Genomic DNA, 72,089 nt, shown 5'->3' on the forward strand with positions numbered 1-72,089 from the left:
TGAGTCTCAATATTAGTTTAGTTTAGAGATACCCCGCAGAAACAGGTCCTTCAGCCCACCAAGTCCGCACCGCCCAGCAATCCCCGTACATTAGCACTAGGAACAATTTACAATCTTTAATTAACCTACAAACCTGCACGTCTTTGGAGTCTGGGAGGAAACTGGAGCACCCAGGGAAAACCTACGTGGTCACGGGAAGAATGTACAAACTCTGTGCAGACAGCACCCGCAGCCAGGATCAGACCCAGGTCTCCGGCGCTGTGAGGCAGCAACTCTACCGCTGCCATACTGTGAGCCGATGAGTTACCCCGATGGCATTCCTTGTTCTTCCTCTGTGTTTCTATTCTTCTATTCTCAAATACCTTTGCAGGAATTATATAATGATGAGTTCATAAGAACAGGCAACAGGAACAGCAGAAGACTATATGGTCCCTTGAGCCTGCTGTGCTTTCAGTATCAAAGCACTAACACAACACCACTTTCCAAACCTTCCCCTATATCCTTATGTATCCCGGCATGCCACGTGGCAGAAGGATCCCCGCGAGCTATTGGGGTACTGATTGGGGATGATCAGCCATGATCACATTGAATGGCGGTGCTGGCTTGAAGGGCCGAATGGCCTACTCCTGCACCTATTGTCTATTGTCTATTGTCTATTGTCTATTGAGCCGACATCAGGCCTGGCTCGCCCGCCGCGGACCAGAGAGAAGGGAGTCGGAGACAGAACAGGGGTCCGGTAGGCAGACCAGGTGCGGGAGGTAGTGCAGTGCCTTGACGGTGGAGTGGGCCGCTGGAGGCCCGGCTGCAGCCTGGGGCTCTGCTGGATCGGGCACCGCTCCAAGAGGCCTAGCCCGCGGACCGGACAAGGCCTGCAGTGGCACAGAGCGGTGGAGAGGCGTTGGAGGACACCATGGCTACGCTTGGCTAGGCCAGCCCTGCAATGCCACCAGCACAACGGACCTTCATGGTCAGGCCAAGAAACTCTGCACTTACAACAACTGGGACTTGAAAATGGCGACTCTTGTATACTGTGTCAGTGTACTATTCCTGTACATTTGTACTGTATCTAAGATGTGCTTATGATTTAGTAATACTTGTACTGAACTGCATGCAAAACTGAATTTCATTTTGCCTTGTGACAATAAACTACCATTGATGTCCATCTTAAATACACTCAATGATTGAACTTAGAGAGACAATAGACAATATGTGCAGGAGTAGGCCATTCGGCCCTTTGATCCAGCACCGCCATTCAATGTGATCATGGCTGATCATGCCCAATCTGTACCCCGTTCCTGCCTTCTCCCCATATCCCCTGACTCCGCTATCTTTAAGAGCCCTAGCTAGCTCTCTCTTGAAAGTATCCAGAGAACCGGCCTCCACTGCCCTCTGAGGCAGAGAATTCCACAGACTCACAACTCTGTGAGCAAAAGTGTTTCTTCATCTCCGTTCTAAATGGCTTACCCCTTATTCTTAAACTGTGGCTCCTGGTTCTGGACTCCCCCAACATCGGGAACCTTCTAAATCCCAGAGTGTTGCCATAAAGATTCACGAGGATGGTAAAATTGTAAATTGTTCCTACTGTATAGGATAGTGTGAGTGACAGTGGGGTGATTGTTGATGGGCGCTGACTCAGTGGGCCAAAGTGCCTATTTCTGTGCTGTATCTCTGAAATCTAAAGTCTAAAGATGGTGCAGGGAGTGGAGGTCTGAGAGTCTGGATAGGTTGGGTCTGTTTTCCCTGATCTTATAGTGGTTTATAAATTTGTGAGGCACAGAAGGTTCCCGGGATGCGCCGCGGAGCGAAACAGGGAAAGACCTGGCGGGGCGTCGTGAAGAAAGACCCAGCGGGCCGCGGCCTGCAGGGGGGAAGATCGGAATCGCCCAGCTTGGTCCCCAACACCTGAGATTTGAGGAGAAGGGATCCTCTGGCGATGACAGACCCGAGGAGTGGGAGGAGCGAGAGGAGAAGAACCGGGGTATTGTCTCCAGTGCCTTCCAGGTCGGCTGCAGGAGGGGCCTCCGGGACACAGGACAGGGACATCGAGGTCAGGCGAGGAGAGGGACATCGGTTGGTGGGCCGAGCCGGACCAGGGCGACGGGCAGTCTGGGGCTTACCTGGATCGGGTGCTGCTCCAGTACATCGATCAAGCATGTGGATCGAACTTTGGCCTTTTTGTGAATGGCGTAAAGAGATGGCGATTTGTGCATGTGTGAGCTATGCAAAACAAATGTCACTATGCAGTGCATACGTGACTGGAAAGAACCATTGAACCGTTGAACTATTCAGGTAAGGTGGATGGTCAGTCTTTTTCCCAAGGTAGGGAAGGCTAATTCTAGAGGGAATATGTTTAAGGTGAGAAGGGAAGGATTTAATGTCGGAGGACACAGAAGTGTCACAGTGTGTTTTAATCATGTTCTGGCACAGAAGTGAATAATCTCTTGACTCACACAATAGTATCAGGTAACGGTTCTTAGCTGAAAAATTGGCTACAGTTGTGTTTTATCTTGGTTAACAATTTCCAGGATCTTCACCATCAGCTTCACTCCCGCCTCTCTTCGTAATGCTATTGTACATACCTGAAGAAAGTGAAAAGCTCTGGGTCCCAGTAACTTATTTGGTTCAAGGATAATTAACAACAGGCGCAAAATATTTTACCGGCTGGCAGCTACTGATAATTTGCCAAAGAATAAAGAACAGAGATACATGTTGACAGCTTGTGAATTCAATAAGTATTTTTTTCATTGTCAGATTTGAACACTTACTTGCCCATTCAAAGGCCATATCGATCGCATTACACTGCACACCATTGGTTACCAGCCATATTTGTCGTACAGTTGACAAAAAGTGCAAGGCCGCAACGAGGTAGATTGGAAGATCGGGAATTCATCCCTAGCAAATAAGAGGTCCATACAAGAGACTGAGAGCAGCAGGGGAGGAGCCATTCCTGAATCTAGTGGGTGGTGCTTTCAAACTTTTAGTTTAGTTTAATTTATTATTGTCATGTGTACTGAGGTACAGTGAAAAGCTTTTTGTTGTGTGCTATCCAGTCAGCAAACTGACAATACATGATTACAATCAAGCCGTCCACAGTGTATACATACAGTATAAAGGGTAAAATGTTTAATGCAAGATAAGATAAGAAAGATTAAGGCCCCAGCCTCATGGTAACTCCACCGGTGCAAGTTCTCTCCTTGTCAAGAACTAGTCTGGCCTGGACATATATCTTCATTGCTGCTGGGGTTAAATCCTGGAACTATTGTAGAAATAGCTTTGCCACGTGGACTGCAGCTGTTGAAGTTGAACGCTCATCTGCTCGAGGACTGGGCAGTAACTGTTGGCCCCACAACGATGTCCACTCCCTACATGAGAATCCTAAGCGAGCTCATGCTTTGACCCTTCCAGTGCTATTTTAGCAGGAAATTCATCCTCTTGAGCTTTAGTATCAGGAATTCCACACCAGTGCCACAAGTGTTCACACCAGAACTCTCGCCTATTAGTAATTAGAGCGCGTCAGGCAGATTGGGAACAACTGTGCACGGGGTGAATTTATAATAAAAAGACACACACGCACGCATGCGCACTTGCACACTCACACAAACATGCACGGGCGTGCTCACACGCACACCCACGCACCCAACCACACAAATATTTGCACGCACATACCTTCACACATATACACACACATACATGCACACATGCACGCACGCACATGCACACTTGCTGAACACACACACGTGCACGTGCACGTGCACACGCAGACACACACACACAATTTGGGCCACTCTGTTAGCACTAGACTGGCAGTGCGCATTGATTTCCAAAGCTGCAGTATCATCTTCAAGGAATGTTGGCTTAGAAAAAATATATAACCAGAGTTTTGAAAGAAGAGCATTGAACCGATGGCGGAGAGGGTGTAGGCAGCGAGAAAATATGTCTCTCGGAATTTCTAAACATTTGACAAAAGCAGTCCCCAATTGCACACCTGTTGGGTTCGAATTATATTTATTTTTATGAAAAGAAACTGCCTCTCTTCCAAATCCCATTGGAACAGCTTCACATTGGAGGCAGATGATTTCCTTCTGAGTTTAACCCTGAGCTTATTGTTTGCAGGTATTCCAGTATGAAAGAGGTTTAGCTTGAGGATTCGTAGCATTGTGGAGATGGGAGGTGATTAACATGAGCTTCATTTTCTCTGGGGAAGAGAAAAACACTTTTCGACACTGCAGGTTCAAAGAATTTTCACACACACATACAGGTTCCTTCCAAAAACAAATGGGCTCCAGCTGGGCTACAGTCCTTGTGCTAATGCCTTGTTTAAAATTCCGGTAACTTTAACTGGCGTGTTGTGACCCCAGGAATTACACCTGTGGATGGAGCCAGAGATTAATCTCTCCTCTGGAGTCAACTTGATGATTGGTTGAGATTGCAAAAAATTCTTGCTCTCGCATGAAGGTTTGCCTCCATTCTGGTTTTAACTTGGTCACTGTTTCCCCTGAGCCCCATGGAAGGCAATGGCCAGCACTGAGCTTAAAAATGAGGAATGACTTTCACAAAGATTTAGGATGGGCATGTGGGTGTCCGATTAGTTTTAACATGTGCGGGATGATATGGGTTGGGAGGCAGGGCAAGAAGATTAGGTAGTAGTACATAGATCAGCCACGATCGAATGGTGGAGCAGAATCGATGGGGTGAATGGTTCCTATGTCTAATGAGACCAGTGCAGCATAGGACCAGGCCCAGCCCTGTCTATCTACTGTACTTTGGTTGGGCTGGATTGTATTTATGTATAGTGTTATTTTAATGATTTAATGACAATTTATTGTCACATGTACCTATGTACACTGAAATGCTTTGTTTTGCATACAACCTGGTAAAATCGTACAGCAGACCTCACCCAGGCAATACACAAGAGTCATCACGTTTCTAGGGTGGAAGATTGCAACCTTCATGTGGTCCGCCCTGTTTCGACTAATGCAATCAACTCGACGTGCACAAACGGAAGATCAAATAGAACAAGTTGTCCAACAACTTCAGGCTGTGCACGCCACACGAAAGAAGAAGAAGAAGGTCATGTTTCTGGTGCCGAAAAAATTACAAAAGTTCACCGAACATTCCTATCTTCCTATATTTTTTCTGCTTGGATAGCATGCAAAGCAAGGCTTTTCACTGTACCTTGATACGCATGACAATAATAGACCTTAACTGGAACATCGCCTGTCTGTTCCCTCCACGGATGCTACCTGACCTGCTGAGTTCCTCCAGTTTTGGGTTTTGAGTTCCTCCAGTTAGACTCTAGGCTTTAAACATATAACATGGACTCAGGCCCTTCAGCCCACCGAGTCCACGTTGATCAGCGATCACCCATACACCAGCACTATCACTAGACAACTCACAATTTGCAGAAGCCAATTGACTTACAAACCCGCATGTCTTTGGAGTTTGGGCGGAAACCGGAACATCCGGAGAAAACCCACGCGGACACAACGAGAATGTACAAACTCTGTACACACAGCACCCATAGTCAGGATCAAACCGGGGTCACTGGAGCTGTAGGGAGAGAGTTAAGTGTTTCATTGCCACATGTACCAAACGGCAACTTGCAGCAGCACGACAGAATATGTAAACATAGTACTCTGTAAACAATATAATAAACTAAAAAAAGATGCATCTGTGTATGTATGTGTACGTATGTTTGACTGTGTCTGTGTGTATATATACTACACACGTGTATATTACACATGCAAAGAAAAACAAATCCCAAGGCCCCCAAGTCTATGTAATTCAGAGCTTATTTGGAAGTTAACACTATCTTGGAGTTTGGAGCAACTCTATCCCTCCACCCACTGTTCCTCTGTGTTTTGCTCAATATTTCAGCATCTGCAGTTCCTTGTGTCTCCGTGAGGAAATGTAAACCTTCTTTGCTTCCCTTCCTTTCAAGGGCAGACTCAGAGTGGATTATTTTATTAGCATTAACAGACCTGCAGCTCTTGTGGGCGATTTCAGACATGGGACAAAACGAAGCCTTGAAGTTTGTAGTGTCGTTTGCACAGTCGATCGTGGGGGGGTGCTGACTGACTGAAGCTGACGTTGTGCCCCCCACCTTTTCTGCAACTGTGAGGCACTTATTCAGAAGTGATTTCATTAACAGTCTGCAGATCAGATCAAACGAAGGAATAAACACTGAGAGGAAATTGCTGCCAATCTTTCATCAACCAGGCAAATTGTTCTCCGTGATCTTGTGAATGAGTTGTTGTAACATCCAACAGCACAAAACACTGGGTGAGATTGTGGCTGAAGGTAGATGGATTTGCTGATCACCGGCATCTGGATCAATGGGGAGTATTTTGTTCAATTTCACGCCACAGGCATGTGGCCCTCCACACTGTACTCTCTACATCAGAAGGATGTGGCTTCTTCACACCTGTGTTGAGACTTGAACATACTGTAATAGCCGAGGCTGATACTCCCGTGTGGAGTTTGCATGTTCTCCCTGCCACAGCGTCAGGTTATCTCCGGGTGCTCCGGTTTCCTCCCACATCCCAAAAGACGTTGCGGGTTTGTGGGATAATTGGCCTTTAGTTTAGCTTAGTTTAGTTTAGAGATACAGCTCGGAAACAGGCCCTTTCGGCCCACCGGGTCCGCGCCGACCAGCGATCCCCGCACATTAACACCATCCTACACCCACTAGGGACAATTTTTACATTTACCAAGCCAATTAACCTACAAACCTGTACTTCTTTGGAGTGTGGGAGGAACCCGAAGATCTCAGAGAAAACCGACGCAGGTCACGGGGAGAACGTACAAACTCCGTACAGTTAGCACACGTAGTCAGGATCGAACCCGGGTCTCCGGCGCTGCATTCACTGTAAGGCAGCAACTCTACCGCTGCGCCACCGTGCCTCTGTGAATTGCCCCTAGTGTGCTGAGAGTGGATGAGGATGTGAAATAACGAACAACTAGTGTGAACGGGTGGTCGATGGCCAGCGCGGACTCAGTGGGCCGTTTCCGTGCTGCATCTTTCAATCACAAGAAAACATGGTGCTCTTCAGGAATAAATGTTTGCCAGAATAGGTTTGCCAGTCTGAAGGATGTCCTGACCCAAAATGTTGCTTATCCATTTTCCCCAGAGATGCTGCCTGATCGGCTGAGTCACCCCAGCATCGCAACAGGTATAGAAATGTGTAAACGTACACCTCCAGATTCAAGAACAGTTTCTTCCCAGCTGTTATCAGGCAACTGCATCATCCTACCAAAACCTACAGAGCAGCCCTGAACTACTACAGTATCTACCCCATTGGAGACCCTCGGACTAGTTCTATCTTTAATCAGACTTTATCTTGCACTAAACGTTATTCATGTTATTCCCTTTATCCTGTATCAGTACACTATGGACGGCTTGATTGTAATCATGTATGGTCTTTCCGCTGACTGGATAGCGGGCCAACAAAATCCGTTCACTGTACCTGGGTACACGTGACAATAGACTAACCTCAGACTCAAACTCACTTTGTGTTCGGTTTTTCTTTTTGTTTTATTAGTTACTCATGTATCCTCTTTCTCCCTCTCTCTTTCTTTCACCTCTCTTCCGTTCGTTCTCCTTTTCTTTCCGTCACTGTGTGTCACCGTCGACAACGGCAGGCATTCTCGCCTCCAGACCTTCAGCTCCTTTGTGCTGCCGCCGGGGGTGCGGGGGGGGCGAGAGATCAGACTGGAGCTAAACTGCTAAACGCCCTCTTAAGCCGATGATTACTGGATCTCTGAACGTCACCTGCGGAAAGCATCGATCATTCAGCTCCGGCACTCACAGTGCTTCTAGGTCCCAGGGCATTTGCCAGCCTCAGACTAAAGACGTCCACAAGACAACCTAAACACATCTGAGCGGTCACCGGGCGACTGGTAAAAGATCAGTGGGTGTTGCAGAAGTAAAAGCTTACTGGAAAACTTTGCCTGTCCCAACATGTTGTGGCAAGGATTATGACTTTTGTCTCAATGTACTAATTTCTAAAGCCAGGCTTTAGAAAATAGAACAACCAGTTCACATGGACCTCAATTATTTGAGATTACTTGAGCAGCCCTTTTACTTTTAACAATAATTTGACAGTTTGATGTAATGATAAAACGTAGACAATTAGATAATTATTATCTTATTATAATAAGATAATTATTCAATAGAAGTCTGACATAATGTGTACAATGTGTCAGCCTTGCAGTTGGCCCACCCCAGGGACTGGAGCACATAATCTCGGCTGCTCCCGAGAAGGACACAAAGTGCTGGAGTAACTCAGCAGGTCAGGCAGCATCCCCGGGGAACCTGGACAGGTGATGTTTCAGGTCGAGACCCTGCATCAGACCTTCACAGTTGAACAGTCAAAATGTAGAAACTAGAAACTGCAGATGCTGGATGATACAAAGGAGGACACAAAGTGCTGGACAACCCGTGCAGGAAGGAATTGCAGATGCTGGTTTATACCGACACAAACACAAAAAGCTGGAGTAACTCAGCGGGTCAGGCAGCATCTCTGGAGAAAAGGAATAGGTGACGTTTCGGGTCATGGCCTTCCTTCAAACCGGCAGTGGTTCAGCCAAAATGAAGCAAGGAACAACTGCCGATGCTCATTGTTACACAAAAGGAGACAAAATGCTGGAGTAACTCAGCGGGCCAGGCAGCATCTCTGGAGAACATGGATAGGTGACACTTTGGGTCGCGACCCTTTAGCAAGGTTGGTAATGTTGGCATTCAGTTAAGATGTTAAACCAAGATTCCATTGGCCCCATTACTTTGGACATAAAAGACTCCAATGTCGGTATCTCTGAGAGGAGTGCGCGCGGGATGCTAGGTACCCTGGTCAACTCTCTCGGCCAATCTTGTACTAACACCGATGGTCTCTATCTTGTTCATGTTTCGTAACGTTTCTGCGTTTCCAATGTTGCAACGTCAATAACATTTTAAAATAATTTCCACAGCTGTAAGGCACGTTGTTAGGTTAATACATTGTTGTAAATTGAGTCCGAAAGTAGGGAAGTTATGTTACCTCTGTATAAACCTTTGGTCGTACCACATTTGGAGCATTGTGTGCAGTTCTGGTCGCCGCGTTCTGGGATGAATGTGGAGGCTTTGGAGAGGGTGCAGAGGAGCATAGAAGCCAATTACTCAATAAACCTGCACGTTATTGGGATGTGGGCAGAAACATGAGCACTGGGAGAATGTACAAACTCCATATAGACAGCACCCATGGTCAGGATCGAACCCAGATAGATAGATAGATAGATAGATAGATAGATAGATAGATAGATAGATAGATAGATCCTTTATTGTCATTCAGACCTTTCGGTCTGAACGAAATTATGTTGCCTGCAGTCATACACAGAATCAATAATAACAAAACATACAATAAACACAAATTAAACATCCACCACAGTGAGTTCACCAAGCACATCCTCACTGTGATGGAGGCAAAGTCTTAGTCTCCGTCTCTTCCCTCCTTGTTCTCCCTCTGCGCTGAGGCGATCGATCCAGGCCGAAGATGCCGCTCTCCAGTCCAGCGGATCTCTGTGGTGATGTCGCTGCCGCCGAAAGCCGGAACGCCGTCTCCGCTCCAGGCTGCCGCCCCAGCTCCGGGTCCTGCAGTCGCCGCTCCAGGTCCCGCAGTCTCCGCTCCAGGCTGCTGCCCCAGCTCCGGGTCCCGCAGTCTCAGCTCCGAGCTCCTGCATCAGCTCCAGGCCACCGCCGAAAGCCAGAACGCCGCACCAGCAAGTCGGGCCACCGCTGCCTTAGCCCCGAAGACGGCCAGCCTCTCGTTGGTAAGTCCTGGCTGGCTCTGCCTCCGGAGCCTCGGGGTCGGTCGCAGGTTGGAGGCCGCCAGCTCCGCCATTAGGCCTCAGCGCAGACGGAGGCAGAGAAGGGGGATACGACACGAAAAAGTCGCATTCCCCCGAAGGAAGAGACAGAGAACATGTTTCACCCCCTCTAACACAACCCAACAAACTAAAACTTAACCAAAACAAGACAAAAAAAACCCCAGAAAAAAGTAAAGACAGACGGACTGCAGGCGAGCCGCAGCTGCTAACAGCGCCGCCACTTCCGTATGTCATGCGCCGTAAGGTTGCAACTCCACCGCTGTGCCACCATACCAGCCATCTAACAGCCTCTAAAGCACAACTATTATACCTGTTGAATAGAAAGCATATATAATTTGCTATCTTAACCACGTGAACCTCTTCTCATTCTTCCACAACTCTAAGAGCGGCAGAGTGGCTCAGTTGTCGGCGTGGACTCGGTGGGCCGATGGGCCTATTTCCGTGCTGTATCTCTAAAGTCTAAAGATACTAGAATTAACCACTGGAGTCTTTGCAGCATTCCAGATGTATTACAGTTATAGAAGCAGGCAAGTGAGACTAGTGTAGATGGAACATGTTGGTTGGTAAGGGCAAGTTGAGCTGAAGGTTATGTTTCCACTCTGTTTGTCTCTATGACTCTATGTATTAGTTTTGCATATGAGCGCAAAGGGTTAACTCTTGTCAGCGGTGCTCACTCTGCAAACGTGTGAAAACTTAGCGGTTTTACAGAAGGATCAATTGTGCTTCTGAGGGTTACAGCTGTACCAAGGTCATTTGGGAGTTCATCATTAGAGGTGGTGCTGACACCTCGTACCTTTCCCACAACACTGGCGGCCAGTGTTCTGTCTCCCAAAAATTTCCCCAACGTTGACAAGACAAGATGTTCAGAGTAATCCTCCTCTTGTCCTTTGGGATTGATCTGGAGAGGATGCCTCACAGCTGGAAGTCGCTGACAATGATTCATTCACAAAGCAATTAGCAAATAGCGAGGGCTGAGGATTCCAGGATTCAGTGAAATACACGTGGTGGGAAAAATATCTGGGTTTCCTTCATTCTGTTGATGGACGTTGCAAAATATAATTAATACTTCCCATCCAGCATGTACTGTGACAGAGACAGATACATATATATAAATCAGAAGCTCACACATGCATGCACATGGAGATGCACATGTATGAAAACCTACACACATGCATGCACTCGCGACATGCACGCGCACAGGCATGAATACCAAACAGGCATGGAAACATGCATGAATTCAACCCCACACGTATGAAAGCATACGGTATGCTTGCTTTCATAGATCGGGACATTGGGTACAAGAGTCACAAAGTCATGGTGCAGCTTTATAGGACGTTGGTTAGTATATAATCTGCATTTGTGAGTAGTTCTGGTCGGCCCCGTTACGAGAAGTGCTGGAGGTGCTTCGGAAAGGATGGAGTGGAGATTTATCAGAATGATGCCTAGATTAGGGGGTATTAGTTACAGGGAGAGGTCGGGCATACATGGATTGTTTTCCCTGGAATGCTGGAGATTGAGGGGAGTCCTGATAGACGTAAATGCCATTATGTGAGGCATTGATAGGGTAGACAGTCAAAACCTTTTTTCCCAGGGTGGAAATGTCAAAGACTACAGTGCATGGCTTTAAGAATAGAGGAGCAAAGTTTAAAGGAGATGTGCTGGGCCCCTGCAGATGCAGGTGTGCATAATTGAAGATTATGCCGGAATATCGGTGGTGGACCTGTATTACTGAACTCTTTGGTTATCTTGCAAAACAAAGCTTTTCACTGTACCTTGGTAAACATGACCCAATAAACCTAAATCTAAACCAGGGGCGGTGGAGTTGCTGCCTAAAAGCGCCAGGGACCCGGAATCGCTGTCCACCTGAATCTCCTCTGGGTGCTCCAGTTTCCTCCCACAACCTGAAGACGTGTGAGTTTGTAGGTTAATTGTTCCCCTGCAAAGTAACCCCTAGTGCATAGGGAGTAGATGTGAAAGTGGGATAACATAGAACTAGCGTGAACGGGTGATCGATGGTCTGCATGGATTCGGTGGGCCGAAGGGGAGGTTTCCTTGCTGTATCTCTAAACTAAATGACCTGCTTGCAGTTGCAAAAACAGTATCGGCTCTTAAATATCAGAATTTTATCAATAATCTGCCCACACTGACGTGCTTACATAGTTTATTGAATTCTTTGCTTGCCAAGCAGAGGAGAATCTTTCTCGGATCAAATATTAGTTTAGTTTAGAGATACTGCATGGAAAGAGGTCCTTCGGCCAAATAGGTCCACGCCAACCAGCAATCATCCAGTACACTAGTTCAATCCTACACACTCAGGACAACGTAATTCCCTTTATCATGTATCTGTACATTGTGGACGGCCTGATTGTAATCATGTATCCTATGGATAGCTTTCCACTGTGCCAGTACACGTGACAATAAACTTAACTAACTGTAAACCTGCACGACCTTGGAATGTGGGAGGAAACCAGAGCACCCAGAGAAAACCCAGGTGGTCACTGGGAGAACGTGCAAACTCCATGCAGACTGCAACCATGGTCAGGATTGAACCTGGGTCTCTAGCGCTGTGAGGCAGCAGCTCTAGTGCTGCACCATTGTGTCGCCCTAAAATTATTTCTGTACTTCAATGGAAAAGAATGTCAATTAATTTACAACAAGCAGAGTCCAAGTCGAATAATTGCCATTCTGGGAAAAGATGCTTCTGAAACCATGGCGTGGTTGTGGCTAATTAGATTTGAATGTATTGTTGGTAGTGGGCGCCTCATGTTACAGAACTACGTGTTTCGTCAAACTCTTGTGGTTTTAGCCTGTTTCAATGCCAGAATGACTGAAATCACTCAGAATGACTGAGCACCCAATGACTGCTGAGTCGGATGGATCTGCGTCCTATCCCGCTGCTAAACTCCATCGCATTTATTGTGTTCAGTTTTGGCCCCCCTGCTATCGGAAAGATAGTTATTAAGCTTGAAAGAGTGCGGGGAAGATTTACGAGGATGTTGCCAGGGCTCGAGGGCCCGAGCATTTGGGAGGGGTTGGGCAGGCGAGGAGTTTATTTCTTGGAGCTGAGGAGTGATTTTATAGGGTGTCGCCCAAGCCAGACAACTCTTTGTGTGCTGGTCATAGTTGTGATCACGCATTACAATCGCTCCACTGTTTTCAATCCCTTCTCCAACAACAACATTTCTTACTTTACTCATCTTATGCCCTATGCACTGTGGATGGCTCAACTGTAATCATGCATTGTCTTTCCGCTGGCTGGTTAGCATGCAAACAAAAGCTTTTCACTGTACCTCGTGGTACAGATTCAGATTCAGATTCAATTTTAATTGTCATTGTCAGTGTACAGTACAGAGACAACGAAATGCATTTAGCATCTCCCTTGAAGAGCGACATAGCAAATGATTTGAATAAATAATAATAAGTGTCCGGGGGGGGGTGGTGATTGGCAGTCACCGAGGTACGTTGTTTAGTAGAGTGACAGCCGCCGGAAGAGTGACAGCAGCCTACACGTGACAATAAATGAAACTGAGCAAAACTTCATGTTATGGGGTGTCCAGAATTGCATGCAATACTCTAAATGCAGCCTTATAAATTCCTATAAAGCTGCATCTTGACTTCCTGACTCTTATACTCAATGCCATGATCTATGTAACCAAACGTAACCAAACGTACCACATGCCTTCTATATCACTACATCTACTTGCGTTGTCACTTTCAGAAACATCTTTATTTCTCTCCCACTGATGCTGCCTGATCTGGTGAGAGCTTCCAACATTGATCTTAATGGGCTGAAACGTTGGAGGGGCCTATTGAGACAGTGGGGGAGGGGGGGGGGGATGAATTTGGGGGGCATTTAAGTATCTTTAAGTGGAAAGGCTGCTGGTCAGTAAACTAAATTAGATCGGGGAAGTCAGAGCTGATGGAAAAAGAGGACTCCAAACAAAAATAGGAACATGAATAAAGACATTAGAGATACAGCATGAAAACAGTCTGTTTTGCCCACGGAGTTGGCACCGACCAGCGATGGTACCAGCCCCGTACACTGACAATATCCTACACACCAGGGACCATTCACAATTTTTACTGAAGCTAATTAACCTGCAAACCTATATATCTTTGGAGTGTGGGAGGATAAACCCCACACAGTCACAGGGAGAACGTACAAACTCCGTACAGACAGCACCCGTAGTCAGGATCAAACCCGGGTCTCTGGCGCTGTAAGACAGCAACTCTACCGCGGCACCACAGTGCCATATATGTAGACATAAATGTTGATTATACCTACTTGTGCACAAACCCATTCATATACCTACAGACAGGGACATTACCTGAGTGTACCTTTAGAAACACTTTGGGCGGTACGGTGGTGCATGGGTGCTGTCTGTATGGAGTTTGTCTGGTGGGGGCTTCTCCAGGTGTTCCGGTTTCTTCCCCCACTCCAGACACGTACAGATTTGTAGGCTAATTGGCTTGGTGACATTATAAATTATCCCTAGCGTGTGTAGGATAGTGTTAGTGTGTGGCAATCGCTGGTTGGCGCGGACTCGGTAGGCCATAGGGCCTGTTTCCACGCTGTACCTCTAAGCTAAAGTAAACTAAACTAAACACACCTGGTTTGTGCAGGTGCGATAGCCAAACATATAGACTGGGTGGAGCAAGCAAGCCGTGAACTGCGTAACAAATGATATTATGCCTCTGCACAGTCGGGGGCTTTTGTTTTGGTCCATTTTTTTTGTGAATGGTTTGAATTCTGCTCCTCTGTAGGTAACATTCCTGTCATGTGACCTATCGCTACACACAGGGTCTGCGTGTTCCACCCCAGCAAGATCAGGTGTACACAGGTGTGAAAGTCCTTTGGAAATGTTTTGGTTCTTTCCACCGAATAGGATGACTCAAATTCCAAACGGATTATCAATCTTTCAAGCATTCTAACCCCTCTTGTGTTATGAACAAACAAGACAAAAAAAGGCGTTGAGGCACCCAGCTTAATGCCAGGATCACAGCTGTTTCTCTCTGTGGGATGCAGAAGGGGAAGAGTTTGTGAATGTGGAGGTACATTTTGGCTGCGATATATGTGTATAAATGGGCTCTGCTTCATTTCCATTCAAATCTTCATATGTTCTAGGAGCAGAAATAGGCCATTTGGCCCATGAAGTCCGCCCTTCATTCATGGCCGGTCTATCTTTCCCTATCAACTCCGTCTTCCTGCCATCTCCCCATAACCCCTGATACCCGTACTAGTCAAGAATCTGTCAATCTCCACCTGAAAATATCCATTGACTTGGCCTCCACCCGTCTGTGGCAATGAATTCTGCAGATTCATCATCCGCTGACTAAAGCAATTCCTTCCCATCTCCTTTCCAAAGATACATCATTTTATTCTGAGGCTGTGGCCTCTGGTCCTCAGCTCCCCCACCGGTGGAAACCTCCTCTCCACGTCCACTCGAACCAGGCCTTTCACTATTCGGTTGAGAACATCTTCATGGAGTGAAATAGGGCACAAAATAACATTGAATGAACAGTAGAGACACCAGATGTCTGGTCAGATGATCTGCTACTCCAGAACGTTGTGTCTATCTTTGGTATGGCCAGCATCTGCAGACCCTTCCAAACACAATTTGGCTTTACTAAGGTTGGGTTAGGTGTTGGGCTCTGATTGAATGTATGATTTTCAGTTCAATTTTCAAGTATCATTGAATATTGATTCATTGAAGGAATGGTCTTTCTAAACTTGTTGCATATTTGAGGAATTTATTCACCCATGTCCACTGGTGTAAAGCTGATGTCTGGCCATTTGATAGCTACACAGAAGGCACATCATTGTCTAACGAAAGGGTGGCACGGTGGCGCAGCGATAGAGTTGCTGTCTTACAGCGCTGGAGACCTGGGTTCGATCCTGACTATGGGTGCTGTCTGGACGGAGTTTGTATGTTCTCCCTGTGACCGCGTGGGTTTTCTCCGGATGCTCCGGTTTCCACCCACACTCCAAAGACGTACAGGTTTGCAGGTTAATTGGCTTCAGTAAAATTGTAAATTGTCCCTGGCGTGTAAGAGTGCTAGTGTATGGGGTGATCGCTGGTCGGAGTGGATTCAGTGGGCCGAAGGGCCTGTTTACACGCTGTATCTCTAAACTAAACTAAACTAAACTAAACATTGGTGTTACACTGTGAGTGAAAATTTAAATCGGACATTCTCTTTATGTACCACCTGAATTTTTCCGTAATTGAACATCACATCCTAACCTGGACCAAACGCTAGTTGTCTGATCACCATGTCTGTATGCAGTTCAGGTCCTCCCATTACAGAGAAGATGTGAAAGCTTTGGAGATGGTGACGAAGAGGTTTATCATATTACTGCCTGGATTAGAAATGATTTGCTATAAGGAGAGGTTGGACAAACTTGGATTGTTTTCTCTGGAGTGATTGAGGCTGAGGGGGACACCTGATAGAAATATATAAAATAGGCATAAATAGGCTACACAGTCAGAACCTTTTTTCCCAGGGTTGAAATCTCACAGACTAGGGGGCAGATCTTCAAGGTGAGAAGGGTCAAATTTAAATGAGATGTGCAGGGGCTGGTTTTTTATACAAAGAGTAGTGGGTGTCTGGAACGCGTTGCCAGGGTGGTGGTGAAGCAGAAACGATAGTGACATGTAAGATGCTTTTGGATAGGCACATGGACATGCAGATATAGTGAAGAACATAGGTCATGTTTAGGCAGAGGAGATTAGTTTATATTGGCATCATGTTCGGCACGGGTACTTTGGGCCAATGGGTCTCTTCCTGTACTCTTCTATGTTCTAAGTGTCCTGCATTGGTCTAACCCAACAACATGAATCATTACCCCTGTAACATCTAGTTCAGTTTCGTTTAGTTCAGTTTATTGCCACATGTACCGAGGTACAGTGAAAAGCTATTGTTGCACGCTGACCAGTCAGCGGAAAGACTATACTGTACATGATTACATTCGAACCATCCACAGTGTTCAGATACATGATAAAGGGACTAATGCGTAGTGCAAGGTAAAGTACAATAAACTCGGATTAAAGACAGTCAGAAGGTCTCCAAAGAGGTAGATGGTAGCTGAGGACTGCTCTCTGGTTGGTGATGGGATGGTTCAGTGGCCTGATAACAGTTGGGAAGAAACTGTCCCTGAATCTGGAGGTGTGCGTTTTCAAACTTCTCTACCTCTTGCCTGATGGGAGAGAGGCAAAGAGGGAGTGTACCTCTTTACCTCTTTACCTCTTTAGCTCTTTCCTCTCAAAGAAATATTTGCAACCTAGCCTAAGGATTTGTAACCACACATAATCTTTTGAAGGAAAGTTTGGCACAAATATTCCTTGATGTGCGGAGTTAATAAAGTTATCCATCTGAGCCTTTCTGCTTTAAGGCATGCTTAAAGAACATAAGGCTCCTTGTATTTCTTTTTTTTTGGTAGCGGTCCCACTGGTTAGTGAGCAAAGACCTTCAGTGTCGAGATCAAAGAGTAACCCTTCAATCTAGATTGCCCTTCATCACCTTCTCACCAGTACTGGCTCCTGTGGCCCGCACAGGTTCGATCCTGACTGCGGGTGCTGTCTGTACGGAGTTTGCACGTTCTTCCTGTGACCGCGTGGGTTTTCTCCGGGTGCTCCGGTTTCCTCCCACACTCCAAAGATGTACACGTTGGTAGGCTAATTACGGTAGCTTCTGTTAATTGCAACTTCTCCCTAGTGTGTAGGATAGTGTTGGTGTATGGGATGACCGCTGGTCGGCATGGACTCGGTGGGCTGAAGGCCTGTTTCAGCGCTGTTTCTCTAAACTCTAACGTCTAAAGTGGGACGATGAGGAGGAAAGGGGCCTCTGAACATCATCTCATGGATCATAAAGTTTATAGTGTCAACTAACGAGTTGTGTATGGGGTGATCGCTGGTCGGTGCAGATTCGGTGGGCCGAAGGGCCTGTTTCCGCGCTGTATCTCTAAACTAAACTAAACTAAACATTGATGTACATGACCCATGGACGCCCATGCAGCCAATTTTATATCTTCAATGACCTGCTGACATTTGCCACTTTCCTCTCCAATAAAAATGTTAATTGAAGATGATCGACCTACTTAGTAGCTCCTTAAATAACTTTTATTTGGAACAGTGACAATAATCCCTGACAACCTTACTAATCACGAATCTGTCATTCTCCACCTTAAAATCATCTGTATGACTTGGCCTCTGCAGCCGTCTGTGGCAATGAATTCCACAGATTCACTACCCTCTGACTAAAGATATTCCTCCTCATCTTCTTTCTAAAGGTACGTCCTTTTATTCTGAGGCTATGCCTTCTGGTCTTAGACTCTCCCACTAGTGGAAACATCTTCTCCATGTCCACTCTATCCAGGCCTTTCACTGTCCGGTAAGTTTCATTGAAGTCCTCACTCATCATTCTAAACTTCAGGCCCAGTGCCATCAAACGCTCATCATATGTTAACCCGATCATTCCTGGGATCATTCTCATAAACCTCCTCTGGACCCTCTCCAACACATCCTTCCTCAGATATGTGGCCCAAAACTGCTTACAATTCGTAACAGCCGTCTGACCAGTGGTTTACATTACATCCATTACATCCCTGTTGTTATCTTCTGGAAATAAATGCTAGCTTGTTTAGCTCTGCGCATTAGCAACAATCAAATACCTGGTCAATATAATTGGGTTTATGATTGTTTTCAGGGTGAGTTTTGTAGAATGGTAGGAACATACAGCACAGAAACAGACCAGCATGTCCGTGCTGACATGATGCCTATCTACACTAATCCCATTCACTCGCATTTGGCTTGGATTATTAACCAAACTTCACTTTCTGGAAATACTGGATCAGAACTTATCGACCACCAATAGCAGACCATCTTACTGTAAATCTAAGTTTTTAGTTTTCTAGATCATCATCCATTTATTCATTTATTGTATTTTTGTAGATTTTACTGCACATCAGTATCTCTTAATTTAATTTAGTTCAGGTTAGTTTAGTGTCACGTGTACCGTGGTACAGTGAAAAACGTCTTTGTCGCGTGCTAACTAGTCAGTGGAAAGACTATACGGGATTACAATCACGCAGTCCACAGTGTACAGATACAGGATAAAGAGTATGACATTTAGTGCAAGATTAAGTCCAGTAAAGTCCAATTAAAGGGTTCCCAATGAAGAAGTAGACGGTAGCTCAGGACTGCTCTCTAGTTGGTGATAGGATCGTTCAGTTGCCTGATAATAGCTGGGGAAACTCTCCCTGAATCTGGAGGTTAACAGATCTGGAGGCATCTTGATCAGCATGAGCAAGTTGGGCAGAAGGGTCTGTTTCCGTGCTCTATGACTCTAAGACTGTATGACAGCATGCAAACAATGTTTTTGACTGTATGTCGGTAGACATGACAATAATAAACACATACCAACTTATATTGGGATGGCCTTGCCGGGAAGTTGTTTTGGAGATGTTCGTCTGTCATGGAAGACACTATATAAATGCAATCCTTATTTTTCAATCTTACCTTCATCCCACACACACTGGCACAAAATGGACTTTGAATTGAGCTACACAACATGAGCCATGCAGCTGAAGAGAAATTTATTCTGTCTGAAGCGCTTTGAGATGTTTTGATATGAAAAGGCACTGTATGAGAAAGAGCTTCCATTCATGGTGAGCCTCACATATCGCCCGTGGCCAAGAGCGCTTTGCAGCCAGTGAAAGGCCTTTGAAGTGCATTCTCTGCTTATTTTATGAGCCAAGGTGGCAGCCAGCATGAGCCAGGACCCAAGAAGAAGCTCTGTGATAAATGACCCCATAACCTGCTGTTTGGTGGGGCAGTAAACATCGGGCAGAGCACTGAGCAAACTCCTGGCCTTCAAGTAATGCCGTGGGATCTCACTCTTCCATCGACCGAAGAGGCGATGGGGTCTCAACTTGACATCTCCACCATGAGTGAAGTGCTCCCTCAGTGTCCGCGTGGAGTCCGCAGTTTGGTTCAGGTTTCTGTGGAAAGACACCTTGCACTTTAATCGCTGGCTGTTGAAGAAACAGGCGACGGCAGACGTGAGGTGCAAGGGGTGGTAGGAGTGGGACCTGGGAATTGCCTCCAGCCCCCGGAACACAGAGGCAGTCGAGCGAGGAGAGGGAAGTTGTTTGGTGGACAAAGCCGGCCAGAGGAGGCCCCACAGCAGCCTGGGGCTCACCTAGATCGGGAGCTGCTCCAGTACATTGAGCATGTGGACAGGACTTTGTAAATGGTGTCAAATTATGGCAATTTGTACATGTGTGAGCTATGCAAAAAATTATTTCACTGCACAGTGCACACTTGACAATAAAGCACCATTGAACATTCAACCAGTAGTTTGTTAACTTTCATTTTGTGAGGATTAGTGTAGTTTAGTTTATTATTGTCACATGTACCGAGATATGGTGCAAAATCTTTTTGTTGCGTGCTATCCATTCAATGGAAAGACTATACATAATTACAATCAAGCCGTTAACAGTGCACCGATACAGAATAAAGGGTTGAATGCTATGTAAATTGTCCAGTAAAGTACATTTAAAGATAATTCAAAAGCCTCCAATGAGGTAGATGGGAGGTTGGGACCACTTTCTAGTTGGTGAGAGGATGGCTTAGTTGCCTGATAGCAGCTGGGAAGAAATTGTCCCTGAATCTGGAGGTGTGCGTTTTCACACTTCTGTATCGCTTGCCTGATGGGAGAGTGGAGAAGAGGGAATGACAGGAGTGAGACTGTCCTTGATTGTGCTGGTGGTCTTGTCAATGCAGTGTGCAATGTAGATGGAGTCAATGGAAGAGAGGTTGGTTTGAGAGATGGTCTGGGCTGCGTCCACAACTAGGTGTAGATCCATCAGTTGATAGTCTATGGATTTAGAGAATGGTTCCAAAGCAAATCACATACGTTTAGTTTTGTTTCAAGATTCAGCTTGGAAAAGGCCCTTCGGATCACCGAGTCCCTGCCGACCAGGGGTCACCCATACATTGGTTCTAAACTACACCCCAGGAAACATTTACAGAGGCCTACTAACCCACAAATGTGCACCTCTTTGGGATATGGGAGAAAACCGGAGCACCCAGAGATAACCCACGTGGTCACGGGGATAACGGACAAACTCCATACAGCCAGCGCCCGTAGTCAGGATCAACCACGGGTCACTGTCGCTGGAAGGTCACAGCTCTACCACTGCGCCACCGTGTGCCACATCTCCATGCAGCCTATTGTGGTCAGAGGGGTTGCTGCGAGTGGTGAGAATGGATGATAGAAAATAGTCATCAGCAATTATGTTGCGACGTAGTGACTGGTTTTACACAATCAGGCCATTTCAAGCCAGCTGGAGACCTTGGGTGAGGGAGTACGAGGAATGTATTTGCCACCACAAGTGCCCACCGCCAGTGCGGTTTGCTGCCTTGGCAGATACGGAGGTTCTAAGTCATTTCTTTTTTATGTTTTTTTATCTGTGTACTTTCAAACTCAAACAGACCTGAGCTTTGTGCATTCATGGCTCTCACAGCCAGAATATGCAGGAATCCGAGATTATAACTGTCTAGCTGACTGGACCAATCTAGCCCTAAGCTTCACTCTGCAAGCTTTCTGTCATTTCTATCACGGGTAAGTTAAAACTGTGTTCTCATAGAAAAAAACAGAATGTATAATTGTCAGTTACCCTGTGACACATACCAGAAATACTTTGCTCATGTTCTCTGGTACAAAGTTACACAAAGAGGAGTATTAGAACAGAAAAGGTAATTAGGAACAAGTGTCCACAGCTGACACAAGGGACTACAGATGCTGGTTTACACAATAGGATTTAAAGCGCTGGGGTGACTTTAGGGCGGCACAGAGGCGCAGCGGTAGAGTTGCTGCCTTTCAACGCCAGAGACCCTGGTTCGATTCTGACTACAGGTGCTGTTTGTACGGAGTTTGCACGTTCTCCCTGTGACTGTGTGAGTTTTCTCCAGGCGCTCTGGTTTACAGGTTTGTAGGTTAATTGGCTTCTGTAAAATTGTAAATTGTCCCTAGTGTGTAGGATACAGTTAGGATACGGGGTGATGGCTGGTCGGCGCGGACTCGGTGAGCCAAATGGCCTGTTTCCGCACTGTATCTCTAAAATCTAAAGCCTAAAGGTCTAAACTCAACGGGTCAAGCAGTATCTCTGGAGAACACGGATAGGTCTTCTTCCAGGCTGAAGAAGATTCCTGATCCGAAACATTGAGTCACTCCAGCACTTTGCGGTCCTTTTGTCCTCAATAGCACTTCCCTAACCTGGAATCTCTACCATCTAGGTCAGCTGGCCAGCTAGAAGGGAACGCCACACCTTTAAAGATATTTGACATCCCCTGGACTTCCATGGACTGTTCCCTCATTGTCCGTGAAGTGAATAGAGGTTGGTGACCAACCTGTGCCGTGCAGTATTTTCACCACACGGACTGAGATGACCAGGGAATGGAACAGGGAAATCAACATTGGATAGTCTAGTGATAATCAAGGTGAAGGCAGAGAAACAAACACTGTCAGGATTCACTGCAATGAAAGACCCCCCAGGAATGTCCACCCCTCCAACCAATGTCAAATAGGTAAAACTAGTGGACAAATGGTCAGAGAGAGGATTCCGTAATTGGTAGAGCTACCTGTACAATGAAGGCAGTGGTGCATTTGGTGGAGCTGCTGCTCACAGCGACAGAAACCCGGGTTCGATCCTGACCCCGGGTGCTGTCCAAGTGGACTTACACGACCTCCCGTTATGTTTGGGTGCATTGTCTGGGACTTGTGCCTGTGATGCTACTGCACAAGGATGACTGGACGAGGAGAGGGTCGGCGGTTTGCGAGAATTGTTCCAGTACATTAGCTTTCAAGAGAGAGCTAGATAAGGCTCTTAAAAATAGCGAAGTCAGGGGATATGGGGAGAAGGCAGGAACGGGGTACTGATTGGGGATGATCAGCCATGATCACATTGAATGGCGGTGATGGCTCGAAGGGCCGAATGACCTACTCCTCCACCTATTGTCTATTGTCTATTGTCTTCATCAATGGACGTTGAATAACAGCACCCCTGCATGTGTAATATATGCAAATAAATGTCACTGTGGAGTTGCATATGTGAGAAACAAAGCATTGAATGGTTCATTGAATGCTTGCAACCATTGGATGCTTGCACGGCTAGGAAGTGGAAACATGAGGACAACACATTTTAAACGGGATGGGGGTGCATTCAGGTGTCACAATGGCAGCAATCTTGCTTCTGAGTCGGAATGTTCTTCATTTCAAGTCCCACTATGGAGCTTGTTGACTCTAACACTGCATTGTAGCAGGTGCGATGTTAGCACAGGATCAGGCCTCCCCCTCATACATGTGTGCACATGTAATAATTGGTCTCTGTAACTTGCCCCTAGTATGTGCCAGCAGTGGATGTGAAAATGGGATAACATACAACGTTTGTGAATGGGTGATCGATGGTCAGCATGGATTCGGAGGGCCGAAGGACGTTTCCATGCTGTATCTTTCAATCAATGTAATCAATTCAACTGATACAGACCTGTTGGACTGAATGACAAAAGGACACAAAGTGCTGGATAACTCAGCGGCTCAGACAGCATCAATGGAGAACACGGATAGTTGACATTTCAGGTCGTGACACTTCTGTCTCTGTGAGTTCTTCTAGCACTTTGTGTCCTTTTGTGTATTAACCAGCATCACTAGTGTAGCGGTGGAGTTTCTGCCTTACAGCGGCAGAGACTCGGGTTCTATTATGACAACGGGTGCTGTCTGTACCGAGTTTGTATCTTCTCCCTGTGACCACGTGGGTTTCCTCCGGGTACTCCGGTTTCCTCCCACATTCCAAGCACGTTCTAGGGTTGTAGGTACTAATTGGCTTCACCCCCCCCCCCCCCCGGACACTGTAAAATCGTGTCCCTCTTCAAGGGAGATGTGTGTACACTGACAATGACATAAAATTGAATCTGAATCTGAATCGGACTTCCCAAAGACGTGCAGGGTTGTAGGTTAATTGGCTTCTGTAAATTGTCCCAAGTGTGTAGAATTAGCATATGGGGGATCGGTGGCCAGCATGACTCGATGGGCCGAAAGGCCGGTTTCTGCACTGTATCTTTAAACTGAATTGGTCTGAAGAAGGGTCCCTACCCGAAACGTCACTCATCCCTTTTCTCCAGAGATGCTGATACAGGTTAGCACGTAGCAGGACAACAAAAGCTTTTCACTGAACCTCGCCACACGTGACAATAAACTAAACTAAAGCTGCCTGACCTGCTGAGTTACTCCAGCACTTTGTGCCTGATTCTAAACTAAACCACTGCTGGACTGAATGGTTCAATGCTAAAACATTCTATGTAATCAATGTAGAACAATGTCACTTTGAGGCAAGCTTTTAGATGAGCTCTCTGAGTATAAAATAATTCTTTTCTTGGAAAGATAATGTATAAAACAGCACAGTGAGAGCATACCTCCCTGCATTTCTTTCCACCCCTCAGTTTTATCTACTAATGATAGGGCCAGTACTTAAGGCTCTTTGGAGAGACTACAGGAGCTGATTGGCACTCATTGTTTGACACTTACCGGTCTTGCTCTGCCTGAGCTGCCGTCCTTGTCCATTTGGAACATTTCGTACTGAATGCAGAGTGGAATGTGACTCCCTTTTGTGGAAGTGTGGGGCTGATTCTCCCTGCAAACCGCGCCCAGCCTGGTGGGAACCTGCAGGTTCAATGATGCACATTCATTGTCGCCAAGGCCATGGTGTGCGAGAAGGGGAGGGGGGAGGGGGTTGTTTGCGAGAGGGGAGAATGCTCAGCGCACATTCCACGATAATCACCCTCAAGTCTGGGGGAAGAGGCTCTCACGTGTGTGCAGCTGAATTACATTCCCTGACGAGGAAGATGACTGAAATACTGACATAGTCCCAAATCGAGACAGTCAGAAAAGTCCGCAAAGTGCCGGAATAACTCAGCAGGCCAGGCAGCATCTCTGGAGAACATGGATAGACAGTCACTGCCCTTTTCACCAAAGTGGAAACGACAGACACTAGAGGGCAGATGGAAATAGTGGTTAACTTTATATGTCATAGGTGCAGAATTAGGCTATTCACCCCCATCGAAGGCATATAGTATGAAAATAAAAGTGCTGGGGTAACTCAGCGGGTCAGGAAGTATCTCTGGAGAGAATTGAGAGGCGATTTACTTGAATCTTTAGAATTCAGAGATACAGCAGGGAAACAGGCCCTTCGGTCCACTGATTCCGCACCAACTTGTGATCACCCCGTACACTGGCATTATCACACACACTAGGGACTATTTGCAATTTACAGAAGTCAATTGAGTCACAAACCCGCACGTCTTTGGAGTGTGTGAGGAAACTGGAGCACCCGGAGAAACCCCATGCGGTCACAAGGAGAACGTACAAACATCCATACAGTTTGTTTGGGTCAAGACCCTTAATCAGACACATCGTAGCAGGCTTATACACAGGGGTATAGTATACTTGCTTTCATATGTCAGGGCATTACGTATTAGAGTCAGGAAGTCAGGATGAAATCAATACAGTAAGGATGTGGATTGTTTTCTCTAGAATGCTGGAGGTTGAAGGGAGTGCTGAATATTGTGTTACAGCTAAAGAGAAAGTACAGGTTAAAAAAAAGTGCAAGGGCCACAAGAGGTAGGTTGCAAGATTGGGGCTATGCCCTCAATTTATGACAGGGCAGTGAGCCTGCAATTATTTAATCTTTATAGTGATTAAGACGTTAGTACAGGGAGGAAACTGTTCAATGCTTCAAATCCATTCCAACATTCATTGGAACAAGTGTAGGAAGGAACTGCAAATGCTGGTTTAAATCGAAGCTAGGCACAAAAAGCTGGAGTAACTCAGTGGGACAGAGATGCTGCCTGTCCCGCTGAGTTATTCATGGGAACATGATGGGTTTAGGCTGGCACGGTTGCACAGCGATAGAGTTGCTGCCTTATGGTGCCAGAGACCCAGGTTCGATCTTGACCATGGGCTCTGTCTGTACGGAGTTTGCACGTGCTCCGGTTTCCTCCCACACTTCAAAGACGTGCGGGTTTGTAGATTAATTGGTGTTAATTGTCCAGCATTGGTGTAAGGGCTGATCTCTCCACAGCTGTTTCCACCCTGAAGAAGGGTCCTGACCCAAAACGTCACCCATCCTTTTTCTCCGGAGATGCTGCCTGACCCGCTGAGACTCCCCAGCACTTTGTGTTGACCTTTGGTATAAGCCAGCATCTGCAGTTCTTTGTTTCTACATCCTCTGGCAGCTTGTTCCATATACTCACCGCCCTCTGTGTGAAAATGTTGCCCCTCTAGTTCCTCATGTCCTCTGATTTGTTAATTCCCCCACCATGGGTAAAATACCCTATCTATTCCCCTCATGATTTTTATACCTCTATAAGATCATCCGTCAAGCCTCCACAGAATAAAGTCATAGCCTGCTCAAACTCTCCCTATAGCTCAAGCCCTCAAGCCCTGGCAACATCATGGTAAATCTTCTCTGCACTCTTTCCAGCTTAACGACATCGAATAGTGAAAGGTTTGGATAGACTGAATGTGGAGAGGATGTTTCCACTAGCGTCCAAGGCCAGAGGCCATAGCCTCAGAATTAAAGAACGTACTTTTAGAAAGGAGATGGGGAGGAATTTTTTTAGTCAGAGGGTGGTGAATCTGTGGGATTGAGAGGGAAAAGATAGATCAGACATGATTGAATAGTGGAGTAGACATGATGGGCCAAATGGCCTCATTCTGCTTCTAGAACTTATGAACCTATAACATTCTTCCTATTGTAGGTCGACCAAATCCGAGCATAAAACTCCAAAAGTGGCCGCACAAACATGTTATGCAACTGTAAGATTACGGTTCGATGGTTAGAAAGAGGAGATTATCTGCCATAGGGGCGAGCTGGAATCTGCTGCAGATATTCATATATTCTGGACCACCCAAAGCTGCTCTAATGTTGCTTTCAATTTATGAGGCAGTGGCCAGGCAGAGATAACACACCGGACTGATAAGTCTCTGACAAAGAATGGGGTTCCCGGCAGAACAAGGTAAAATACTCTATGTTCGCACTGTAAACAATATGATAAAAAGACACGAGTTCTCTGGGTCAAATATCTCTGACCTGTGTGTAAAGATAATGCTGTGTAATCGGCAATCTGCTAACATCCATAGGGAATCTTTTCAAAGTCAGCACTTTTTAAAAGCCCTTCTCTCACAGGATGTAAAGATCCTGTGTAGTGGCATGGTGGCACAGCGGTAGAGTTGCTGCCTAACCGTGCCAGAGACCTGGGTTCGATCCTGACTACGGGCGCTGTCTGTACAGAGTTTGTACGTTCTCCTCGTCATCGCGTGGGGTTGCTGTGGTTTCCACCCACACCCCAAATCAGTACAGGTTAATTGGCTTGGTATAAATATATAAATCATCCCTAGTGTGTGTAGGATAGTGTTAGTGTGCGGGGATCGCTGGACGGTGCGGACTCGGTGGACCGGAGGGCCTGTTTCCGTGCTGTATAAAAACTAAAAAACTAAAAAAACTCGCTGAGTTCGTCTAGCATTTTGTATCTATCTTAGGTTCAAGAACAGCTTCTTCCCAACAACCATCATGCTCTTAAATGCTACACACGTGACCACTGTACTATTAAGAGCTTTGAAACTTGAAAGGTGGCGACTCTTTGTACTGCATGGGTGAAGTCTACTAGTCTTACACTACAATTGTTGCACTTTTGTACCTATCTATGATGATGCTTATTGATAGTATGATTACCGGATTGTATGCAAAACAAAGAATGTCACTGTGTCTAGGTACGAGGTCGGTTGCGGGAGGCGCCCCCAGGACATGAGGCTGTCGGCAGAGGAGAAGGATGGATGTCGGACGGGCTTACCGAGGATGATCTGGATCTGGGCCTCTGCAGCACATCCAACATGTGGACTGCACTTTGCACTTTGCACTTTGTGTTTGAATTCTGGGTTATTTTCCCTTTTATTTTTTTAAACTGTGCCAAAATTGTGGGGACTGTGTATTTGTGGGTAGTGCAAAAGAATTTTACCAATGAATGTGCCCATAAAGTATCATTGAATCATTGAACAACACTATCCTCAACTATGAGCTTCTATGGACTATTCTGGGTTGCACTGGGACTATGAGTGTTTCTGCACAAGTCTGGTGGTTATTCATTTATTGATTTGCTTCCTATATACTCTCTGTGTGTATTGTGTTTACCTGCCTGTTATACTGCTGAAAGTAGGTATGTCATTGTTCTGTTGGTACATATGACAATTGAACATTCGTGACTCTTGTCTCCCTTGACTATATTTTTGAGGAGGACAAGCTGATGATATGGCCATCGCTAGATTACGTCCCCTTATGTCTGAATCATGGCAGAAAACTAGCAACAAATCGACCAAAAATCTTCTCTGAAAGCTGCCAGTAATGAACGAAAGTTACAACCCAGTCAGCAAGGGCAAATGGTGTTACTTAAAAAACAAATGCTGTCCTGCCAAAGGCCTCCTTTCATCACCAGCATGCCACTAATCACTGAGGATCTATCTGTAGTTTTCACTTACACATATACTAACAGCTTTCCACATTACCTTCACCTGCGGGAACCAGCAAGTATTTTTTATCAGATGCTGAAAGTTAAACTGAATGTAGAAGGCACTCCACTTATGATTGAGTACTGGGCGGGTGCTGGCAGGCGATGTTGTGTGGGCAAATAATGCTGGTGCTCTCCTTGCCTTTAGGGAGTCTGCTGTTAGGTGAATAGGGAAGCTTGGTGACATCTCCTCTTGGTTTAGTTTAGAGATACAGCATGGAAACAGGCCCTTCAACCCAACTTGCCCATGTCAACCAACATGCCCCATTCACACTAGTCCCGCCTGCTTGCTTTTGCCCCATATCCCTCTAAACCTATCCTATCCATGTACCTGTCCAAATGTTATTTTAAATGTTGCGATAGTACCTGCCTCAATTACCTCCCCCGGCAGGTTGGCCCATATACCCACCATCCTAAGTGTAAAGAAGTTACCCCTCAGGTTCCTAGTAAATCTTTCCCCCCTCACCTTAAACCTATGTCCTCTGGTTCTTGATTCCCCTGCTAGATTGGTTTAGTTTATTGTCACGTGTACCGAGGTACAATAAAAAGCTTTTTGTTGTGTGGTAACCAGTCAGTGGAAAGACTATACATGATTGCAATCGAGCCGTCCACAGTGTACAGATAAAAGAGTGGTTGTAATTATATTCATAACTTGCGTGAGACTTTAAGACTTTAAGATTTTGCCTTCCTCCACAGTGAGGAGGTGTTTGGTGAACTCACTGTGGTGGATGTTAAATTTGTGTTGACTATGTGTTTTGTCATTTTTTTAAATTATATGTATGACTGCAGGGAAACAGAATTTCGTTCAGACCGAAAGGTCTGAATGACAATAAATGAATCTAATCTAATCTAAAAAAACTTCTAGGAGCAAAATTAGGCTATTCGGCCCACCAAGTCTACTCTGCCATTCAATCATAGCTGATCTATCTTTTCCCACACAACCCCATTCTCCTGCCTTCGTGCCATAACCCCTGACACCCATACTAATTAAGAATCTGTCAATCTCTACCTTAAAAATATCTATCAACTTGGCTTCCACAGCCGCCTGTGGCAATGAATTCAACAGAGTCACCACCCTCTGGCTAAAGACATTCCTTATCATCTCCCTTCCAAAGGTACCTCCTTTTACTCTGAGGCTATGGCCTCTGGTCCTAGACCCTCCCACTAGTGGAAACATCCTCTCCACATTCACGCTATTCAGGCCTTTCACTGTTCGGTAAGTTTCAATGAGGATCCCCTCATCCTTCTAAACTCCAGCGAGTAGAGGCCCAGTGCCGTCACGTAATGAGTAATTGCAGACCCACTTCTGGGACCAGCATGTAGGAAGTCACCTGCCCGGCCTTCGACGCCATCTTGGAATCTAATAATGCTGTCTTTTTTATTTATTTAATTGTTTGTCAATGATTTTCAATGTTTCTGATCACAGGACTCATTAGGAAATGGTGACAGGGTCTTGGACAGAGCCAGCAGTCTGTGATCCCTAAGGTGGAATGTGGGTGTCGCCTCAGCCTTTGTCCCTTTTTCTAGGCTCCCACTGCCCCACAGAATAGTCACAGTGGTAAAGCTTCAAGAGTATTGGGTGCAACGTAGCCGGATAAGTAATGGATGAGACGCAGGGGTGACTATGATCCAATTATGGTACAGTGTCTTTCATTTGGTAAGTCGTAAAGTCAGAAACATTTACATCCATTTACAGTGCTTGACATGTGTAAGAAGGAATTGCAGATTCTGGTTTAAACTGAAGATCGACACAAAAAGCTGTAGTAACTCAGTGGGACAAGCAGCATCTCTGGAGAGAAGGAGTGGGTGACGTTTCGGGTCAAGACCCTTCTTCAGACTGGTTAGGGATAAGGGAAACGAGAGATATAGACCGTGATGTAGAGAGGTAAAGAACAATGAATGAAAGATATACAAAAAAAGTAACAATTTATCTCTCCACATCATAGAAACATAGAAACATAGAAATTAGGTGCCCATTCGGCCCTTCGAGCCTGCACCGCCATTCAATATTGATGTGATCATCCAACTTATCCCTACCCCTTCTCTCCAGTACCCCCTGATCCCCTTAAAGAAACTCCCTCTTAAATATAGCCAATGAACTGGCCTCAACTTCTGTGGTAGAGAGTTCCAGAAACCACTCTCTGTCACCTATTCTTGTGTTTCCCTTATCCCTCTCTTGACCCGAAACGTCACCTATTCCTTCTCTCCAGAGATGCTGCCTGTCCTGCTGAGTTACTCCAGCTTTTTGTGTCCATCTGCAGTTTTTGACAGCTGGTTTAAGCGAGGAAAGGTGGGGGAATGGCTGACAAGGAATTTAATTTTTAAAGGGATTCCAAGCGCTTTTTGCTCAGGATTCCAGCATCTGCAGTCTCTCGTGTCTCCTTGTAAATTACTGACATGGCAACACAGCTCTCCGCCCCTCGTCACCTCCCCATTGGAGACCTTTGATCTGGAGGAGGAGGGGGAGGAAGAGTCAGGAACATCATGGCCAATTCTCCAGCTCCAAATAGCTCCCGGAGCCAAAGCATTAAATCTATACGTGGATTTTTTTTATTAGCAAAGATCCAAACAAGTGACATTTAACAGGAAAGGGAAGAGTTAAATTTACGGACATGTCTAATTTTTTTTTTTCTCGCCAGTGTTTTATCAGAGGAGGTCAACTCTAAATGGATAAAAATGTGTCCTGTGTCTCATGAACAAACACGTTATAGCTCTGTCTATGGTTTACAGTTGGGGCCTCTGAGATGGGGGAACTGTTATTGCTTCCTTGAATTTGGAGTTATTTTAAAGCTTTATAGTTTACAGAGCAGTGTTCCTAACACCCGATTTCTGGGGAAACACAGACAGATTTCTGGCCTCTAGATTATCATGACCTGCCCCTGATTAATTTCTGATGTCAAAGCGTGTAAACAATGGACACCATTTTTCAATTTCTCTATAATCTCCTGATGATGAAAATTTAGTAGATGGATCTAAATTGCTTCCCGTCCCTCCCCCCACTCCTCCCCTTCACACACTTTCCTGCTGTTTTATCAAGCGGATAAGCATTCATAAACTGACCTCCGCTCTCTGACCCGCCAAGGCAGCCCTGTCTTCACAGAAGCAGGAGTGTGCATGCAGTCCTCGGTCTTACTGACAGATGACATCTTGCTATCTTCTCCTGTGCCTGTTGCTTCAAACCCGTGTGCTGGCCAACATCAGATCAACTCCCAGATTCATCCGGACCAAGCTTGACCCTTCCTACACATCTGACTCCCTGCAGGCCGCAGGCTTCTGTCCTGCAACAAGTAAATAAGCGATAAGCCTTTACCTGGGAAGAGGCTTCCACTGGTTGGCATGGGAAGGGTATGTGTTGAGTGCAGAACCAGTGTTGGTCACACCAAATTCAAAAAGCTCAGCTTAGTTTAGTTTAGTTTAATTTAGAGATACAGCACACAAACCTGCCCCTCAGCCCACCAAATCCACACCGATCAGCAAACCCCGCACACATACTTTACCCCACACACTAGGGACAATTTACAATTTTACCTAAGTCGATTAATCTACAACCGTGCATGTCTTTGGAGTGTGGGAGGAGACCGGAGCGCCCGGAGAAAACTACGAGGAGAGCGTACAAACTCCGTATAGACAGCACCCGTAGTCAGGATCGAACCTGGGTTTCTGGCGCTGTGAGGCAGCAACTTTACTGCTGTGCCACCGTGCAGCCCTCAGCTGATAATCTTATCTTCCCCACAATATTCATGGCCTGAGAAATAATATGCACTGGCTAAAGTGCATGGGATACACAGAGCATAGCTGTAGCTTTAATACGACAGGGGCAAAGTTGAAAGGAGATATGCAAGGCAACTATTTTACTTGGGTGCCTTGAATGCGCTGCCAGGGTTCGTGGTTGAGGCAGTTACGATGATTGCATTTGTAAAGGTTTTGGATTGGTATATGGATATGGAGGGTTATGCCTAGGTGGATAAGAGATGGTCTTGGCACCTAGTTTGGCACAGATATTGTGGGATTAAGGGCCTGTCTTTGTCTGTACTGCTCCATGTCCTATTACCCAAATAAGAGTCAGTTATGTTGGTTCCAAACAATTCTGAGTTGGGAACATGAGGAACATGAGGAACTAATGCTCTTGAGCACAAATATGTTTGGTTGTGCTGGTATAGTCTTCAGAGAGGTAGCCTGTGCTTCCTAGGGATGAGGTGTTGATGAAGACTCCTCTACACCCCCTGGCCACTGTAGAAGATCCCACGACACTATTCCAATAGTAAGACAGTGATTCTTGGTACCTTGGCCAATATATATTCCTCAATCAACTTCATAACACTACATATAATGATGTACATAGAGCATAGAGTATAGACCAGTACAACACAGGAACAGGTCCATCGGCCAAACTATCTGTGTTGAACATGATGACAAGGCAAAATCTTATCTGCTAACACATAATCTATATACTTGCACTCCCTGCATATCAATTTGTTTGACATCGCCGTACAAATGAAACATATTTGAACACACAGAGTCTTTTACTGAACGTGCAGAGTCTTTTAACCAGAGTGGGGAAATCAAGAGCTAGAGGACATAGGTGAGAGGGGAAAAGTGTAAGAACCTGAGGGGCAACTTTTTCACTCAGGGAGTGGTGGGTATATGGAAGGAGCTGTCAGATGAGGTAGTTGAGGCAGGCATTGTAACAATATTTAAAATACATTTGGACAGATCTAAAGGGGTATGAACCAAATGCAGGCAGGTGTGATGAGCATAGACGGGGCATCTTGGTCAGCACGGGCCAGTTTCTGGGCTGTATGATTCTATGATTCTGTATTCAAATCAAGTTTACTTAATTAACACACTCCATCAATCCAAGCCTCTCGAACCTCTACCTGTAGTTAATACCCCCAACTGCAGGCAACTTTCTGGTAAACATCCGCTGAACCTTTTCTGGGGTAGAGGGAAGTGTTCGCTTGTTAGGGAAATGGGAATCAGTGAGTTTGAGGGAGTGGGAGAGAGGGAATCTGGAGCGGAGTGACGTTGACGTTCTCAAGGAGAACTGCTTCATGTGGTATATTTAGAAAAACACGGATCCATCTGAAGCCATTTGCCAGCACCAGACTCTGCAGCCCGGGCCATGTTGGAGAAAGTCTCCCATCAGCTTTTCGTGCTCAGAAGGGATGTTACTTACTGCCCTCTGGCTATTTGAGTCAGATGCACAAATTATCGCCATCTAGACCTACACACAAACCTCCCTTCCATTGACTCCATCTACACTTAACCCTGCCTCGGCAAGGCCACCAGCATAATCAAGGACCAGTCTCACCGCTCTCTCTTATCCCCTCTCCCATCAGGCAAAAGATACAGAAATGTAAAAACGCATACCACCAGTTTCAGGGACAGTTTGTTGCCAGCTGTTACCAGGGAACTGAACCGTCCTCTCACCAACTGGAGTGCAGTCCTGACCTCCCGCCTACCCCATTGGAAACCGTCAAATTATCTTGAATCGCACTTTACCGGAATTTACCTTGCACTAAACGTTGTACAATGTATCCTGTATCTGTACACTGTGGAAGGCTTGATTGAAATCATGTATAGTCCTGCTGGCTGGATAGCACATAACAAAAAAGCTTTTCACTGTAACACGGTACACGTGACAATAATAATAACCTAAATGATTCAGAAGGCAAACAGTGTCCATTTGGAATAATTCACCAAACCTCTAATTATTTTAACAAACTCTTCATTGTACAGATGAACATTATGCTACACTGCAGATTTTTTAGGCCCTGCTCTCTGTACTTTTTGTGTTAACCAAAACAAATCATTGCCTTACTGAAATCAGGTGGTTTATTTCCAAAACACATCAATAGCTTCCTGAAACATGCCTGTTCATTAACAAAGCTTGTGGATAATCTCCCTGAAAGATACCGTTTTGTTGTTAAAACCACAATATTTCATTAATGAGGCACATTGCAACGTAGAAATATCACAATGTTACAGAAAATCTTTACGGCTACAACAGCATGTCATTCTTAATCAAACACACTCCAGCAAAAATGAAATGCAAATTTAAATTCCACACTACTAATTGCCTGAAAGAAGCATAATATATGCTCTCAACTCATTCATCAGCTACCCCAAATAGAACGGAGTGCGGTTACAGCAGAGAAGGAGGCCATTTGGCCCATCATGTCTAGCTGATTATCAGAGCAACCACTCCAAAGACGTACAGGTTCGTAGGTTAATTGGCTTCTGTAAATTGTAAATTGTCCCTAGTGTGTAGGATAGTGCTAGTGTACGGGGTGACCACTGGCCGGAGCAAACTCGGTGGTCCAAAGGGCCTAATTCCAAGCTGTGTCTCCAAAGTCTAAAGTAAAGTCTAAAGAAATTCTTCCTGATCTCCTTTCTCAAGGGAGCTTTCTGAAAGGGTGTCTAACTGTAGGAGGATTCAATAACCCAAAACCTGGTCAAACTGGTCATTGTAGATGGCGTCACCGAATTCTAAAGGACTGCTTCTGTATGGATGACCCATGCCTTTTAGGGACCACATACACGTAAGGGAATCGTTTATGACCAACATGAAAATATGTTGTGTAGGAAAGATCTGCAGATGCCGGTTTACACTGAAGTTAGACACAAAATGCAGGAGTATCTTAGCAGGTCGGGCTGCATCCATGGAAAAAAGGAATAGGTGACTTATTGGGTCGAAATCCTTCTTCAGACTGAGAGTCAGGGTAGAGAGAAACTGGAGGTATGAAAAGGTTCAGGACAAATCAGAGTGAGGTCATACGCAAAATCGAAGGAACAGCATTTCATATTTTGCTTGGGCAGCTTACAACCCAGCGATATGAATATTGATTTCTCTAATTTCAAGTAATTGTTGCATTCTCTCTCTCTCCGCCCTTCCCCCACCCTAGTTGTCCTGCTAGTACCGCTGTTCGTATCCATATATCCTTTTGTTATCACCTCTTCCACAGCCAACAATGGACCATTGTGGGCCTCACCTTCCCTTGATCATCGTTGCTGGCTATGACTTGTTCTGTACCTTTTCATACCTCTAGTTTCCCTCTCCCCTGACGCTACCTGAAGAAGGGCTCGACCCGAAACGTCACCTATTCCTTTTCGCCAAAGATGCTGCCAGACCCGCTGAGTTACTCCAGCATTTTGTGTCAATCTTTCATTAAAATATGTTGAGTAGCATCTGACGCCATTGTGCATGTCCAGAGGGCTTCCACACAGAACCACAGCACAGAGGACCTGAAACCAAGCTACACTAGTAGGAGAGATTGTGTCTTTTGATTAAATTCCTTCACGTCACGCAAAAAAAATGCATTCAGCTATGCTAAATAATTTCACGGCCAATGTGATTTGATTAGAGCCTATGGCTCGGGTACGAAGAGGCTTGTTGTGGGAGCATTCCTCGATGAACAAGTTGTGTTGCTTCGCCAGAGGTGCTGCCGTTTCACAGCTCCAGAGACCCCGGCTCCATCCTGACCTCACATCCCTGTCCGTGTGGGATTTGCACGTTCTCCCTTTGACCACTGGTGTTCCACCTTCCTCCCATGTTCCAAATTGGACATTTGGACAGAGGATAGGAATGGTTTAGAGGAATATTGGGCCAAATACAGGCAAATGGGACTGGACCCAAAATATGCCAATTTAATCAGCATCGACAAGATGACTGAATGGCCAATATCTGTGCTGCTGTACTGCCCGATTATTCTATGACATGGTGGTGCAGTGGTGGGTAGAGTTGTTGCTTTACAGCGACAGAGACCCGGGTTCGATCCTGACGACGGGTGCTGTCTGTACGGAGTTTGTACGTTCTCCCCGTGACCTACATGGGTTTTGAACGAGACTTCCGTTTTTCTCCTACACTCCAAGGACGTAGGTTAATTGGCTTCGGTATAATTGTAAATTGTCCCTAGTGTGTATAGGATGATTTCACAAAAGGTCACTGGGTCATAGGTCTTCACGCACGGAGCCGCAAAATCCAACTGGGGTACATACGTCACTTCCGGTACATGTTATTGATGCTAGAAACGCGAACTTTCAAACCTGTTAAAAACCGCGAAAACGGTTAGTTTTTGCGCTGTAAATAACTGTGCCAGTCGGGGTGACTATGAGACACAGCTATCCTACTTTAGAGTTCCAAAGATTAAGAAAAAAGAATGTAAAGAGAAGAGAGAGCTGAAGGGGCAACAACAGCGGAAGTTGTTGGCCGTGCAGATATAAAGATAGAAAATATCGGGAATTATCGCGTTTGCTCGCTGCATTTCATCAAAACATCAATAATGCCTTAGTTTTGATGAAATGCAGTGAGCAAACGTGATAATTCCCGATATTTTCTATCTTTATATCTGCACGGCCAACAACTTCCACTGTTATTTTCCCTTCAGCTCTCTCTTCTCTTTACCTTCGTTTTTCTTAATCTTTGGAACTCTAAAGCAGGATAACTGTGCCTCACGGTCACCCCGACTGGCACAGTTATTTACAGCTCAAAAATTAACCGTTTTCGCGGTTTTAAACAGGTTTGAAAGTACGCGTTTCTAGCATCAATAACATGTACCGGAAGTGACGCATGTACCCCAGTTGGATTTTGCGGCTCCGTGCGTGAAGACCTATGACCCAGTGACCTTTCGTGAAATCACCCTATAGGTTAGTGTTAGTGTGCGGGGATTGCTGGTCGGATCGTACTCGGTGGGCTGAAGAGCTTGTTTCCACAATGTATTTCTGAACTAAACTAAACTAAAGACTCTATCGCTTCTTAATTGTGCTCAATTTATGTATTTGAAGGCTTTAGCCAAGAAAGATAAATTAAATGGGTTGTGAGCTAAAGTGCAAGTTTGCATCAGTTAATGTGCTTGGTTGCATTTTCCACTTAATCCGCTGAGAACTCATAATCAAATGCCGAGTAGCAATAATGTTTGGGTCATGGAATGCTGGAGGCTTTGTGTTCGCATGTTGTTGCAGCTGTGGCTAGGACTTGCAGCTTGGACAATGCCGTGCACATTGTGACAGTTCACTAAAAGCAGGGAGGAGGGCTCGTTACTGAGTGAAGTATGAAACATGCTGATGTCTCAACAGCTTTGGGAAAGAAACGGGGAAACAATTAAGACAGGGAACGTGTCAAAGAAAGAATAAATGACTTGTGGATATTTAATGCCCTGTGAACATTTCAGGACAAGCCATTGTGCTTTACTGTCAGTGAAGTACATTAGTGGTCACTGCTGTGGTGTAGTTCAATGACTCTCCCAACAAGGGAACCAAGTATCTCCTCTGTCTAACCCCCTTAGAGTAATATGTATCTTAATGAAATTCAGAAATCAGAGCTGCAAAGGAGAATTCATAAATCGGAGGTGCAAAGTGACGTGAGTGCTGGTGCGGGATTCTCAAAAAGATAGTTTGCAATTCGAATCGTTAGTTAGGAAGGCGAATGCAAGGCTAGCATTTATTTCGCGAGGGCTAGAATACATAAGCAGGCATGCATTATAAGGCACTGGTCAGACTGCATTTAGAGTATTGTGAGCACTTTTGGGCCCCATATCTGAGGAAGGATGTGCTGGCTTTGGAGAGAGTCCAGATGAGGTTTATGAGCATGATCCCAGGAATGAGTGGGTTAACATATGATGAGCATTTGATTGCTTTGGGCCTGTAATTGCTGGAGTTTAGAAGGATGAGGGGGACCTAATTGAAATGTACCGAATAGCGAAAGGCCTGGATAGAGTGAATGTAGAGAGGATGTTTCCACAGGTGAGAGAGTCTAGGACCAGAAGCCATAGCCTTAAAATAAAAGGTTGTACCTCCTAGAAAGATGAGGAGGAATTTCTTTAGTCAGTAGGTGGTGAATCTGTGGAATTCATTGCCGCAAACAGCTGTGGAAGCCAAGTCAATGGATATTTTTAAGATGGCGATTGATAGATTCTTGATTGGTAAAGGTGTTAGGGGTTATGGGGCGAAGGCAGGAAAATGAGGTGGAGAGGGAAAGATAGATCAGCCATGATTGAATGGCCTAATTCTGCTCCTAGAACTTATGAACATGGAATCATAGTTTATTTTACGAAGCTCTGTGAGTGTGAGCCCAAACTTCCTATCATCCCACAAATCAAACCAGTGAGCCATATGGGCCTGTCATGGGTCGTTGCAGGTCGGCGAAAATCTTCAACATGTTGAAAATCCAGCGGCGACCAGAACAAGGTATGGACTCTTTGGGCGACTACTCACGATCATACAGGCTTGACCCCGCGACATGTCGCCGGGTATCCCCTGTATGGTCGGGAGTAGTCTCCTCAGTCGCCCAAAGAGTCGTTGCGTCTTTCTGGTGGCCGTTGGACCTATGGTGGGTGCCGGCAGTCACCAAAACAAAGTTACGTAAGAGGGACAGGCCCATTATGCAAAATTGAAACCAATGATCAGATCAGTCAAAATACTGAATGAAAGGCCACGAAGATCTAAAGACTCCCACTTCTATTTCTTGTTCTTATATTTTATCTCAATACTTAACTATGCCGTTCCCTTATACCCTCTCTTAGCTACGATGAGAACTTAACTATTCATAGTTTGGAGATACACTGTGGAAACAGGCCCATCGGCTCATCGAGTCCGCACCGACCAGTGATCACCCCGTACGCTAGCACTATCCTACACATTAGGAACAATTTGCAACCTTTACCGAAGCCAATTAACCTACAAACCTAAAAGTCTTTGAAGTGCAGGAGGAAACTGGAGCATCCTGAGAAAACTCACGTGGTCACAGGGAGAACGTATAAACTCCGTACAGCCAGCATCCGTAGTCCGGATTGAACCCAGGTCTCTGGCGGCATAAGGCAGCAACTCTGCCGCTGCCGCCCGGCGATGAGACCAATGTCAAAAACGGATAAGGAGAAAAGTCAGCAGGGTTGTGTGCAGGGTAGTGCAAACCAAGGTATAGTGTGCCTTTCTGACTGTGTCTTCAACCCCAGTCACCCCAATATCTAATCGCAAGCACACGTGTATATTGTTCATTCATCATATTACAAGCAAATTGTTAAATGGCGGGCCGGCAAGATAAACACAACATCTCGCTCCAATGTTTTCCAGACAGAGCGGAACTCAGGCGAGTCGGCCGCAAGCTACTGCAAGCTGTTCTACATTGGAGGGCGATTATCCGTGACAACACACACTTTTCCGCTCTGCTCTGGATGCTAAAGTGTTTGCTTATCTGGCTGATATTGATTGGAGAGGATTTTCCATTTTAAAACCTCAATTATTCTGCTCTTGTCTCACTATAGGGTCGGCATGAAAGGTGAACAATAGTCCTAATTAAAATCACTCACCACTGGCTAAATAAAGAGGCAAACTTGGCCCCCGCACAGTGCTTATTAATCTGTCACACAACTTCTTTGTACATAATATCTAGCGTGGAGCACAGGGGAGTATTTTATCCTGACAGGCAGATGTGACTTCAATGCTAAAGGTAGCAAATTGATTCTAAGAGAGCCTGGAAACTGGTGATAGACTCAAAAAAAGCTGGAGTAACTCAGCGGGACAGGCAGCATCTCTGGAGAGAAGGAAAGAGTGACGTTTTGGGTTGAGGCCCTTCTTCAGAAACTTGTGGTGTAACATTGATTTAATCTCCGACACCAAAGACTATAGGCTTAAGACTTGCTCTGGAGAACAAGCAACAAAGGACACCACACTGTATCGCGGTGCTACAGTGTCGGAGGTACCAATGTTTAGATAGTTTAGTTTGGTTTTAGTTTTGGAGTTACAGCACGGAAACAAGGCCCTGTAGCCCGCCGAGTCCGCACCAACCGGTGATCCCCATGTACCAGCACTGTCCTACACACAAGGGACAAATTGCAATCTTTACCAAAGCCAATTAACCTACAAACCTGTACATCATTGGAGTGTTGGACGAATTTGGAACACCCGGGGAAAACCCACGTGGTCACGGAGAGAACGTACAAACCACGCACAGACAGCAACTCTGCCGCAGCGCCACCGTGCAGTTTAGTTTAGCGATACAGCGTGGAAAAAGGGCCGATTGGCTCACCAAGTCCGCGACGACCAACCATCGCCCGTTCACTAGTTCTATGTTATCTCAGTTTTGCATCGTACACACTAGGGGCAATTTCCAGAAGACAATTAACCTACAAACCTGCACGTATCTGAAATATGGGAGGAAACTATAGTTCTGCATGTGCTCTCTGTTAGATATTGTATTCTATAAATAAGAAGTAGGGGGCTTGCCAGAATGTCCTGCCCCAATATCCATCTCTCAGTCAGTATCACTGGCAAATGAAGAATCAAACAGTACCCTAGCTTCTGGAAGACCACTCAAAAGCCTGATAACAGAGGGGAAGAAGCTGTTCCTGAGTCTGGTGGTTTGCGCATTCAAGCTTCTATACCTTCTGCTGGACGGGAGCAAGAAAAAGAAGGAATGACCGGGGTCGGACAAGTCTTTGATGCTTTTCCGAGGCAGCGTGAAGTGTAGACTGATTCGATGGTGGGAAGTCTGGTCTGTGTGATTGGCTGGGCGGCGTCCACAACTCTCTGCATCTTCTTACCGTCTTGGATGGAAGAATGTGAGGAGAATAAGAAATGGGATTAATGTAGGATTAACCGAAGTAGGTGGTTGATGATCAGTGCAGATTCATTCAGCACGGACACAGGCCCTTCTGCCCAACTCATCAATGCTAACCAAGACTCGGCAGGCTAAAGTGTTCTCTAACCAAGCTGTGATTCAACACAGTGGTATGCTTCCTATGTGTAGGAAGGAACTGCAGATGCTGATTTATACCGAAGATAGACACAAAATCAATCAGATCAGATTCAGATTCAGATTCAAAAATTTTAATTGTCATTCAGTGTACAGGAGACAACGAAATGCAGTGTAGCTCTGAAGAGCGACATAGCAAAACGGAATAAATAATAACGTGTCCGGGGGGGACACCTTGATCAGACTGAGATGTTGAGTAGAGTGACAGGGCCAAAGAAGCTGTTCTTGCTGGTTCGCAACGGAGACTGTAGCTTCCAGTCCTTGGCGATGGTGCATCTTTACAAACAAAATGCTCGTGGTCGTGCAGAGATCGGAAAAGATGACGTTTCGGGTTGACACCCTTCATCAGACTGGATGTTTCAGGGCCAAGACCCTTCTTCAGACTGCTTCCTATGGTGCATCTGTAGATGCTCGTGGTGTTGAGATCGAGGAACCGAGATACAGAGAAAATCTTTGTGTTTCCAACCAGAAGCAGCTCCAACTGATGGACAAGTGAATAGTCCCAAGAGCTTTCAGTCAGATTTCAGGCCAAACCCAAAAGGTGAAAGAGAGCGCATGGGATCACTCAATCCCCTCATGTGAACCAGCTATTATTTTACAAGCTGATTGCCTTGGCATGTGCAGAATCTTAATGATTAATAATAATTCGGTGACTTGATTTATGGTTGCTCAGCTCTGATATCAAAACAGTGCAGGGCTCCCAGCTGGCGACTACGATGGGTCGAGAGGGTCTGTGCCCAGGAATCTGTAACCTGATTAATGGCGAGAACACGATGGAATATCAGAAGCAAATTAACTTCACTTGTCACTCTGCTTCCAGGTCACAGGGGGGTTTCACGTTACATCGCACTGTGAAGAACAAAGAAAGTTTTGATTCACAATCGCAGTTGCTACAATTTAATGGGCTAATTATTTTTGCAAACCCCACCAGAATGAAACGCCACACAATGGTACTTTATAGCCGCATGTGCCGAGATACAGTGATATTCCTTTTTTGCACACTATTCAATAAAAATCTTGCCATACCTTGGTACAATCATACTTAAGTAAAAGTGTAGGAATAGCAGATTGCACTGAGGCAGTAGGCTTTACTTTAGACTTTAGAGGGACAGCACGGAAACAGGCCCTTCGGCCCACTGAGTCCGCGCTGAACAGCGAGCCCCACACACTAACACTAACACTACACACTAGGCACAATTTTACCAAGCCAATTAACCTACAAGCCTGTATGTCTTTGGAGTGTGGGAGGAAACTGGAGATCCTGAGAAAACTCATGTGGTCACGGGGAGAATGTACAAACTCCATTCACACAGCACCCATAGTCAGGATTGAACAAGGGTTTTTGGTGCTGTAAGGGGGCAACTCTACAGCTGTGCTACTGTGCTACCCTGTGCAGAAGAGTTGCCATGTTTCTGGCTCCATCTAGTACCGTTCAAGATTCAAAGTTCTTAAAAATGTAGTCTAAACTTGGCCATAAAGACCCTTAGTCCTGGTGGCCGCACTGGGTCGGAGTTGCAGGGGTCAGGTTGGCCAAGTGATGTTGTCGATGTCCTCCACTGCCGCTCCGTGCCGCTGCAGGCCGCGTCCGATCCGCGCGCTTGACTGACCTCAGCTGAGCCTCCAACGTCCCCTGATCCAATCTAACCCCAGGCTGCTGCAGGACCTCCAGCGGCCTACTCCACAGTCAAGCCAAGCTGCTAATCGCCGACCCTCACCTCCCATAACCACCGTTTAGTCTCCGTGCCCTGGGAGCCGATCTCGGACACCCCCTTAATGACTCCGAGGGTGCGGGAGGTGAGACCCCACCCCCTTCACCGGCACCGATCCTCTCCTCCATCCACCGCTGCTCCCACTGGTACCATGCTGTCTTCATTCACATTGGTTCCTTATGGAGCAATGTGGCCAAACCAGACCTATGCTTTTGCTTATAAATGACTTCAACTCACTTAGACTCATAAGGCATTGGAGCATAATTAGGCAATTTAGCCCATCGGGTCTGCTCCACCATTCGATCATGTTTTAACTAGTTTACCCTCTCAACCCCATTCTCCTGCCTTCTCCCCATAACCTCTGACACCCGTGCTAATCAAGAACCAATCAATCTCTGCTTTGAAAATACCCAATGGCTGTCTGTGGGAATGAATTCCACAGATTCACCACCACCTGGGTAAAGAAAATCTTCCTCATCTCCATTTTAAAGGTACATCCTTTTATTCTGAGGCTGTGCCCTCTGGTCTTAGACTGGAAATGTTTTCTCCACACCTACTCTGTCTCGGCCTTTTATTATTTGGTAGGTTTCAATTAGATCCACCCTTGTCCTTCTAAACTCCAGCAAGTTAGGCCTAGGGCCTTCAAAAGCTCTGCATATTTTTAGTTGAGTTGAGTTTAGTTTAGTTTAGTTTATTGTCACGTGAACCGAGGTACAGTGAAAAGCTGTTTGGATGCTGGTTCGTATGCCTCCATGACAATGGTTCCAACTCTTTAATGCAATACCCCTCTCCACCTCTACAATGGCTTTACACGCACATGCACCCCCATGCACCCCTGTCTACAATTGAATAAATGCCCTCTCCCCCCCCCCCCCAACCCTAACATTCTCATCCTATTCCTAACTTTCAACTATAACACCCTGCCAAGGGTGGTGGTGGAAGCAGATACAATTGGGGCGTTTAAGAGGCTATCAGATAAGGCACCTGTATATGCAGGGGATGGAGGGATAAGGATCACTTACAGGCAGATGAGATTAATTTATTTTGTCATTATGTTCAGCACAGATATTGTGGGCCAAAGTGCCAGTTCATGTGTTGTACTATTCCATGTTCTACATTCTATATTTAATCTAGGACTAAATGTTATTCCCTTTAACCTGTATCTGTGCACTGTGGATGGCTCGGTTGTGATTACGCATCTGACTGACTGGTTAACGCACAACAAAAGCTTTTCTCTGTACCTCGGCAATAAACTAAAACTAAACTAAATTAAACGATAAAATGGGATAACCTCAAAGGAACAAGCATCTCTGAGTTGCTGATAATCAGGTTTCTCTAGGGAAAGCACTGTCTGATGTTGTGGTGGAAACAATGAAGGACTTGCTCACTCTCAGGTACGGTAAACCCTCGTTAAGGGGCTGTCCCACCGCGGCGACCTAATTTGCGAGCTCAGAAGAGTGTCTTCGACCTTCTTGCTAGAGGGCACCTGCCTGGAAAACCTCGAGCTGGATCGACCGTCAGCGATGAAACTGCGAGCTGAATCGACTGAACGCACGCACGCACACACGCGCACACACGCACGCACACGCACTCACACACACTCACACACACACACACACACACGCACACGCACACGCACACGCACACGCACACGCACACGCACACACACACACACGCACACGCACACGCACACACACACACACACACACACACACACACACACACACACACACACACACACACACACACACACACACACACATCGCAAAGGCGGGGGCCAGGGAAAGCGGGGGAGCGCTGTCTCAAATTCACACCCGTGATGAAGAGGAAGGTAAAAGACGGCCGCACAGTGTACGGTAAGTCCTTTAGCGAGCGCAGGGTGGGGAGAAAAGGGGGGAGAAGGAGTGGAGACACTTTTAAGAAGTATAAAGTTTAGCGGGCATTTTACCTACCGGTTGGTTTTCCTTGGTCCTGAAAACTCCAATGAGCCAATTAAAATGCCCGGTCAGCGAAGGAGATTGTCTACGGCTGCCCTCGACTGCATGTAACTAATTAGCGACCCCACTGCACTGCACTACGAGTTAAAAAGAACCATGCTGACCAATTTTTACTCGCGGAAAATTTTTCAACATGCTGAAAAAATTTCCGCAGCCTAGCTGAGGCTGTGAGTAGGCGGGAACTTCCCTCGAGCATGAAGGAGAGTTCCAGTGACCTCATAGGACCTCCTAGGAGCACATGTCGACCATGCTGCGAGTTTGAGGACAAACTCTTCTAAACTCGCAGATTAGGTCTCCGCAGTGGGACAGCCCCTTTATAATGGGACATTAAGGGGAGGTGGGGGGAGGGGGTGGGGGAGGGGGGGTGGGGGGCAGTGGTTCCATTTTTGCTGATAGTCTGTTATAACCAAGTAAGGGATTCATGAAACAACGTTGTTTGCACAATACAAAGTTATTTTTAATAGCTAAAAATGTACTTTTGTGAATGCAAGCTAAAAACGCTAAAGGCTATTTGTTACATTGGTTAGTAGACTTAAGTGGTGATCAAAGTGATTGCCTATCCATTTCAGTGCCTTGTCAATTTCAATGCCTTATCAATTTCAATGTCTTGTCATTTGCATGCCTTGTCAATTCCAATAGCCTCAGCAGTGTAACTTACAGCCTGTTTTCTTGAAGGGACAGTCGACTAACTGAAATCCATTCTAAAAAAGGTCTATAATAACGAGGGTTTACTGTACTGATTCCCATGGGATGTAAGTCAGCAGGACAGGCAGCTTCTCTAGAGAGAAGGAATGGGTGACGTTTCGGGTCAAGACCCTTCTTCAGACCATCCATGGGATGCACAATCAATATCACTCCCAGGGAAAATTACCCCCTAAGTGTGTTCCATAAATCTATCCAGGTCTATAACAGGCCTGGTAACTAATTGTACAGATGACCCTACATGAGAGAATCGAATGCTGTTTGCGTTTGACCTGTCATGCAGGATTTGCACCATTTCGTAACCACTTTAAACGGGCTTGGAACTGTCAATAAAATTGGCCCAAGACAATGTGATGAGATTGCATGAGTTTAGAGCATGAATAATGGAAATCTGTCATGTATTTCATAAATGTTGGTGACTTTTTACTCCGTTTCTTTCTTTTGCATTAATATTTGTATTTTTTTATTTCTTTGCTTATTAGGCTGGGGCCAGTTTCTTGCCAATAAATTGTCACATGGATGTGCAGGGAATGGAGGGATATGGGTCATGTGTGGGCAGAAGTGATAAGTGTAATCTGGCACAGACGTTGTGGGCCGTAGGGCCTTTTCCTGTGATGCACTGTGAATATCGATGCAGCTCTATAGGACTTTGGTCAGGCCGCATTTGGAGTATTTCTTGCAGTTCTGGTTGCCTCAGTATTGGAAAGGTGTGGAGGCTCTGGGGAGGGTGCAGAGGAAGTTTACCGGAATGATGTCTGGATTAGAGGGTTTCAGCTACAGGGAGAGATTGGCCATCAGAGGTTGAGGGAAGTCTTGATAGAAGTATATAAAATAATGAGAGGCATAGATAGGGTAGAGAGTCGGAACTGCACACGATGTTCTATGTTCCATAAATTGATGATTCTTTCTGCAGTTTGCAATCATCAATCATCAAATTACAACATTATCATCCATATCCATGATGCACTCGAACCCCCCACAACATTCCCCCCCTGCCCCCCACACACACACACAGTGACCAACATTCACGGAATGTCCCCAAAGTTCCTGTGCTCCCTCTGCAGGACGTGGGGGCACCGACATAGACCCGGATCGGAAGAGGTGCAGGCTGTCGACTTGGGGAGATCCCTCAACTGCCCGTTGCCTGGTCCTCTTGAACTCCATCTTGGCCGAGCCCAGGAGCAAACCAACAGGGAGATCTCCCATCCTAACCCCTCCCTGACCAACCATCTCCCCCCACTCTGTACGAGCTGACCGAAGACTTGTACCGAAGCTGGAGGCAGCTGACGAACAGATGTGAGTGAATTTCACTGAGAGACATTGGCTCGGAACCTACTTTCACATACATTTCATTCAATGGGACAGTGATTGGGAAACATTTGAAATGTAATCACTCACCCACGCTGGTTCTCATGAATGTAGGGGACAAAATATAAATCAAATAATAAGGACTGAAGTAAGAATACATTTGGGTTCCCTGGCCGGTGTTACTGATGGATTAATTGCCTATGTAAAGGTTGTTTGCTGATAACCTTGTGTTAATGTATTGGTTTATCCAGGTTCCCTGATAATCCCTGGCTTTAGACAGCTCACCATTAGTGGTACAGTACAAACACTAGTACAGCAGAAAGCATGTCAAGCTGCCCAATGTCAATGAAGAGATAACAGATGTCAGAGAGGAGGGCAAAGAAAAATGTTGCATTTTGGTGGATTTTTTTTGAGTGCGTTAGTTTTCAAAAAGCGAGGCTGGATAACACTGAGAGGCCCTTGGCCACACAGGATAGATGCAGGATTTCGACCTGAAACGCCGACTGTTCCTTTCTCTCCGCAGATGCTGCTCGATCTGCTGAACTGCTCCGGCACTTTGTGTCTTCTCTTGATCAGCTGATGGCTGGATAAAAGCTAGAAATGTCTGTTGTTGTTGTTGTTGGTTACAGATACTCCCCTGGTTAAGGGACACCCGACTTGCAGTTCGGAGCGCCCCTGTACCATACGGACAAGCGTTTGGGAGTCCGGTGGGAATGCTTTGCTGGCTGCTGCAGTGCTGTGGGAAATGGTTCAATAGTTCCTTTATTATCACGTATACCAAGGTACATTGAGATTCTGTTATTGCATACTGATCAGTGAGATTATTGCCACACATGAGTACAATCCCTGATTAAGTACATTATGCATAGAAACAGCCCACTGAATCCACATGCAAGAGTCACCAGGTTTTGGCACCATTTTCACAGCGCCATCAACAGCTGGCCATAAAGGCCCCTCCGTTCGAATCGTCACGTGAACCGTCGTCCCTCTCCTCGCCCAGCCACCTTCAGCCTTCCAGCCCCGGGGGTGCCTCCTGCAGCCAACCTTGAAGGGGCAAAGGTAAGACCCCCCCCCCCTGTTCTTCTTACTGGCCCTTTGTCCAGCATCCGCCACCATCCCTGACTCCCTCCATCCACCTCTCCGGTTCCTGGTATTTGGGGGTGTGCAGGGGCCGGGCTCGGCAGCTTCCCGGTTCCATGGCGGGCGAGCCGGGCCTGCTCCCTTCATTTGCTCACTCACTTTCCAATCATTTATCTTCCTCAAAGTGAAGCCATTAATTACATGGTTTACCTCTTTTTAAACTTCAATATAGTGTTCAATACCCTACTCGATTGATTGTTTCCTGGTCCTGACTCGAAATGTCACAGAGGGCGGTGGAGGCCGGTTCTCTGGATACTTTCAAGAGAGAGCTAGATAGGGCTCTTAAAGATAGCAGAGTCAGGGGATATGGGGAGAAGGTAGGAACTGGGTACTGAATGGGGATGATCAGCCATAATCACAATGAATGGCGGTGCTGGCTCGAAGGGCCGAATGGCCTACTCCTGCACCTATTGTCTATTGTCTATTGTCTATTGTCACCTACCCAAGTTCTCCAGGGATGCTGCCTGACCCGTTGAGTTACTGCAGCACTTTGTGTCTTTCCTGGTTACAAACGGTTTGGGTTACAAACATTTCTCAGCAACGGAGCCCCATTATAACTTGGGGACAACCTTTACAGGAATTTCCACTCAAAAGTGAATTGGAACGCAGGTCATTGATATGAGTCGCCAACTTCCTACACGACTGCAGGAAATAGCTTTAAGGTGAGAGGAGCAAAGTTTACAGGAAATATACCTGGCAATATTTTACACAGAGTGGTGGGTGCCTGGAAAATGTGTTTGTAGGTTAATTAGCTTCGGTAAAGTTGTAAATTGTCCCTGGTGTAGGATAGTGCTAGTTTAGTTTAGTTTAGTTTAGTTCAGAGATTCATCATCATCGTTGAAAACATTAGCGACACAGTGGTGCTGGATTCCAACGGGAACGATGACGGACACATCTGTGTCCTCCAGTTCCTGCGGACTGCTTTATCATCATTCCTCACAATGCCATGTACGTCAGTGATCGCAACTTCCACTGAACTGCAGATGGCCGTTGACTCGCTAGAAGCTCATCCGCCCTTTGACTGGTCTTGTTTTTGGTCCTGCTGGGGGTCCACAGCCCCCTCCTCACCTGGCAAACCAGAAACCAGGTGGGGAAGACGGTTTAGTCGCCGACTGTCCAACCATGGAGCAGGTAGCACGGGTTTACATGGCACCCGTGGCGAGGGGAACTCCCTCCGACCTGATATAGCACGGAAACAGGCCATTCGGTGACGGCTGCAATGGGCCTGCCCTTTATGGCCAGCTGTTGACCAGCGATCCCTGTACGCTGGTACTATCCCATACACTTGGAACAATTTACAATTTTTACCGAAGCGAATTAACCTACAAACATGTACATCTTTGGAATGTGGGAGGAAACCAGAACACCCCGGGGAAACCCCACGTGGTCATGGGGAGAACATACAAACTCCGTATAGACAGCACCCCAACATTCAGGATTGAACCTGGGTCTCTGGCGCTCAAGTCTACCGGAGCACCACTGTGCCGCCCGTGTGCGGGGTGTAGTGTGGTGTACGAGGTGATAGCTGGTCGGCACGGTCTCGGTGGGCTGAAGGGCCAGTCTCCACACTGTATCTCTAAAGTCTAAAGTAAAGACCAAAGGTAGAAATACAATCCTATACGATACAATACAACTTTATTTATCCCTGAGGCAAATTGGTCTTCCAACAAGACACGTAAAATATGAAATTAAAGTGATGAGTTGAAAGGATTGGGGATGTGCAAAGATTGGGGAGGTGGGGGGGATGGGGGGGGGGGGGGGGGTGGGTAAGGAGGGGAGGTCAGTCTACCCTATGACAGAGTTGTACAGTTTGATAGCCACAGGGACAAAGGTGTTCTGTGGCGTTCTGTACTGCATCTTGGAGGAACCAGTCTGTTGCTGAAGGTACTCCTCAGGTTGACCAGGGTGTCATGGACGGGGTGAGCTGTATTGTCCAAGATGCTCTGCAATTTGAGGAGCATCCTCCCCTCCAAAACCACCTCCCATTAATCCAACTCCACCCCAGCCTTCATGATGAGCTTTGGTAGTTAATAAATCTCAGCTCCAGAAGGAATCAGTGTGCAGGAATGTTTCTGACTCCAGCAGATCCCTTGCTTTCAGGGCTGCATGTTTAGAATTCAGTCAGTGGTATGTGTCTTGGAATGTACTGACGTTGGAGAGGAAAGCTCTGTGCAATCTGTCTCCCAGTCCCTTTCCTTAATTCCTCACGATTCTGTCTTTTAAACCTTACTTTGATATCTCCATCTCATTTATGCTTCATATTCCAACAGTGTATTGGATTACAATGGTTTAGAGGGATATGGACCTCTACATGGACAAATGGGACTAGCTTAGATGGGATAGCATGGATAAGTTGGGCCAAAGGGGATTTTCTACGCTGCACAACTCTATTTATAGATTTTTTCATGAGGAATAAACAAAATTTCATATGAGAGTTTGGCAAAGAGAAACATGGTGCACCCCAAAGGTTGGTGGTGTATGGAACAAGCTGCCAGAGGAGGTAGTTGAGGAAGGGACTATTGCAATGTTTAAGAAACAATTAGACAGGTACATGGATAGGACAGGATATGGGCCAAACATAGACAGGTGGGACTAGGGTAGATGGAACATGTTGGTCAGTGTGAGCAAATTGGGCCAAAGGCCTGTTTGCACGCTGTATGACTTTAAAAATATATATATATGTGTGTGTGTGTGTGTGTGTGTGTGTGTGTGAGTGTGTATGTGTGTCTGTGTCTGTGTCTGTGTCTGTGTCTGTGTCTGTGTCTGTGCCCGTGTGCGTGTGTGTGTATATATATATAAGACAAGAACAGGGCACACATTCTTCCAACATTCTCATTGTTTATACATTCATCAGTGTTATATTCAGCAGTGCTCGCTAACTGTCCTTACACCAAGCTCCCTTGCCACTCACGTGCCCTCCGGGTTGATATCCCTTCTCTTGTTTGAAGGGCGTCTCGACCGGACACTGTGATGTTCAATGGTCGGCATGGACTCGATGGGACAAAGGGCCTGTTTCCATGATGTATCTCCAAACTAAACTAATGGAATGTCACTGTTGGGTATGCATGACTACTGTCAAAATATGTAATCTTAAAGTACAAAGCAGATTCATGTCTGATACTTGGAATGCATGGTTCTGATTGACTAGTCCTGACATCAGTATTTATGTCTGAATTTCAAAGGAGATAAGGAGATTAAGTGGCTGGCTTCCCCCCTTCCATTGAATTAGAACAGTATTGAAGCCACCTCCAATAAAGTGAGAATAGGTCAATAGAAAAACACTGTAGATGGGATGGTGGTAATGCACTGACTCATGGCTGGCGAACCCAGAAGTTTACAGCAACCCTGTCGTTGGTTGAAGGTTTAATGGAGATGTGCGGGGCAAGTTTTTTTACAGAGAGGGTGGTGCAGAGGCAGATTTGCTGCCTAATGCCCCTGTCCCACTTAGGAAACCTGAACGGAAACCTCTGGAGACTTTGCGCCCCACCCAAGGTTTCCGTGCGGTTCCCGGAGGTTGCAGGTGGTTGCCGGAGGTTGCAGGTAGTGGAAGCAGCTAGGGAGACTGACAAAAACCTCTGGGAACCGCACGGAAACCTTGGGTGGGGCGCACAGTCTCCAGAGGTTTCCATTCAGGTTTCTTAAGTGGGACTTGTATTCATGTATTCTTGTATTCAAATTTTATTGTCGTTGCCTCACTTTGAGACAACGAAATGAATTTCCCGTACAGCAGTATCGTTAAAAAAAATCACAAGAAAAATAATAAAAATAAATAATAAATAAATAATAAAACATATTAAAAAAAATAAAATTGAAATTGAATTAAAAATTTAACAAAAGCACAAACACAAAAAGTCCACAACACAACATAACATAAATGGCACCCAGGTGAGGACGGCACCATAGTCCAGCCAGCCTCCCCTCCGTGTCCATCCGTAGTCGGGGCCTTCCGAGCACCCGCAGTCGCCGCCCCGGGTGGCCCGATGTTCAGGCCCTCACGCCGGGCTAGTGTGCATTACAGTGCAGAGCCTCGGGATGGATCCTGACTACGGGTGCTGTCTGTATCGAGTTTGAACGTTCTCCCTCGTGACCACTTGGGTTTTCACCAGGTGCTCCAGAGTCCTCCCACACTCCAAAGACATCCAAGTTTGTAGCTTAATTGTGTCGCCCAAACTATTGGATATTATTTCAAATCTATACTCCAACTCATTTTTTACTTTGCTTTTTATGGGAGGTTATAGAATAGTTTAATACATTTCCAAGTGAACCTGATAGGATTGACCTGAGCACAAAAAAAAGAGCTGCAGGTGAATTTAAGAGACTATGGGAAGCAAAATCATGAACACAATGGTTTCACGAGACACGAGAGAACTGCAAATGCCTGAACCAAAAACAAACTGCTGGAGGAATCCAGCGGGTCAGGCAGCATCTGTTTTCGGCCCACTGAGCCCTCACCAACCAGTGATCAACCATACACTAGTCCCATACTACACACTAGGGATCATTTTCAGAAGCCAATTAACGTAAAAACCTGCAAATCTTTAGAATGTGGGAGCAAACTGGAGCACCTGGAGTAAACCCACATGGTCACAGGGAGAATGTACAAACTCTGTGCAGACAGCACCCATAGACAGGATCGAACCCTGGTGCCTGGCGGTGTAATGCCCCTGTCCCACTTAGGAAACCTGAAGGGAAACCTCTGGAGACTTTGTGCCCCACCCAAGGTTTCCATGCGGTTCCTGGAAGTTGCAGGTGGTTGCCGGAGGTTGCAGGTAGGGAGACTGACAAAAACCTCCGGGAACCGCACGGAAACCTTGAGTGGGGCGCAAAGTCTCCAGAGCTTTCCGTTCAGGTTTCCTAAGTGGGACAGGGGCATAAGGCAGCAACTCTACCAGTGTGCCACCCTAATCTAGAAAGCTTCTGGACATTGTTAATAAATGCATTATGCAGTAAATTTAGAAAGGATCAGAGCAACCAGCTAGGCCTTACTTACCTACTGCAACATTCGGGCATGCACGTTGACAGAAGCAAGAGGTAATGTACCTTTATCCCTCAGTCCCAGAACAGCACTGGCCAGAAAACAGACCACAGGATTCAATGGAACAAAGAGAAAAATGTGCTTGGCTTCAAAAATGTGGCGTGTGTTTCAGTGCAGAAGGCTAACATGCCTTCTCTTCGTGAACAGAAAAATATCAAACAAGAGAACAAAACCTACAGTCAACTTGTAGCCTTATCAGATGATGTTTATGCTAAGTACTTGAGAGTTATGTGACCTCACCTTAATCACATGATAAAAACACGATGTTTGAGTCAGGTCATTCAACCCATAAATACCCTTCTTAACCCCACAGGCAGGCTTGTGAGAAGATGCAGGCATGGCGTTTCTGTGCAGGTCCATTGTCTTTTGACTATTTGCTAAATTGGCACATTTTCCTCACATGCCAATATAAGATAACTTCAAATTTAAAGCAAGCAATCGCACCCAACATGGCTTATAGTTGTGTCACATAGACCATAGCTGTAGTTCCTGCCTCATTGAGTTGGCCACCAAATCCAATTCAATTCAGTAATTATCAATTAAACCTCAACCAGTTTGTTGTTGGTGTAAAGGCAAGTCCACGTTTGATCGTACTAACTGAAGATAGACACAAAAAGCTGGAGTAACTCAGCAGGACAGGCAGCATTTCTGTAGAGAAGGAATGGGTGATGTTTCGGGTCGAGACCCTTCTTCAGAGTCCTTTTGTGTCTATCTTCGGTTTAAACCAGCATCTGCAGTTCCTTCCAACAGATTTCGTCTGCTTTTACTAACCTTTGGAATTGGCCGAAACAAGGTTTATGTTCTCTCCTCGGAGCAGAAGAAGTTCTGAGGTGATTTTACAGAGGTATATAATGTCATGAAGAATCAAAGCCAAGTGGATGGAGAGATACAGATCCCATTGGCAAAGAGGTCAAGAACTAGAAGGATTTAGAATGGAATGATTGGCAAACACAAAGCAACAATCTTGGAAGCAGCGAGTGATAAACGTCTGGAATGGATGGCCAGTAGTTGGGGCAGAGGCAGATTCAATGGGAGAATGTAAAGTGGAGGATCAATCTTGCCCATGACGACCAACATGCCCCATCTACAAGGGTCCCACCTGCCCACATTTGGCCCAAATCCCTCTAAACCTTCCCATTCTTTGTACTTTTCCAAAAGTATTTTAAATGTTGTTATAGGCTAAGGATGTAAAGTATATGTTGTTATCAGTAAAGCATGTAAAACAAAACCCATGTTACATAGAACGTAGAACAGAGAACAGTACAGCACAGGATCAGGACCTTTGGCCCACTATGTTTGTTCCGAACATAATGCAAAGACCAACCTATCAGCTAGTACATAATCCATATCCCTCCATTCCTTGTATATCCATGGGCCTATCCAACAACCTCTTCAATGCCACAGCTCATTGATCAAAGAGGAGTGCTGGAGGAACCCAGCAGATCATGCAGCATCTGTGGAGGGAAATACAAGATGTTTTGGATCTTTATCCTTTTATCATTATCCATTCTTTCTTTGTGAGACTTGGTTGAGTGCAAATTGACTGCTGCATTCCATGATTAAAACATTGATTCCACTTTTGAGTCAGGTTTGTAGGTTAATTGGCTTCTATAAAAAGTCCCTTGTATGTAGAATGCGAAAGGGTGACAACACATCACTCGTGTATGGGTGATCGATGGCATGGACTTGGTGGACCAAAGGCCCTGTTTCTGTGCTGTATCTCTAAACTAAACGAAACTAAACTCAATTAAACTACACAAAACTAAAGTAAACTAAACACTTTGTGTCATTTTTTGTAAACCAGTTCCTTGTTTCAAGCAAAGCAAATGGTCCCAACTCAAAACGTTACCTATCCATGTCCTCCAGAGATGCTGCCTGACACGCTGAGATACTCCAGCACTTTGTGTCTTTTGCTCAAGATCCCAGCATCTGCAAAATCCCTGCAGAACACACTGATCACACTGTAATTAGACCTCCACTGGTTACAAAGAGTTTTGGAGCCGTCCCAAAAATGCAAATTCTTTCTGAATCTCTTAGTTGGAAGGGAAGGACTCGAACATACGTTGGAAGGGGGTGTTGCTGTAAGAAAAGTGTGTAAACTACAGGAGAGATTTGACCATGGCGTGGGATAGCATCATTGTCTACATTACACCTGGAGCATCACAGTTTCTTTCAACCTCGCGCAATCCTGTTTCATTTTCTATCAAATTTCAACAAGATATACCTGATAAGTTTTTGTAAGCGATATTTGAAAGCAGAGCACTATTTAATCAACTTGTCTGTGTAGGCAATCTTGTTTCATATCAAGTTGTGCAAATGTTGGTGTACTCGAAATGTGATTATTAAGAGCGATGTGGAGCTCTTAATTCAAGATCTGCTTAAATGTTGCATCTTGTTGAAAGTCAACATTGTGACAGTTGGCATGTTGTATCAGTATTGGTCATGGTTTGGTTCCAAACAAAAGATTAGTTTTTATATCAAGCTTTCAGATAATCCCCCCCAACAAAGGCGAACACTGTTAAATGTTTGTTCATGAATTATTGAAAAACGTGCCAAGTTTGTGGATAATTGACATAAAATTGGACGTTGCTCCACCGTTTAACTATTGAATGGGAAATAAGCTGCAACTATAAAAGGGTTTTATAAAGCCATCACTCAGTTTCCTCCACCCCTTTCAGTGCTCCTGACGGATTCTCCCTCAGAATGCGGGGAAAATAAAAACTGGGATTAACGTAGGATTAACGCAAGTGGGCGTTTGATGGCTGGTGTGGACAATCCCTCCAGTCCTAGTAACTTCTGTCTCCTCTTCGTATGCAATTCCTCAGGGTCAAGGGTGACTTGTATCCACCACAGTCACAAGGAACTGCAGATACTGGTTTACAAATATAGACACAAAGTAAGTGGGTCAGACAGCATCTCTGGAGAAGATGGATAGGTAACCTTTCTGATCAGACTTGCATCCGAAGGTGAGGTGACTGATGAGGCCACTGTAGTTTGGTTTAGTTTAAAGATACAGCATGGAAACAGGTACTTTTTCACCCGCCGAGTCCATAGCGATCATCGATCATTCCTTCAAATTAGTTCTATGTTATCCTGCTTTCCCAATTAGCCTACAAATATGCACGTCTTTGGGATGTGGAAGGAAACCAGAGGATCCGGAGGAAACCCATGCGATCACAGGGAGAACATGCAAACTCCACAAAGACAGTGCCTGAGGTCAGGATCGGATCTGGATCTCTGACATTGTAAGATCAGTAGAGTCTGTCACAAGTGAGCCAGCACATGGAGATCGGGAAGTAGCTCATTCCTTCTGCCATTTACACTGGACATCTGTGTACTTCCCACAAAGATCCTCAATACCATTTTATTGATCCTTATCCACTTTGTGCGGTGAGCCAGCGACAACACACAAGTTGGTGAGGATGTTACACCTTTTCTAGGAGGCTCTGAATCATTTCCTCAAATAAGCTGGTAATTTCATGCTCTGAAAAGAAAGTCTGTTTTCGAAGCTTCATCATAGAGTTATGGAGTGATAGAGTCATCCCGTGTGAAAACAGCCCTTCGGCCCAACTTTCCCACGCTGATCAACATGCCCCATCTACACTAGTTTATCCTGCCTGCGTTTGGGCCACATCTCTCTAAACGTTTCCTATCCAAGTACCTGTCTAAATGTTTCTTAAACGTTGCAATAGTACTTGCGTCAACTCCATTGTGGACATTGGACTTTGTGTATGGAACAAAGAGGTTCAGCAGGCTGGGACTTTATTCATTGGCACGCAGGAGGAAGAGGGGTGAGCTTATAGATGTGTACACGATCATGAGGGGAATAGATAGGGTAGATGCAGAGAATCAAGAACCAGAGGACATAGGGTTAAGGTGAGAGGGTAAAATTTAATAGGAATCTGAGAGGGGATTTTTTTACACAGTGGTCGGTGAGCATAAGGAATGAGCTACCAAAGGTGGTAGTTGCAGCAGGTACTATAACAACGTTCAAAATGCATGGATAGGAAAGGTTCAGAGGGAAGTGGGCTTAACGCAGGCAAGTGGGACTAATGTAGATGGGGCATCTTGGTCGACATGGGCGTTGGGCCGAAGGGCCTGTTTCCGTGCTGTATGGCTCTGACTATGCATTTAAATGTATGTTTGTTTGATTGTGTGTGTACTTGATTGTATGTTTGTTTGACTGCACAATTCAATGGAATGTTTGAGTATGTGCTCGTTTGAGTGGTTGTTTGTCTGAGTGTGTGCGTGTGCATGTGCATGGCTGCATGAGTAAGTCTGTGTGTATTTTAAGTCATCTTAATAAAAAGCAAGTGACAAGTTTGCAAAAGTGTAATTTAAAGAAATCTTTAAGAGCTCTCCAAAGGGGGATTACTGGGATGAATGCATGGGACAAAAAAACAAGTTAGCTCTCTAAATGATGTTTATCAAGGTGAATAGATTATAATTATGCCTTAGTAGGCAGGTCAGTACAAGACGTGTTAATCAGTGCAGAGACGGGGAAGGTTTATAATTTCACTCTCATGAGGTGATGTGACTGCGTGCATACAAGCTAAAAAATCTAAAACATTTACACAGAGGGAAGGCAATCGGATTCAAAATTACCAACTTCATAAGTATTCTGCTGGCTGGTTCTGTTTCGAAAGAGCATTGTGCGAGTTTGATGGGACATGTTATATTGTGGAATATCTGGATTTGCAAGTCTGCCCAGGACAAAAGTAGAATGATCAGGCTGTTTTGAGCGATGAAAAGATTGTTGCTTAACTGGTAATTGACGACCCATTCCAGAGCCAGAATGTTAGGGGGTTCAAACCCCAGCTCATAAATTCATAAGTTCTAGGAGCAGAATGAGGCCATTCGGCCCATCGATTCCACTCCGCCATTCAATCATGACTGATCCATCGTTCCCTCTCAACCCGATTCTCCTGCTTTCGTTCCATACCCCTTACTAATCAAGAATCTGCCAATCTCCTCCTTAAAAACACAAAATCGACTTGGCCTCCACAGCCTTCTGTGGCAATGAATTCCACAGATTCACCACCCTCTGACTAAAGAAATTCCTCCTCATCCCCTTTCTAAAGGTACGTCCTTTTATTCTGAGACTGTGGCCTCTGGTTTTAGACTCTCCCACTAGTGGAAACATCCTCTCCACATTCACTCTATCCAGGCCTTTCACCATTCGATAAGTTTCAATGAGGTCCCTCCACAGCTCATCAGAAGAAAGATTTGCATTTATAGAGCACCTCAACACATTCCAAAGTCCTTTATATATGATAAAGTTTCTCCGAAGCCTAATTGGCACTGTAATGCAGCAAGCACTGTATCCAATGTATGAATAGCGATATCCCACAATGGGATAATGATCGGATTATCTGCTCAATTATTGCTGGGATTAGTGTTGGTCAAGGAAAGGCAGCCCCACCTCTTCCTAGAGGCAGGGAATGCTAAAATACACTTGACTTTAAACTTTAGAGATGCAGTGTGGTAACAGACCCTTAGGCCCACCGAGTCCGCGCCGACCAGCGACCACCCGTACAATAGTTCTATCCTACACACTATGGACAATTTACAATTTTACCAAAGCCAATTAACCTACAAAACCAGTACGTTTTTGAGATGTGGGAGGAAACTGGAGCTCCCAGAGAAAACCCATACAAACTCCATACAGACAGCACCCGTAGTCAGGATCGAGCCCGTGTCTCTGGCAGCAATTCTAACACTGTGGCCCCTATACTTGAGAGAGCAGATGGAGAGGTCAAATGTCATCTCATCCAAAGACAACTCCTCCAATAGTGCAATAACACACTTAGCATTGCATCAATTTACGTGGAGCACAGTGTTCCGTTTATCTCACCTCACTTTAGGCAATATGTTATTAAGCTGGAAAGGGTGCAGAGAAGATTTACGAGGATATTGCCAGGACTTGACAGACTGAGGTATAAGGAGAGGTTGGGCAGGCTAGGATTTTAATCCTTGGAGCGCAGGAGGCTGAGGGGTGATGTTCTGGAGGTGTATAAAAGCATGAGGGGAATTGACAGGGTGAATGCATGGTCTTTCTCGTGGGTGAGGGAATCAGGAACTCGAGGGCACAATATCCTGCAGTAACTCGGTGACTCAGGCAGCATCTCTGGAGAAAATGGACATCCATATTCTGCAGAGATGCTGCTTGACCCACCCGCTGAGTTACTTCCAGCACTTTGTGTCCTTTTGTGCAAACCAGCATCCGCAGTTCCTTGTTTCCACAAGAACTAGACAGTATAGGTTTAAGGTTAAAGGGAAAAATTTGATGGAAATCTGAGGGTGGTGTGTATATGGAACGAGCTAAGAGAGCTAACAGGTTCCTGTGGTGAGTCTGTGGAATTCTCTGCCTCTGAGGGCGGTGGAGGCAGGTTCTCTGGATGCTTTCAAGAGAGAGCTAGATAGGGCTATTAAAAATAGCGGAGTCGGGGGTATGGGGAGAAGGCAGGAATGGGGTACTGATTGGGGATGATCAGCCATGATCACATTGCATGGCGGTGCTGGCTCGAAGGGCCAAATGGCCTACCCCTGCACCTATTGTCTATTGTCTATTGTCTATAACTCAGTGGGTCAGGCAACATCTCTGGAGAGATGGAATGGGCTGGCTCGTGCGGTTGGAGCTCCCAAAGTCGTCTCCAGGAATGTCCCCCAACTCCTTGATGTTAGGCCGCAGTGCGTACGGAGATATGATATGGAAAAAAAATCGCATCTCCGTTGAGGTAAGAGATTAAAAAACTTTGCCATTGATGATGCCACCATGTACATTCACCCTATCTCATGATTTTATACACATCTATTAGATCACCCATCAGTCTTCGAGGAATAAAGCAGGGAATTTTCCTGGTCCCAAGTCGAAAACTTAGTGATTATGGGATTCCGCCATTCATGTATGTTCCATTGCAATAAATCCCATTCAGATACTCTAGAGACATAAAGGCATTTATATGTGTGTAAATTTTCTAAATGTCCCATCTTATCCATAAATATCTATAATAATATCAAAATTATATTGCAGTAGTCATTCAGTAGCCAATAGTATAAATATAGTACTTTATTATCACATGTCCCCAGGTATAATAACTTTATTTTTTTTACTTCCAATCCAGTAATATCATACTATAGATAAGCGTAATCAAACCGAAGTGTGAGATTGCAATTTCCGGCGCCATCTTAAATCCTTCAAGTGTCAAGGTTTGGTGTGTCGCCGAATACTCTCTTGAAGCTCTACAGGTGTACGGTAAAGAGCATATTGACTGGTTGCATCTCGGCCTGGTTCGGCAACTTGAACGCTCGGGAAGAAAGGAGATTACAGAGAGTGGTGGACACTGCCCGGTCCATCACGGTACTGACCTCCCCACCATCGAAAGGATCTATAAGAGGTACTGTTTCAGAAAGGAAGCATCATCAAGGTCCAACAAGCATCATCAAGCACCACCATGCTCTCATTTCACTCCTGCCATCGGGAAAAAGGTATAGTAGTCCCAAAACTGTAATGTCCAGGTTCAGGAGCCCTACAACCATCAGGTTATTGAACATTGCGACTCCAACTAAACTCTGAACTACAAACTGCCTGTGTTTCACCAGGGACTTTGGGCTTTGTTCTACCTTTTGTGCTATGTTGTTTTTTTTTAATTTATTGAACTATTTTTAATATTATTGTGAATAATGAGTACTGTGTCTACAAACCTGTCGTGCTGCTGCTGCCAATAAAATATTAATTGTTCCGTTTTGGTACAAATGACAATAAAACACTTTTGACTCTTGTTCTTGAAAATATCAAGTCTTATCTTGGCCTCCAGACCCAGTGTCCTGTTGCCGGCTCGTGGTCGGTGATTTTGGAGTCAGCATGGCGATAGAAATAGGCTCTTCTGCCTCCCTTACCCATGCCGACCAAGTTGGGATATTCGCCTGCATTTGGCCCATGTCCCTCTAAATCCTTCCAATCCTCAAATCTGTCCATGTACAAATGTTGTTCATAAGTTCATAAGTAATAGGGGCAGAATTAGGCCATTCAGACCATTAAGTCTACTCCACCTTTCGATCATGGCTGATCGATCATTCCCTCTCAACCACATTCTCCTGCTTTCTCCCCAAAATCTTTGACACCCTTACTAATCAAGTACTTGTCAATCTCCGCTTTAAGAACACCCAAAGAGTTGGCCTCCGCAGTCTCTGTGGCAATGAATTCCACAGATTCACCACCCTCTGCCAAAAGAAACTCCTCCTCATCTCCTTTCTAAAATAGTCCTTTTACTCTGAACCTGTGTCCTCCGGTCTGAGACTCTCTCACTAATTGAAACATGCTCTCCACATACGCTCTACCTAGGTCATACATTATACGGTAAGTTTCAATGAGCTCTCCCCTCATCCTAAATTCCAGCGAGTACAGGCCCAGAGTCTTCGAATGTTCACCATACATTAAGTCATGTTATTTTGAAAGCTAAATAACAGCACAATTAGAAATTATTTTACTCTTATTCATGGACGACACAGCGAAGCAGCGCTAGAGTTGCTGCCTTACAACGCCAGAGACTCAGGTTCGATCCTGACTACTGGTGCTGTCTGTACAGAGTTTGTATGTTCTCCCTGTGACCGCATAGGTGTTCACCGGCTGCTCCGGTTTCCTCCCACACTCCAATGATGTGGGGTTTGTTGGTTAATTGGCTTCGGTAAAAATTGTAAATTGTCCCGAGTGCATACTGCATAGTGCTAGTGTACAGGAATTGCTTGTCGTCACGGCCTATGTGGGCCGAAGGGCCTGTTTCCACGCTGTATCTCTAAAGTAAACTTAAGTAAACTAAACTAAACTAAACTAAACTAAACTAAACTAAACTAAATGTAGGCATCCCATCCCATCCAATCAGGCAGCTAGCCAGACATCACCCTCTGGCCTTTTGTGTGTAATGTTCCTGGTCACCATGGAGATTCTATTGATTGAGAGCATCTAACAATGTAGCACAAATTATGCAGTTGGTCAGCATGAAACTCGATACAAATTTACCATGCGGTTACAAAACATGAGCACTAATCCTTTGCTTGGACCTTGGAAATATTTCAATTTACTTTGTGTTCTGTTTTATCATCTGAACAACTGTTTGTTGTGCTTGTGTACTGGAAGACCTATCTTCTACCCACTCAACCTCGACAGTGCAAATTCATATCAATGTTTGGGGATTAAATAACTGGTCTTTGGACTTGCAAACATCTTTCTAAAGTTACATCCCATCTCAGAGCTATTAAGGAACTGATTCCTTAACTGAGATGGATACAAGTATCTCTTTCTCACTCTCCTTTAAAATATGTGAGATTAAATGTGGACTGTCACACACACATATATGAATTATATACTAAGTTCTGATTTATTCACCTTGGCTGTTCTTCAAGCTGGAAGCTGCTTGTCATTCACCAGTTAGAGTCAATGGTCACGGGAACAGGCCCTTTGGCCCAATTTGCCCATTCCAACCAAGATGCCCAATCTGCACTAGTCTGATATGCCCACTTTGGCCCATATCCCTCTAAACTATTCCTATTCATGTATTTTTAAATTATGTTATAATGTTGTTATTACACCAACCTCAAATACCTCCCCAGGCAGCTCAATCCATTCATTACAGTGCTGTCTGTACAAAGTTAGTATGTTCTCACTGTGACCGCGTGGGTTTTCTTCGGGTGCTCTGGTTTCCTCCCACACTCCAAAGACGTACAGGTTTGTAGGTTAATTGGCTTCTGTAAATTGTAAATTGGCCCTAGTGTGTAGGATAGCGCTAGTGTACGGGGTGGTCACTGGTCGGCACGGACTCGGTGGAGTGAATGGCCCCTTTCCACGCTGTATCTCTAAAGTCTCAAGTGTTAACTCTAAAGGAATGACCGGGGTGGGAAAGGTCCTTGATTATATTGGCAACTTTCCCGAGGCAGTGTGAAGAGCAATCCAATAATTTTGTGATTACTGGTAGTTGCTTTTTATTCCAGCTTTGGTGGTTAACTGAACTTAAATTAGCTAGCACGGTGGTGTTTGATCTCATCTCTCCAAATCCTTACATTAGGTGTCAGGATTACGAGCCCAATAATATAAGCACCATGTTACCACACCTCACAACATGTTGATGGAGATGAAAGTCCAACCATGCAACCTCTGGTGAAAGATTCCTCTCCCTTTCATCTGCCAGATGCTCCCCGGCTTGTTATGGGGCAACAGTAATTTCCTTGTTAGATTTGAGATGCGCAACATTTTATATTTTATCCCAGCCTGAAGCAAGGGAACGTAGTGCACCCAGTCTAATTGCCATGACACTTTGTAATCTTCCACTGCCGTTAAAGGTCCTCCAGGTACAGTGCTATGGCTTTGATCTAGGCTTTCCAAATACAAACCAGAACATTATTAGTGAGTCATAAAGTTATGAAACATAGAAACAGGCCCTTTAACCCAACTTGCCCATGCCAACCAGGATGTCTATCTAAACTATTCTCATTTGCCTGCATTTGACTATGTCCATGTATGGTTAACATGTATTGGAAACCTCCCTACCATTGACTCCATCTATACTTCACGCTGTCTCGTCAAGGCCAACAGCATAACGAAGGAACAGTCTCACCCAATGTTGGGCGAGTCCAGAACCAGGGGCCACAGTCTTAGAATAAAGGGGAGGTCATTTGAGACTGAGGTGAGAAAAACCTTTTTCACCCAGAGAGTTGTGAATTTATGGAATTCCCTGCCACAGAGGGCAGTGGAGGCCAAATCACTGGATGGATTTAAGAGAGAGTTGGATAGAGCTCCAGGGGCTAGTGGAATCAAGGGATATGGGAAGAAGGCAGGCACAGGTATTGATAGGGGACGATCAGCCATGATCATAATGAATGGCGGTGCTGGCTCGAGGGGCCGAATGGCCTCCTCCTGCACTTATTTTCTATGTTTCTATAAGGCAAGAGGGAGTTACAGAAAATGCACAGCTCCAGATTCAGGGACAGTTTCCTCCCAGCTGTTACCTGGCAAATGAACCATCCTATCATCAACAAGTTCGCTGATGACACAACAGTGGTGGTCTCATCAGTGACAATGATGAGTCGGCGTACAGGATGGAGGTGGAGCTGCTCACAGGATGGTGCAAATCCCACAACCTCATTCTCAACGTGGGAAAAACTGAGGAGATGGTGGTTGACTTCAGGAGGGCGGGAAAACAACACCATACACCTCTGCACATCGATGGAGCTGATGTGGAAAGGGTCAGCAGCGTGAAGTTCCTAGGAGTCCACCTGTCAGATGACCTGACGTCCACGACCAACACCACAGCACTGGTCAAGAGAGCCCAGCAGCGACTACACCCTCTCCGAAGACTACGGAAAGCAGGTCTCCCCACTACACACCTACGGACTTTTTATAGGGGGACAATCGAGAGCACATTAACCAACGGCATCACTTCCTGGTTCGGGAGCTGCAAGGCGTACGAACGGCACCAACTAGACAGGATTGTGAAGACCGCCAGCAGGATTATTGGTGCTCTACTGCCTTTCCTGCTGGACATATACAGGAAGAGATGTATCAGCAGAGCCATCTCCATCATCAAAGACCCCTACCACCCATCGCATCACATATTCTCCATCCTGCCATCTGGGAAGAGGTACAGGAGCATTAACTGCAAAACCAGCAGGATGCTCCTCAGCTTCTTCCCGCAGGCTATTAGACTGATAAACGGACTTTGCCCCCTGCCAAAGTATCGCGCATCAACCACCAACCTGGACACACTGCAGCAGAGCCACCGTCGTGCCGCTGCCGATCGGAACGCCTGTTGATGTTTAGTAGAGAGTAGAGTGTTTAACTTGTTCATGATGTATGTATTTTTATTTCTATTTAATTTTTACTGCACACTGAATGGACACTGGTTGAGCAACGTTTTTTTTTGTTTCCTCTGGGTATGTGAGTACTCAGGAAAATGACAATAAAGATATACTACTATCACAACTATAGAATGGACCTGACCTCCCATCTACCTAATTGGTGACCTTCTTGAATCAGACTTTACTGAACTTTATCTTGCACTGAATATTATTCCCTTTATCCTGTATCAGTACACTGTGGATAGCTTGACCACAATCACCTATAGTCTTTTCACTGAGAACCTGTTTCCATGCTGTATCTCCAAACTAAGCAGTAACAACCATCTACACACCACACAACACTAATCTCAACTATGAACTTCTACGGACTGTCTTTGATTGAACTCAAACTTCTGTTGTTTTTCTTTGCACGAGAATCATGGTTATTAATTCACATTGATTGTTGGAAAGATACAGCATAGAAACAGGCACATCAGCCCACCAAGTCCACACTGACCATCAATCATCCATTCATGCTATTTCTATGTCATCCCACTTTTATGTCCCCACCCAACACTCCAGTGGCAATTTAAAGAGGCCAATTAACCTACTAACCGAGATGTCTTTGGGATGTGGGAGGAAACCAGAGCACCCGGAGGAAACCCACGCAGTCACATGGAAAACATGTAAACTCCACACAGACCACACTCGAGGTCAGAATCAAACTCGGGTCTCTGGTGCCATGAGGCAACAGCTCTACCAGCTGCGCCAATGTGCTGCCCCATTGAATTTTTGTTTTTTATTTATTATCTAAATATGTTAATAATTTTTCCTCATCTCCTTCCTAAAGATACATAGCCTCGGAACAAAAGAACGGTCGTCTAGAAAGGAGATGAGGAGGAATTTAGTTAGAGTGTGGTGAATCTGTGGAATTCATTGCCACAGAAAGCTGTGGAGGCTAAGTTAATGGATATTTTTAAGGCAGAGTTAGATAGATTATTGATTAGTACAAGCGTCATGGGTTTAAGGGGGAGAGTTAGATCAGCCATGATTTAATGGTGGAGTAGACTTGATGGGCCGGATGGTCTAATTCTGTTCCTATCATTTCTGAACTTATGAACACCTTTGGAGACGGACATCAAGTGCTGCTGGAAGACCATCAACTGGTGAAAGATGCTCTTCGGTCTGCCCAAAACTTGTTGGTCTCTCAGCAGTGCAAGATGTCCATCAGGGAATATTGCTGACTGGCCCATTCCAGACTCCAGTAATAAAAGGACTTGCTGAAGCTTGGTGCAGTCAACGCCAAGGCTATGTGGGTGACAGCCATAGTCTAGGTTCCTACCACTGCTGGATATTGAGGGGCAGAGTCCAGTGGGGACACCCCTCAACCAAGGGAAGGGATATCACCCCAGGGGGCCATATGCTATGTGTAAAGAAAAACAGAGATGTGCTAACGCGACTGGATATAATATTGTAGGAATAAGGAACTGTAGATGCTGATTTACAAAAGAAGACACAGAGTGCTGGAGTAACTGAACAGGTCAGGTAGCATCTCTGGAGAAAAAGAATAGATAACATTTTGGTTCAGAACTCAAATACAATTCAGCCTATCCATGTTCTCCCGAGATGCTGCCTAGCCTGCTGAGCTAATCAGCACACTGGGTCTTTGTGAGTATAACATTGAATGGTTTGTCAGATGCTAAGAATGCATTAAGTGTTTTGCACTGTTTTATTTTTTATTGCAATAAAGTTTAATTTTTGTATTTATTATACATGTGCCTCCTCTCACCTGCACTTCTCCCAGCTCTGTCATAGTCTTTTATGCAACTGTTTGTTGGAGGAGGGTTCCTTTAAGGTGTGACACGTCCCAGCCTTCAGCCCAGCAATTGCAAGCTTCCCGTGTAGATTAGACCTTGCTGCAGCCTTGATGCTGGGTGTGATCTAACATCTCGCCGTTGCTAATGTCCTTTCTTGGCCAAATTCACGATTTTTCACGGGAGATCAGATGGGGCATTAGCACAGCACACAGCACTAATGTGGAGCATCAGGGTAAAATAAATCGAATTTTGCAGCCAATCTTCCATAGTCAACACGGCCTGGAAGAAGGATTAGAATGAAGTGGTCATTATAAACTGGCATCCACACAGTGGACCAAATAGTTTAGATTTGTTTATTATTGTCATGTACCGAGCAACAGTGAAGGGCTTTTTTTAGTTTAGTTTAGTTTAGTTTAGTTTAGTTTAGTTTAGTTTAGTTTGGAGATACAACATGGAAATGGGCCCTTGCCGACCAACCGACCAACAATCACCCGTACACTAGTTCTATCCTAAACACTAGCGACAATTTACAGAAGGCAATTAACCTACAAACCTGCACATCTTTGGAGTGTGGGGGAAAACCGGAGCAACCGGAGAAAACCCACATGATCACAGGAGAATGTGCAAACTCCGTACAGTTGCGTTGTTTTGTTTTTTGTTGCATGCTATCCAGTCTGTGACAAGACTGTACATGATTAGAATTAAGCTGCCCACAGTAAACAGATATAGGATAAAGGAAATAATGTTTGGTGCAAGGTAAAGTCCAGTAAAGTTCAATGAAGTCTGGCGGGTCAGACAGCATTTGTGGAAGGAAATGGTTGGCACAGTGGCACGTTGATGGAGAATCTGCCTTACGGCGCCAGAGAACCCGTGTTCGAGCTGGTGCTGTCTGTACGGAGTTTGTATGTTTTCCCTGTGACTGCATGTGTTTTCTCCGGGTGCTCTGGTTTCCTTCCACACTCCAAAGACGTGCAGGTTTGCAGCTTTGGTAAAAATGATAAATTGTCCCCAGTGTGTCTGATAGGGTTAGTGTATGGGGTGATCGCTGGTCGGCGCGGACTCAGTGGGCCAAAGGTTCTGTTTTCCCGAAAGTAAAGTCTAAAGATAGTCTGAGGGTCTATAGTCTCCTTCCTTGCTGTACATTTCTGATTCTGTAGTTATTTCAAAGCGTGAGGGAGTTACGGAAGTCGTATTTCCTTAATTACTGTACTGTGAAGGCACTTAATTACATTAAACAACTTTGGGAGCTGCTGAGACAGTGAAAAGTGTGAAAGAAATATGCTTGTAATATAGTTCAAAACAGCAAATGGGTGAAATATGTTTGTGTTTATTGCCCCAATCCAGGTGTGAATTAATCCTTCAATTGACAGCTAATGTGCTGACTGACCTGTGTGTTTAGGTTTATGTTTCACATGGGATTAGAGTTTGAATCAAACATAACATATGTTGACGTTATCGTTGGCACATATCAATCAAAGGATTAATTTATCCATATCGTCCATAAAGGGAGGGAAACTGTAATGGAATTGTTTAGGGCAGTGGGATTTTAAAATCCCCGCATCCTAGGCATCCTACTAGTTCCTCTGTTCGCATCCCTGTAGCCCCTCATTATCACCAGTTCCCCAACCAACAATGGGCCATTATGGGCTCCATCTTTCCTTGGTCATCTGTTGCCAGCCTTGTTTAGTTCTGGCGTTTTCCTACCTCCAGTTTGTCCCTAGTGCGTGCAGGGTAGTGTTATTGTGTGGGGATCGCAGGTCGGTGCGGATTCCATGGGCCAACGGGACTGTTTCCATGCTGTATCTCTAAACTAAACTAAACTAAACTAAACTAAACTAAACTAAACTAAACTAAACTAAACTAAACTAAACTAAACTGAAGGAGGGGTTGATTAGCAGATGCCTCAGGTCGGGTGGGTGTCATGGATGAGAAAGGTGGAGATAGTAACCAAGGCTGGTGATGGAATGGCATTGGTGAACATCGGCAGCATTGCCAGGCCAGGCCAACCACTGCAACACTGACCTAGTGCCGTCACCAGGACAAGAGGCCTCTAAGGCCATGCTCAGACTCTATTTTAAGGACTTGAAGCTTGAAGGGCAAGGATGGCAGCCAAAATGCGGCGGCTCTTTGCGTGCTGTCTCAGTGCGGCATAGTTTAAAGATATAGCATGGAAACAGGCCCTTCGGCCCACCGAGTCCATGCTGACCATCAATCACCCGTTCACACTAGTTCTATGGTATCCCACTTTCTCATTGGCTCCCTACACACTGGGAGCAATTGACAGCATGCAATTAACCTTTAAACCCGCACATCTTTGATATGTGGGAGGAAACCGGAGCAGAGGCCATAGCCTCAGAATAAAAGGATGTACCTTTAGAAAGGAGACGAGGAGGAATTTCTTTATAAATCTGTGGAATCGACGTCAAAGGTTATGGGGAGAAGGTAGGAGAATGAGGTTGAAAAGGAAAAATAGATCAGGCACGATCGAATGGCGGAACAGACCCGATGGGCCAAATGGTCTCATTCTGGTCCTATGTCTTATGATCTTAGGGCGGCACAATGCCGCAACTGTGGATTTGCTGCCTTATAGCGCCTGAGTCTCAGGTTCAATCCTGACTACGGGTGCTGTCTGTATGGAGTTTATACGTTCTCCCTGTGACCGCGTAGGTTTGCTCCGGGTGCTCCGATTTCCTCCCACATTCCAAAAACGTACAGGTTTGTAGGTTAATTGGTTTCAGTGTAAGTTGTAAAAATTGTCCCCAGTGTGGAGGTTAGCGTGCGGGGTGATCACAGGTTGGCAAAGGACCCGTTTCCGCGGTGTATCTCTAAAGTCTAAAGCGAAGTCCGATGTTAATATGTAGAAACCTCTTTGTTGTCCAAAAGTGGCGATGAGTCTCTCTCAAGATCTAAGCTGTTTACTGTTTACTGAATTCAGCTGCCGTTGGCGTCCATCCATTTGCCAGCACTGCACCGTTTTACTCTATTTTAATTCCACACAGAAATGTTGTCGTTTGATCAGTCAGGATCTTGAATTACAAAATATCAATCTCTGGATGAAATACGTAAAAATAAATGTTATGCAATATTATACCTTTGAAAAAAATGAAAGAATATTAAAAGTTTAAATCCCATACTAAAGAGCACTTTGATTTTCAGCTTTGTTTGTTTTAAGCAAGCATAAAGTTCTATAAACAAAGCAGGAACAAGAGTTAATCTTCTTTCCTGTGCAATATAATTGCTAATAAAACAGCAACCGTCAGCCTGGTGGAAATATGAGTGAAGTTATCTGCGGCCTGGTTTGTACGATTCCTGCCAGACATTTCTCGCTTTGTGATGATGAAGCTTTAATAAGGCACTCGTCAGACGGCATTTGGAGTATTGTGAGCGGTTTTGGGCCCCATATCTGAGGAAGGATGTGCTGGTATTGGAGAGGGTGCAGAGGAGGTTTACGAGAATGATCCCAGGAATGAGTGGGGTAACATATGATGAACATTTGAAGGCACAGGTTGGCCTGTACAGGCTGGAGTTTAGAAGAATGAGTGGGACCTCATTGAAACTTGCTGAATCGTGAAAGTCCTCAATAGAGTGGATGTGGAGAGGATGTTTCCACTAGTGGGAGAGTCTAGGACCAGGAGCCATAGCTGCAGAATAAAAGGATGTTCAAAGGTTCAAAGGTTCATTTATTGTCACATACACCAATTGGTGCAGTCAAATTCAAGTTGCCATTGCAGCACATTAATAAAAATACCACATAACATTATAAAGGAATTTAACAATAAAAACATCCTCCCACAATGGTTGCCACTGTGAGGGAAGGCACAAAGTCCAGTCCCCATCCCCTTGTCCACCCATAGTCGGGCCTATTGAGGCCTCCGCAGTCGCCGCTACGGCGGCCCGATGTTTCAGCGGCTTGGGACACCTGGAACGGCCGCTTCCTTACCGGAGACCGTGACTTCCGAAGCCAACAGGCCGTGCTGGACGGATCTCCACCACTGGTGATCTTGCTGAGAGATCCCAGGTTCCCGATGTTAAAGTCAGCGCCGCCGCCCATGGCTGGCCGCTCCACAGTCCCGCAGCTCCGCGATGTTCATCGGCGGTCTCAGCTCCAGCGCGGCGACCCGGGCAAGGCATCGCCCGCTCCTCTCCGCTGTGCCGCAGCCGAAGCCGTGGTTCTGGCCGGTCCCCTCAGGAAACGCCGCTCCTGACCTGTTGGTAGGCCGCGAGGACGGGTCGAAGATGCTGCCCGGAGAAAAGCAGCCTCTCCGACCAGGTAGGGACTAGGAAAAGCAGTTTACCCCTCCCCACCCTCCACATAAAAAAGAATAGACCTCCAGACAAAACACTTTTGAACACACTAAAAATAAAAGAAAGAAGTGAAAAGACAGACAGCTGCAGGCTGGGCAGCCACAGCCAACTGGATGGTACCCCCGATGTAGCTTTAGAAAGAAAATGAGGAGTAATGTCTTTAGTCAGAGGGTGGTGAATCTGTGGAATTCATTGCCACAGACGGCTGTGGAGGCCAAGTCAATGGATATTTTTACGATAGATTCTTGACCAGTGCGGGTTGGGCTGACGGGCCTGATTTCATGCTGTTTAACTCAATGACTCCAAGACTCTTACTCTCTTTTTTTTTACACAAAGCTGGTGGGTGTATGGAACGAGCTGCTGGAGGAGGTAGCTGACGGAGGTTCTATCACAATGTTTAAGAGACATTTAGACAGATGCATGGATAGGATAGGTTTTGAGTGATATGCGCCAAATGCAGGCAGATGGATGGGGCATGTTGGTGGGTGTGCGCAAGTTGGGCTGAAGGGCCTGTTTTCATACGATATGACTATCACTCTCTCCACAGATGCTGCCCGACCAAATGAGTTTTTCCGGAGTTTTCTGTTTTTATTTCAGATGTCCAGCAAGTGCAGTTTTTCGACTTTCATCATTTGCTGCCAGTATTTCCTCGAATCACTTATTTTGCCTGCCTTGCAAATACTCCTCCAAATAGACCATCCATGAATTAACACCTGTTTGCCTTGAGCCACTTCACAAAGTGCTGCCAGATATTTCTCACATTAAAGGCACCTCCTAAGTACAAATACTGTAACTAATTCTTTGAACTCTGATCAAAATTACTTTTCAAACAGGTTTTTCTTTTATTCTATGACGGTACAATTATGGTTAATTATGTTTGGGAAGTGTTTAAAATATTTATACAAACTCAAAATTCTAGATTACAAGACAAATTCCTGAGCTCTTTTTCAATCTATGACCATATTGCTTCAGGAGATAAGTTTGATTTACACAATGCCTTTAACACAAAATGTTGTTCCGA

The 72,089-nt window shown here is 45.4% G+C and overlaps 1 long non-coding RNA gene across 2 annotated transcripts; it reads right to left on the minus strand.

Moving 5' to 3' along the window:
* Positions 1 to 3,108: 3,108 nt before the first annotated feature.
* Positions 3,109 to 26,933, minus strand: LOC129704127 (uncharacterized). Of its 2 annotated transcripts, none has more exons than XR_008724689.1 (3): positions 24,445 to 26,933; positions 4,898 to 5,038; positions 3,109 to 4,367 (listed from the first exon to the last, which is right to left on the minus strand). It is a non-coding gene; the product is annotated as an uncharacterized LOC129704127 (long non-coding RNA). The 2 variants fall into 2 exon arrangements; XR_008724690.1 differs by having other exon boundaries at positions 4,898 to 10,894.
* Between the last annotated feature and the right edge of the window lie 45,156 nt (positions 26,934 to 72,089).

Source organism: Leucoraja erinacea, chromosome 15 (genome assembly GCF_028641065.1).
Source record: "Leucoraja erinacea ecotype New England chromosome 15, Leri_hhj_1, whole genome shotgun sequence".
Lineage (NCBI taxonomy): Eukaryota > Metazoa > Chordata > Chondrichthyes > Rajiformes > Rajidae > Leucoraja > Leucoraja erinaceus.